The sequence below is a fragment of the Benincasa hispida genome, chromosome 4 (genome assembly GCF_009727055.1).
Source record: "Benincasa hispida cultivar B227 chromosome 4, ASM972705v1, whole genome shotgun sequence".
In the NCBI taxonomy this organism is placed as follows: domain Eukaryota; kingdom Viridiplantae; phylum Streptophyta; class Magnoliopsida; order Cucurbitales; family Cucurbitaceae; genus Benincasa; species Benincasa hispida.
In genome coordinates, this window is record NC_052352.1 from 63,811,597 (window position 1) to 63,866,233 (window position 54,637).

A 54,637-nucleotide genomic window follows, 5' to 3' on the forward strand; every position below is an offset into this window, starting at 1 on the left:
ACAATTTTTTTTTTTGGGCCGTTCACATTTTAAGCTCATGCGGGCTAGGAGCATCATGCAGTTTAGGCTCTTACGAAGAGGAGCTTCTTCATTTAAACTTCAGAAGCTCTTATTTCATCATGGTTTTGATTATCCTCTTCATTTGTAGGATTCGTTAATATGATGAGTTTTGGCTTCACTATCGAGGAACCTTCTGTACTTATGTCAACAGAAAATTTCCTCTTCATGCGTGAAGGGACACGACTGTGAATCTTTTCGTCGTTGTTTTCTTCATGGAATGACGTTGGCTTCAAGAATTTCATCCTTCCTTTACGTTGATCGCTTTTTGTCTTGAGACGATCAAAAGCAGATGTTGAAGGTTGATCTTTCTTTGATGTGGATATACTTATCCTTTTAAAGGTTGAAGTTCGAGCAGAAGTAGTCGTTGGACATTGGTCTTCTTCTCCCACCGTGGCCATACTCAATCTTTGAAAGATTTAAGATCGAGCACTTGAAGGCTTAATATGATCGAAGACTGAAGTTCTTTGCTTCATTTCTTCTGAGTCGTTGACTTCTTCAGCAGTTACATGATTGTTGTCGACTTCCACTATGCCGACAGTGTGACATACAACAACTTCTGATACTTTCTCTGGATGATTATTGAGAAAGCTTCTTGGGAGAAATTTTGCCGAAGTTGCCAGCCGTCGAAATTGAGGGAAGTCCTTGTCTTCTTTCTTAACAGGTTTAGGCTTCCGTGTCATCTTTTTGCCTTTCTTTTTATGAGTCTTGTTTCTTCTTTTATAGCTTCGATAGGAACGCGACTCTTTTTGGGTGGAATTTGGTTGTCTTCTCTTTCGATGAGTCACTACTATCCACCCTTCATTGTTATCTTCAACAAGCTCATCTTTCTTTTCGGAATTTGTTGTTTGAATATCTTGTTGGAACCGAACAACTATAGGCTCGAATTCTCCAAACTAGATCGGGCTTTGTCTTTGAGCATGGGACACAAACAGTATTGGAACATTTGAAGTCACCGCTACTGTAGCATGATTTATCCGAGCTACTTCATCCAAATCTAGCTCAATCTTCTTTTCACGAGCCAACTTCATAATTCGTTCATTCAGCACGAAGCACCTTTCAACTGGGTGACTAATGACCCGATGATACTTGCAGTAGTTAGGATCATCCATTTTTCCTTCTTGTTCCGGCCGCTTGCATTCCGATAGCTGAATAAGTTGCTTCTCTAGTAGTTACTCCAACATATTTGCCACATCAGAGTCAGGGAATGGATAAACCTTCTCTTGTCGTTCTTTAAGAGTTGGACGACGCTTCTCGCCCTCATTGTGCCTTCTTTCAAATCTTGTTTATTTTCCTTTGGAGGAAAATTTCAGCAGGGTCATATGAACGACCATAGATTCTTTTGTGACACTACCCATGATATTTTCAGTGCCCTTGGCATCATTTTTTTATTTTCTCCCTTCAGAGACTAGGAAATCTTTAGTTCTATTGGCAATGCTCAACTCTATATCATGAGCGCGTGTTGCCAGCTCCTCAAACGTACAAGGTTTTATCCCTTGTAGGATGTAGAAAAGCTCCCAGTGCATGCCTTGAGTGCACATCTCCACTACAGATAATTCAGTAAGTCTATCTTTGCAATCCAGACTTAAAGCTCTCCATCGGTTGATGTAATCGATGATTGTCTCTCCTTTCCACTGTTTGGTGTTTTTCAGCTCCATCATGCTAACAATACGCTTTGTACTGTAGAAGTGGTTCAGGAACTCCCTTTCTAGTTGTTCCCAACTATCAATCACTTCTGGCTCCAAATCAGTATACCAATCGAAAGCATTTCCTTTCAAGGTACGGACGAACTGCTTGACTAGCTGCTCTCCTCTGGCTCCTGCATTTTCACAGGTTTCAATAAAGTGTGCAACATGTTGTTTTGGATTGCCCTTTCCATCAAACTACTGGAACTTTGGAGGTTGATACCCAGCTGGCATTCTGAGGTTGTCGATTCTCTTGGTGTATGGCTTGTACATAAAGGAGCTTTGCAACGGTCCCTCGTACTGAGCTCTTATAGAGTTTGTGATCATATCCTGGAACTGTTGAACTGATAAGGAGACAATAGAGGTGGATTGTGGTGGCTGACTTTCCTGCAAGATAGTTGTTCCTTCTTTATTGGCTTTTATAGCTGAGGATTGACTTGATTTAGTAGTATCTCGAGCCTGTATCTGATCTCTTAAAGCAGCGATTTCATGATCTCGCTCCTCTACAGCCTTCATTTGGAGATTTATCTTTACCTTCATGTCTGCCATGGTCGACTCAGTCGTTACGTCAGTCATCATGACAAACACTACATCAAAATGTGATTCTTTCTCTGATAGATCAGTAACAGAAGCATAGTTTTCAAACAAGAGATTTTCTCTAATGATAATCCCGCCTTTAGGAAATTCCATCAGCTGGCCCCAGATTTCCTCCGTGATGAAAGAGCTTATGTAAGTGTTGCTTGCGACGGTAGCTTTGGATGTAACTTTTTTTGGCGCCATTTGTAGATTTGTTGACTCAGATGACGAGAGAGAGACGAGAGGTAGAGAGGTCCCACTGGGCGTGCCAATTTGTTCGCACGAGGTTTCTGGAGAAACGTGTTTCGTGGAGTTGAACTTAAGTTGGTGTTGATGTTGGAGTTGATTTGATGCGATGTTTGTTCGAATCTCTAAATAACTTGATCGCTCTGATTTCCTCTCCTCAGTTGGGTGAAATATGGCTTTGACTTGGAGAAGGAAAGCACGCGAAACGTTCTTGAATGTAGAAGTCTTTGGAAGCTTGGAGTAGAAGTCTTGTGTAAGAGTATTTGTGCCTTCAAAGGTTTCTGCCTTATAGAAGTGCAGCTTCAAGGAGTCTTGAAAGCTTGAAGTAGAAGTCTTGGAAGAGTAATTTGTATTCTTCAAAGTCTTCTGCCTTATAGGAGTGCGCAGCTCAGAGTCTTTGGAAGCTTGAATAAAAGTCTGGAAGAGGTGATATTTGTCTCAATCTTTTGCCTTATAGGAGTGTGCAGCTTCAAGAGTCTTGGAAGCTGAAGTAGGTAAGTCTTGAAGAGTATTTGTGTCTTTCAAAAGTCCTTCGCCTTATAGTGAGTGATGTGCAGCTCAGGATCTGGAAGCTTGAAAGTAGAAAGTCTTGGAAAGAGTTATTTGTGACTTCAAAGGTCTTCTGTCATTATAGAGTCAGCTCTTCAGGAAGTCTTGGAAAGCTTGAATAGAGAGTCTTGGAAGAGTATTTGTGTTCTTCAAAGGGTCTTTCTGCCTTATAGGAGTGCAGCTTCAGAAGTCTTGGGAGTCCTCTGCTTGTTAGTGAATTCTCTCTGGGTCATCTAAGTGTAGAAAATGTTGCCTTTACAAATGAAGAGAACTTCTCTATTTATAAAGTTCTCAGGAGGGCTTCGTGGGCTTGGTTGGTCCATGGGCCTGACCCTTGGCCCCAATTAGTTAGTTTTGGACCTGATCTGGAATTTAGGTCCAATTCAACTTTTTTTTGTAGTTTGGACTTTAAGTCCAAATAGTAATATCAAATTGGACCAATTTATTCATCTGCGTGACGTCATCGAAACTTGTCTTCAATTCAATTCGGGACATGTGTCAACTTCTAATTAGACCTAAAGTCAATGATTTAGAAATTCATCGTTAATTTAGTAAACGATGTGGTGACTTGTGATTGGTCCAAAATTTCTCATTCAACAATCTCAAACAACACACTAATTTTAACGTATGGTTAATTATTATAATTTAAAGTGCACATGAATATGAAATTGAAAAATTAGTGTTAAAATCATCTTCATCTTCCCACAAATTTATATTGATTGGACATATAAAATAGAGTTTTTATAATATTAATATATAAAATTTCTTTTGATCAATTTTTTTTTTTTAGAAAAATATATTTTTTTTCCATAATGTTTTAGGCTAGTTTTTATTTAGTACACTGGTTTCAAAATATTACGCATTTAGTCCTTAATTTTTTAATTAGATTTCAATTTAGTTTTTAAATTTCAAGATTTATACTTTTAATTTCGATTATTCACTAAATACTTATTTTTATCTCTGATGTTAGTTTATGTTAATAAACTAAAAACCATTAAAAGAATTATAATTAATTAAGTTTCACTATTTTTTTTATCACTTTTAAAATTAAATTTAATATTTCACTTTATACTTATTTTAATTAATTAATAGAAATTGATTGTCAATGATTGAAAGTTAATATTTAATGAAAAATTGAGGTTAAAAATGTAAAATCTTGAAGACTGAAACCAGATTGAAACAAAATTCAAATCGCAAGAGTAAAATTATAATATTTTGAAATTTAGAGAATAAATTTAAAAAAAAAAAAAAAAAAAAAAAAAAAAAAAACTCCTAACTCAAGGACCAAATGTATAACATTTTAAAATCTAAGAATAAATAAAAACTAGACCTTAAATCTAAGGAAAAAAAAATATTTTTCCTTTTTTTTTTTTTTTTTTTGAGACGGTTCATCGAAGTCCACTTGTAACATTTTTGTCAAAAACATAATATATTAATTGGTTTTAATTTGGCAATTTTAGACTATTTATTTTATAATCACACACACTGAGTGTAATATTTTCTTCGTTTCATATTTTTACACGAAAATTTCTCTGTCATATATTTCATAAACTTTGAATTATTTTTAAGAGTTTGTAGCTTTAATTGTGGACAAATTTAATCTTTTCATCCTCATTCTAAAATTTTTGAAATATTTAATTATTTCCTTATTAACGATTTCAAATTTTGACTTTGTTATTATCATTTATTAATTTCGGTTGATATTCATTTAAGGTAGGATATTTAAAATTAATATTTCCTTCATTTGAGAGACTTCGTTAAAATTGATCGTCTCTCTATTGTGATCTCAAGTATGTCGAATATATTGAAAAATATAAAATATATATCACATATATCATAGTTTGTTTTTTTAATGTGTTTACAAATATATTAAAAGTTATATATGCAAATGATACTGTGTACCAATTGTCTTATTCATACACTTATCAAATATACTCTAGTTTATTTATAAAAAATTCAAATATTGTGATGTAAATATCAAATATACATTATTTTCTTTTTCGAAACTTTTTGTTGATTCTTGCTTTTATTTTTTAGGGGAACAATTTTCAGATTTTTAGAAAAACTTTACTCAATTATATAGATTTTGAAAAGAGACCCTTTTGTAAAATTCATAACCATGAGAAACTTTTATACATCTTTATATATATATATGCCTTAATAATGAGGGCTGAAAAAGTAATTTTTGTATAAAATAATAGTCAATTATGCTATTCATGTAAAAAAAAAAAAAAGAATGAGAGAAGCTATTTTATTTTAGAGGCAATTGCAAATATAGCAAATATAGTAAATATAGTAAAATTCGACTATATAGCTAATAAAGCTTATCAACAATAGAGTTCATAAAATAAATAGACTATTAATTAAAAATGTGGCTTATTTCATTCAGCTCATTTTCCCAGAAAATTTCTGTCCTAATACATTATGAAACAGCAAACAGGGTCCCTTTTCTTCCCTGTCACTTCATGACAAACAGATGGCTTTGTTTCTTATCATCAATCTCATCCATCACAATCCAAACACCAACTTTATGCACTATTTATGCATGATTATATGTCAAACTTGTTTTTATCAAAATTAGCTACTAGCTGTATACAAATAATTGACTGATCAGTAGAAGTCAATAACATATGTGTTCTCTTGATGTGAAAATGGGCATAGCTTAGTTAAATGGATGAAGCCCTTCATCTTGAAACTAATTAAATCAAATAAGAAAGCAAAAAATGCAAAGCTCAAAATGGGCAGTTCCATTTATGTTCCCTAATGCAGAAACATCCTTGAAATACTTTATAAAATTCGTCAGAGATAGCAATTGGTATTCAGTTCCTCCAACAAGTACATAACTAAAGAGTGGAAGAGTGGGAGAAGATGATTTATATGCATCTAAGAATGGGCTCTATCCAGTTTCACATATTTGCACTAAAAAATAATAATAACAATGAGACAAACATCATATTGAGAAATATATAGACTGACCAGAGACAAGATTTGAATGATTAATATGCATATCAGAAGGGTGGGGGAGAGGAAGTTTGTTGCTCCCTGTGTATGCCTTATATATTTATATAGTAGATGGAGAAAATTCAATGATGGGGCGTTGCTGGGCCCTGGGATGGACACTGGTAGCACTTTGCAAAAAGCCCAAAAGTGTCAACTTGCTTGATGAAATTGGCCATGCTAGCCCACCCTCCAAATCCAAACCCAATGACCAGGACCCAGACCACTATAAAACTGTTCACCACATACATGGCTGCCCAGCTAGGGAGGAAGATTGGAAGTTTCTCTGCAGCATTCTGCACCCAAAATATACATTTTCCTAACATGTCATACTCGCAAATAATAGTTTGTACTATCATCATCTTCATTCATCTAAATATCTACAGGGTTTTTCAGTTGCAACTGTTGTACAATTATGATAACTTCTGAAGTTCTATATGTACCACTAAATTTTAATTAACAACATCAGTGGCATATCAAGTGACAATATTAGGAGGGTCCCATTTGATAAATTATTCAATGGGATTAATGTAAAATAGAGCTAGTACAATATGCTTGTACTTGGGTGCTCCATGCTAGAGTCATTAAATCAATTTATTGTTTCTAACAAACCACTAATACGCATGTCACAAAGTATGAGCCTCCAACTTCATTTGATAATTTCTTGTCCCATTAAACTCCATCCTTATTATGCACATCCTATGGCATTAATCTACAAGTAGAGGTATAAGTGCAGGCATGTCCAAGTCAAGTTTTGACCAAAAAATTGATGCAAAACTAATATACTAATTTAATAAAACATCATATCAAAAAGTATAACAATAGTAACGATATCAAAACCTGATTTTTCTAAAGCCAAACCTATACTAAGTTGTCAACTCCAAATTGACGCATACAAACAAAATCAATTTTAGAACAACATAGCCAAACTAAATTGGCTAACCATTCTTTAGTTGTAGTCAGTTTCGTTTAGCACGCTTAACTACAAGAGTAATTAGGATTAAAAAGCTGCAAATTAGTTGCCAAGAGTAGCATCAAAAGCAAGATACTTTGATTTGACAATTATCTAAAAAGCCTAAAATGTCGCTCAATTAGCCAACACATTGGTCCTATCCTTCGGCCGTACAAAGGAAAAAGCTGCAATATTTGGATTGTGAAATAGGATACAACATACTACAGGGTGTGTTTGATTGGCCCAACTTAGTCCAAGATGTGGCTAGCATGAAGAATTGTGACGAAAGCAGATAACTGAATGAAAAAGAAATGCTACCCACTCCCATAATGAAATGTTTCATGAAATTTCAAATGCTAGTCATTATAGCAACCAGTGGGGTTAAAATGGCTGTCTGTTGGAACTCACTTACAGCTTAAATCATACAGCTGGAACCACATCCATAAAATGATAAGAGATGAAAGGACCAACTCTCTTTAGGAAACTCTCACTGTTAACACTTGTACTTCGGTGACACTCTATTGGGACATAGTAGGACAGTCAAATTATTAACACAAAGTTTCCAACATACTTAGTCTTTGGTACTGATTCATATCATATAAATGTTTTCATCAATTCCAAGGACAAATAAGATAAGAATATACAGAGTAGTAGGCAGGCATTGAAGGGTTATATATATAAGTTTGAAGCTCAAACGGAAGAATCATAAGTAACAAACAGAATATTCAACCAAACGATTTTATCTCAAATGGAAGAACAAAGATGATAAAAACAGCTCTAGATTAAGCAAGGAATGTTCTGAACTCTGAGCCTAGTTTGCATTAAATATCCAATGATTCAGCTAGCAGCTAAGATTGCCTAATTAATGGAAATTTAGACAAAATCAAACCATGACCCAACAATGATATGGTCAAGAAGTGAGGGCAGATTGAATGCATCAATCAAATATTCAACTTTAGGACGAGAATTCGACAATGCCAGTTGGATAAACGCGTATTAGGTAAAATATAATTGAAGAAATGAAATAGAAAGATGAAAGGCAAAGGGCATTTACCTGTCGGGCAGAGGCAGATCTGAAAGTGAGCATATGGGCTAAAGAAGGGATGATGTAGACGGTGAAGCTAACCAGAAGCGCCCCCACCGCAGAGTTAATGGGTCCAAAAAAAGGGAAAATAATGGCCAAAAACCAAATGGGTATAACAACCGGTAATCGGGCAAGCGCCCTAAGACACATGCTCTTTGTTTCATGCATTCCAATCACTTTCTCCCACACGAAATACAACGGCGTACAAGCAAAACCAAATGTTATGAACTGTACGCCAACCGTTCAACGAAATGCGTAAGCGAAGAAAAAGAGAGAATCAAATCAAATATGCAATGAAATGAGCGAACCTGGTGAATGAGCATCAAAACGACGGCGGTGGTGCGCCATCCGTTGGTGGGAAGAAGAGAGAAAGCGTTGGAGTGAGAAAGGAGTTGGTCGCCAAAAGCCCAGTAGACGGCAGTGGCGGAGGGGATGGTTAAAGTGAAGACGTAGAGAGTGGCGATGAGATATATTAACTCGAATTTTCGAGGCTTCCACATCGCGTCCATAATTTCCCTGTTGCGCCAAAATTTTGCTTCAGTTTTTTCTTGTCTTTTCTTTTTTTACTCATTTTCAAATTCGTAGTTTTAATTCAATAAAATTTGTGGTCGCTTTCAAATAAACAAAAATGATTCCATTTACTTACCAATATAATAAAATTTCACTATCTATCATTGATACCGATAAATATCTATTGTGATTATCACAATCTATAGTTGATAGACAATGACATTTTGCTATACTTAAAAATCTTTTCAATAGTTTTACCATTTAAAATAATTATCCTAAAATTTAGACTAAATTATAAAATCTAGAAATTTTACTATTAAAAAAATACCTAGATTGCAATGTTATTTTTGAACTTTTATAAGTATTTTAAAACTACTTTTCGAGTAAAAATTCTTTAAGATTTTATACATAAATCAAGATTTGAAATGATGTGACAATTACTTAAAATAATGTGATGATCTATTTTTTTATTCTAAGTTGCAGTCATACTATTTAATTTTCATAAAAGAAATGAAAAGAATTTCTATAACAACAATAATTTTAAAATATTCATGAAAATAAGGAGTAATATTGAAATTTTTTAAAAAAACAACAAAATTTAGAGGTGTTTTATATAATTCAACCTAAATTTATAAAAGGGAGGATATTCTTTTACACCCTATGTTTTTAGAATACTTTAGGTATATTAGGGACAAGTACTATCCTAAGACTATAATAACTACCTCTTGCTATAAATACTAATTAGTAATCTCCAATTAGCTACAATCAACACTATTTCATTTTTCTATTTGAAATAGAATATGTCGGGCAGAGGTTAATTGCAGGTATTTTTTTTTTAATTTTTTCTTTAAAAAAGTTATCAACTTGTACAAACTTTCTACAATTAACCTCAACATCTCATTCCATATTGGAAAAAATGTTAATTTTTATTCTTGAATTTTGACTTTATTTTTTAAAGAAAAATATTTTAAATAGTAAAATTGCTGAAAATATTTATAAACAATAACAAAATATCACATTCTATCTGCATGAACCACGATAGACCGCAATAGACACACTAATAGACACAGATAGTAATTTATCGCGGTCTATTGCAGATAAACAGTGAAATTTGTTATATTTATAAATATTAGATTTCATTCTCCTATATTTAAAAACAATCCATTTTTAGTTAGTTTTTAAATTTCAAAATGGTATACTAGTACGTTCTACTGTTTAAACCTCTACTAATCTCTTTTAGGTTAAAAAAATCCAAATTTTAATGCATAATAATATTTTTTTTCTTCTTTTAGAAAGTTATAAAAATTTCAAACTTAAAACCTTAGTCTACCTACAAATGGTGATACCTATATTTCAGGGTGGTATGAGATAACACATCAACCTAAAATCTATGTACTAAATAAATAACAAACTTATAGTATGATGTGTAAACCAACTTACCATTATTAACAAACCCTACTTTCCCATTCCCCATTTCCTCACCCAATAACTTTGACTTTAAATGTCGTTTCTCGACGGTGAAGTAAGGAAATAAAAGATGATTGTATTTGGTTATATATAAAATTAATTATGGGCATTTTTATAAGATTTAAATAAATTAATAGATAACCAATAAATTCAATTCAAAATTTTAAACAAAATTAATTATTTAACTATCAAATAATAATATTAATTAATTATTAATTATGAATATTTGTAAAATGAGTTATTTATAACTAAAGTTATTTGGGTACCTAATTTGATGAACCAATTTAATGAGTTTATATAAATATGATGTATTAATTTAACAATCAAAATCAATTTAAAAAAATAAATATAACATTTTGTAATTAAAAAAAAAATAAAATTATAATTAATCAATGATAAACTAATTATAATTAATAGTATTAATGCAACGACTTTTTACGATTTATTATATAATTAATTAATTAATGGGAGTAGTTAAATTCATATATTAATTAATTTTAATAATATAAAATAAAAGAATAAATTTATGTATTAAAAGAGGATAGAGAATAGACATCAAGAAACCCCACATTTTTAGATGAGTATCATTGATGGAAATGCATGGGAATAGCTTATTCTCATGCCTAAAGGAGCTTCAATCCAAACCCCCATTAATAATTAGAGACGGAATATGATTGACAAATATCACTAAATGATATTTTTCGTAGAAATAGTATTCTTAATTATTTCGAAAGAAATAGTTAAGGAAGTTGATTCAAAATTGTTAGGAGATAAAAGACTTACACAGTGACAGCATGGCCACCAAAAGTGTAAAGTATGTTGGTTGCCCCAGTGAAGTAAAGCACCATTTTGGTTGGGCCAGAATGTTGGACCCCCTCAACCTTCAAATATATATATATAAAAAAAAGAATAATTAATGAGAACAATATTGATATGGGAAGAAAATGAGAATTTGATTTGATGAGTGATGAGACCTGGCCATGAAGAAGAGCTGCAATTGTCAGGTACCAAGCAGTGTAAGTAGTCATTCCAAGGCCAAGAAAAGACCATATTCTATAGTTATGAAAAGATGGTATAAACACAGTTGTAGCACAGCATGCTCCAAATATATAAGTCCATGTCCTTTTGTCTAATTTGTCATTTATATAATATATGTTGCTGCCATATTCACAAATAAACACATTAGTCTACTATTATCACCACATTGCATATTTTACTATTTCTTTTTATTTACAAGGTTTAAAACCCCTTCTATTTTCATCTCTCAACTTTACGCTGAAAAAAAAAGAACTATGTCAATCATTATTATCAAAGTTTTTATATAAAGTCACAAACATATTTTTTCTTTCAATTTAGATCATTAGACAACTATATTGGATAAGTTCTTGGAACCCACATAACACCTCACGTGTCAAGTTTTGTTATATATACATATTTTATTAAATAAAGAAACGACCCTAAATTTTAGGGCTTTTTTTAAATTTAGGAATATGACTCAACTTATTTACAACTAAAGTAAAATGTCACTGTTTATGGTGATAAACAGTATTATTCTTGATAGACAATGACAAATTTGTTATATTTGAAAATATTTTCTACGGTTTTATTATTGAAAACAATTATCCTAAACTTTACCTTTTATTTTTTGAAAGACATCCATATTTTAAAAGAAGATATAACATTAGCCTTTGACCTTTCATAAAAGTTTCAAAATTACTCTTTGTAGTAAACTTTGTTAGAATGTTGTAAACAAACACTCTTATTCAGGTCCCAATTTTTGTCATATTTTAACAAACTTAAGGTAATATCGTCAACGTGAGTATAACTCAATTGACATAAACTTGCACTATCAAATTCGATGTGAGATTCAATTCCCTACTCCACATATTGATAAAGAAAAATGTTAAGGTAATATTGAACATATGAAAAAATATGAAGGCAGGAGTAATTCATTTTCTTTTTGTTAATTTAGGCCATTTGACATTAGAGAAGAGGACATTGTGGGGTGACATAAAGACCTTGCACAAGCTATTAGCTGAATGACAGATCCAAAGAGGAGGAAAGTACAGTTGAAAGCCAATCCAGCAGCCTTCCAGTATGGACCTAACAGCCCATCCAACACTTCAAACCACTAAACAAACACAAAAAACTTCTTCAAATTTCCAAAAAAATGATCAATGGGTTGTTCTAAAGTTTTGTTTTTTTTGTACAATCTAACCTGAATAACATGGTTCTTGAAACTGACATTCTCTTTTTCCTTTCGACTTCGATACTCGACGTAAAGAATACTGATCAAATATGCAGTCCAGCTTCCAATAATCCCATAAAACACTTGAAATATGATCCCTGAGAGCATACCCAGTTGAGAAAAAGAGTATGGCAGAGTTAACAAAACCTGAGCAACCTATAAAGAAAAAAAACAAAAAACAAACTATCATGAAATTGACAAATAAAGATAAAACAGTAAATAGGTAGAAGAAGAATACATCACTAAGGTTAGAGAGTCTATCCAGTGCATTTCTCTAAACTACTCGTATGAGGCAGCAGATAACAGATTCAAGACATTTGGATTAAATTTTAACATCCACATAAGAAGAACAAAGGAAAAAAAATGATGGGTTTTGGTGGGTTTTGTGAATTTTGAAGTTTTAGGACCTGATTTGATGCACAACTAAACCAAGCATCATAAACAGAGCCACCATGCCAGAGGAGGCTTTTGAAGCTCAATGGAGATTGATTTCCCTTCTCTTCTTCATCTCTTTCAATTGACTCATTCACAGTTTGATTCATTCCTGAGAAACTGCTTCCTTCAACCTGTTTCGATGTCGCCATTTTCTTGCAGATCTACAAAAAGTTAAAAATGAGAAAACTTTCAAGGACCATATAAGGAAATGAAGACAGAATCAAATAATCAGCTGAAAAGGGTAAAAGAATAAAAAAAAAAAAAAATGCATTGCCTTTTTTAGAAGAAAAAGTTTAAATAATAAACGTATGACAGTTTCACAAATCAATGTCGTCTTTTATTGGTTTGTTGTTGTAATTGTAAACAGAGAAGGCTCGGTTTTTGAGTCTTTGACACCTGAGGAATGATGAAGCCGCAGTAAATTTATGGTCACTGAAGATCAACAGCACTGTCTTTGAATTCAAATTTCGGCTGTCTTAATTTTGCAGCTTTCTCTGGATGAAGAAGAAGAAGCCGCCTCAGGTTTCGGGCAGATTCAGCAAAGGAAAAAAAAGGAAAAAAAGAGAGAGACCCAACATAGAGTGTACCTGAAAAAAGATAGGGAAAAGAAGAAAATGGGGTGACGGTCTTTAAGAAACATGGAAACAAGAGCTTTCTACTGTTGGTCGAGGCTTAAAATGTCAATTTCCACCCACATATCAATTAAATTTTATGAAAATATCGATTTGGATAAATATTTTTAGAAAAATTATAAAAACAAAATACTCAAAAAATAAATATAAATTAGTAAATAAATCTTTTATAGTTTTCAAACAAGTTAACATGTCTATTAATTAGGGCAATTATTTTAAATGAAAAACCGTTGAAAATATATTTAAATATAACAAAATTTCACTTATCATTGTCTATCATTTTACTGTACTTAAGAATAAGTTTGGCTCATTTTACTATGTTTGAAAATAACCCTTATTTATATTATATTTATATTAGCAATATTTAGATGATTATTAATTTCGTATTTTGTGGATTTTTTTATGATATAATGAAAATATCTATTCAATCCTCGTGTCAATGTTGAAATCATGAAAACAAAAAAAATATGGATGAAAATTGGTATTTGTATTTTAAAAGGGAAATTAATTTCCCAGTAAAAAGGGCTACATTTGCTTTAAATCATGTCAAATTATTGATCATTATGAGACAGAGTCAAAAAGGGGGAAAAAATGAATGGGAAAATGGGGTGTGTTTGGGTTGTAGTTTGGCGAGGAAGAGAATAAGTGGTTTAAAGGATAAAAGCAGTAGGATGAGTGAAATTTGGTGTTTTATCTTTTTGTTGTGATAAAGAAACAAAGTTGGAAGGAGATGGTGATGTGTAAGTGATTGTATCCTCCAAAAGAGGAGACATAAGTTTTGCTTGGTGATGGGTTCTTTTCTTTGTATCAGTGTGGGAGACCCTAATTCCATGTGTAATGTCTCTCTTTTTCATTACTTTTTCACCCTTTTCTCCAAAAAGTGACTAAAAAGTATTACGTTTTTGCTAATTTGAACGTAGTTTAACGGATAAATTATCTAGTATATTTATTGAGATGGAAGTTTTAGTCTTCCACAAAATTTATCTAACATGTGTTTTGGTTATGCAATATTATAAGTTAGAAAAATTTTAATCGATATAAGCATAAGTCAACTAACATAAAGTAGAGAAAATTGTATGAATATCTCAAAATGGGAGGCCAAAATGAAATTTGATCTAAGTTTTGAAAACAACGGTTTTTTTGTTTTTTTTTATTTTTTTATTTTCACATTTTGCTTTGCCATCTTCTCGTGAAATTACCAAAATCACCCCAATTTTTTTTTCTATATCTACATTCTCTTCTCCTCTTTTTCATTCACTTATTGTGACTTTTTTTTCTTGCATATGCCTTCTTCTTTTCTTGCTCATTACAACTTTTTTTTTTCTCTTTTTTCTGCATTGTCTCTTCCTCTTCCTTTTCTCTCTGGAATCAAAGATGAAAATTGGAACAAGACCAAGGAGCGAAAAGAAGAAGCAAGAGGAAGGATCTAACTGCGAGAGGAAGATTTTGATACTACAAGAAAACACTTCTTTCCCCACGCTCAAAATCATCGAAAAATGGTCACAAACGCATCAAAAGATTCACTTTCGACGACAAACTAGTCGTTGGAGTTTGGTCAGGATATACCCATCGAGAGAGCATCTCTTAACGCGAAAACATATACCATTGGGAGTTATTGAAACTCCCGACACTTCATATACTGTGTCGATAGTTTAGAACTCCCGACGCATGTATAGACATCATCGGGAGATAATTATTAAAAAAATTAAAAATAAAAAAAAATATTGTTGAGTTTATTTCTGTCTGTTGTCTCTTGAAGTAACTTCACAAGACAAACTTCACAAGACGTCTCGTGAAGTTACTTCACAAGACAAACTTATAGTAGGTTGTAATGTGAAACTGAAGACAAACTTTGTCTCGTGAAGTAACTTCAGAAGACAAATTTATAACTTTACGAGACAAACAACTACTTTTCAACATAAAAATATATAAGATTAACTTTCAGTAAGGAAAAAGGAAGTATCCTAAAGCCTATAGCATTGAAGTAGCAATGCAATTTTACTCATTGAAGTAAGTATTCATCTTTATAATTCATCTCCAACAACATGCAGATTTAGAATGAAAATACATTAGATATTATCAAGAAAGTTATTCTAGAGCATTGCAAAATTAAATTTTCATGAAATAACTTAAAGGATACGAGGATTTCTATATATATTAGAAGTGAGATCTTTAAGGAGTGCCTCCATTTGTAACTCGGAATACAAAGTTGTTGGCATGTGGTCGAAGTAGGCCATACCTACCAAATTCTGAATGTTTAGTAATGGAGAAAAGTAGCAGAAAACAGAAAGTAAAATAATACGAAGAATTCTGAATGTTTGACTCTAAGCTAATTAAAATATTTGCTCTTAGTTATTAAATAGAGTAAAAAAAGATGGCGGAGATTAAAAGATATTGACAGCTTGAACAGGTCCATGGTCTACTATGATCACTTTCTTAAAACTGGATCAAAATCTTATCACCTAGGCGCTTAAATTCAGTGGCTCGAATTTTATCGATGGTTTTTGGACCGCCGGAATAGTTGTAGTCTCGACATGAACAAAGCAACAACACCATGAAATATTTTCAAAAAAAAAGAAAAAAAAAAAAGAGGAAGAGAAGCAACCTACAAAATGGACGACAGATGATGGCCGAACGGACGTCTAGCAGCCTCAATTTAGGGTTCTCACGCGTCTGATCTACTAAGGTTTGAAGAAAAATAAGAAGAAAGATAGATCTGAAATCTGCTCGATTTGTGGGTTTTATAACAGAACTGTTGATGGACAATGGTGCCTATCGGGAGTTCCCACACAACTCCCGACGAGTTCATTAACGCGTCGGGAGTTTGACTAATCTCTCGACAGACATGGACGACCTATCAGGAGTTTGGCTAGTCTTGACAAACCTTTACACCAAACTCCAGATGAATTGTTTTATCCGTTGGGAGTTCTTTTATATCTCCTGACGGTTATGGGAAGCGTCGACAGATCCTTCGTGGAGAATGGTCTTCTATTCCCATATCTCGACGTATGCTTTTTGCGCGTTGGGAGTTTTTACCAACTCCTAGCGCCTCATTTACGACATTGGGAGTTATCGAGCACTCTCGACCTCACTTACAACATTGGAAGTTATCAAGCACTCCCGATGGCACCCTTACGTAGTCGGGAGAGATCCTCTCTCTCGACGATTTATCTCCCGACGATCGTTTTAGACATCGGGAGAGTCCTTTTTTCTTGTAATGTGAAGTCTTGTCCAATTTGAAATTATTGTTGAAATGATAAGGAACGAGATGAAGAAGCGAGAGAAAGGAATCGGGAAAGAGAGGAAGGAACAAGACTTCCTGGGAGCGTCAAGCCCTCGCGCTCGTTTTGGGGTAAAATTGGTACCTTTTACATATGACTAACGTCAATAGAAGGTCATTTTTCATTTGTTTTTTAATCTTGGGCTAAATTTCAATTGGACCCCTGAAAATGAACTATTCGTACAAATTTTCCTATAAAATATAGTTCAAATCACCTCACCTCTATATTGAACTATATTACAAAAGATAAATAAAAGGTTATATAATTTGAACTATATTACAAAAGATAAATAAAAGGTTATATAATTTGATGTTTTATGTTACTTGTTTAGTTTATAGATAGATGATTTGTAGTAAATTCGAATATATATAGTTTATAGTAAAGATATAATACTATATTACTTCTTCTAAATAGTTGAAGCTTAATTTGATTTCTCATATTCACATGGTTTTGAACAAAATAATAATAATAATAACAACTTTTGAAAGTCAATATATAATATAAATATAAGATTGAAAATTTTGGGTATGTGATAGTCATTTTCAAGGATGTGAGTAGCATTGTAATACTTAAGGATCAATTGGCTTTATTAAGTGAATAAAGCTAACAAAAATTTATTTTTAACAAACGAAATATGTTGTTATTAATTTGTCACACCTATTCTTTATGGACATGCATTCAATCAATAAACTTTTTGTATGATAACATTATAATTCAAGTAATGGAATAAAAATTCTCTAAAAGTCATAATGAGAAAGAAATGTGAATATATGATTTTGAAGAGATTTTCGATGCTTTAATTTGTTGAGTTTTGAGAATAAATTCAAAACTATGAGTTGGAAGAGACTAACAATATCTTGATTCCTCGAATTTACATTAGAACCGGGAATTGTCAAATATAAGATTTGATCTTTTGAAATTATAAAAATCATAATAAAAGATGTGATACATTATTAGGGAATAGGGAAGCTTGGTTTGTACTCCCAAATTGGAATAGGTGATGAGAAGAGATGGATGATAAACAAATCTTGTGGGGGTCCATGCATGAATAGAAAGAAGTCATGTGATTAAAATTTGACAAAAACAGCCAAGTCTTTAAGAATTTGGTGAACTAACTCCCTTCTCACTGTCAAAAAAGTTTAATTTGTTTGTAGAATTCAACCCTTATGTTTGATCTAATGATTTGAATGACCATTTTTACCATTCATCCCATTACATCCAAATTTATGAAACCCAATAAAAAAAAAATTAAAAATCTAATCACGTGTATCAATTATTCGAGAGGGTTAAATAAGATGTGTAATTAATATTTCAAAGTTAAAATTAATTCACTTAATATTCATTCGATCTCGTGGTTGAAAATATGTGCTTTAATCAATTAAGTTATGCTCATAAGTGATAAAAGATGGAGACAAGATTTTATATGCTTGAGTTTGTGCAATATCTAATATATTGGTTTGTTTATGTGTTTGTTTATAGATTGGTATTTGTTTTCTTTTTTTAGGTCAACAAATGTGAAGGTGAGAAAATGAGCTCTAATTTGAAGAGAAGAAAATAATATCTATTTTGGTCTCAAATTACCAATTTAGCCTTGGAGGCAAACATCCCATGAGTAATCAATAGAAAAGGGTAAGGGCACTTTCGGCAAGATTCTATAATATTTTCTCACTTTTCCACAATATGCACCTTGTCTCACAATCTCCATGCCTCTCTTTCATCAATAATCATGTGTGCTCATTAGGATGATTTTGAAGAAGCTTTATACTCAATTTGAATTTCACTCTCATGAATTTGAAATGCTACATATACATAATACATCAATCAATGGTTGGCTGGACCAATTTACCTACCGTTATAGATTGAACTCATTTTTTTTAAGACTTTTACTAAACTCGTGGTCTTTATTGACTACTAGGTCAATTATGATATTAAATTAAGATATATTATTATGAAATAAAATTTTTGAAGTGAGGAGATTTGAACTTTTTGACCTCTTAATCGATGACTCATGTCTACCTATTAATTTACATACTCAAAGTCATATTATTGACTTGTTAAAAATTAATTAAATAAAGACAAAGTCTTAAATAGTTATTTGTTTGAAGTCTATTTGATAAAATAAATATGCTAAGATTAAAATTACAAGTTTAGTTCTTGAACTTTTATGTTACTTTGTGTCTATTTAGACCTTAAATTTTAAAAATTGTCTAATATATCTTTATATTTTCACTTTAATTTTGAATCCAATTGATACTTGAATTCTTTAATTTTGTATCTAGTAGAGTGATTGATCTTGTTTGATATATATATATATATATAAACTGAATACAAAATTGAAAAGTCTCATTTGGTTTAATGTTATATCAATAGATCAATTAACTTTTAAAAAATGTATTCGACATAAATTTGAACACCACTTTTAATTTTTTTTTTTTAGGACGAGCATAAAAGATCCAAAAGTTATTATCCATTTGCAGCACAAAAATTATTTTTTAGTACAGCTTAAAATCACACCTCGTGTAGTTATTAATACATGTTTTCATACTACCAACGTATAATATTTGGCCAAACTAAATTAAAAAAAAAAATTATAATACTTTTCAACTTCAAAAAATTTAATGGCCAAATATAATATATAATATATTTTTTTAATGTGAATCATGTTTGTAAAAATAACACATATAGCATTATTTATATTGGATCACAATAGCATTCCATTTAAGGTATTAAAAGCAATACAATAACTATGATCCAATATGTTTGCTAATGAAATATTCAAATATGCGTTGAATGTCATGCTCAAATATAGCAATGAAATAAAATTATTAAATTTTTTTGTCATATGTGTAAAGATTTGAGATATCTTTGAACTTAAAAAAGAAAATGTCTCTCTATTACAAACACATATGACAATCACCATAAATCGGTCTACTAATTTACTCATCACAAAGTGGCAATTCAATATGTTGAGCTCTCTCAAAATTTCTCAAATCATGCCTTCAATTAGACGACTTAGTCAATACGCCATTAAAAAATGTTCAAAATAAAATTCATTCATAAGGATCAATGAAATTATTATCATATTCCGATTTTGAGAGATTCAGTCTAACAATCTCCTATTCGAACTAAACTGAAGATAAAATTAATTAGAGAAAGCTTAATAGTCTTATGTTATATTTCTGTAACAAATTGTCAACCAACATATCTTCAACATATTTGAAAATTTGGATTTTGATCCAAATTTGAATCAAATCAAGAAAATCAAAAGACCCTCTATCACTCGCACAAATAACAATTTTTTGGGATCATTATTTCCTTAATTTATTCTTCCCGTATCTACTTTCCATTTTTATAATTTTATTTTTCAACTTGCAATGAGAAAATTAAATTATTACAAAATTTCTAACAAATTTGATTATTTACTTTCGGATGGTTAGATATAGATGTCGAAAAGTTGTTGCACCATGGAAGAAAAAGTACCCTAAAAACAATTAGGATGTGACCTTGGTGCTAATCGCTGTGCCACTTGCTCCTCAAGATTAATGCAGACAAAAAAATTGTTTTGAATTTAATTTTAAAAACGGTTTTAGAATTAATTGAAATTAATCCTTAGAATTAATCACTAACAATTAATTCATGTCTTTTATTTTGTATATTTGTAATTTATAATTATATATTTATATGTCAATTGAATTATGCTCGTCGATAGAAAAAAAAAAAAAAGTTTAGGATAATAATGTTCTCCACTAACTTCTCATGGGAAATCAAAAGTTTCATATGTACTTCAAAATACAAAATGTATTATTTGTGTTCAGGAAGCTTTTGTTTTGGATTTTGCATATTTGGTGGCATCAAATTCTTAGATTACAATCTAGTAGATTTTGCTTAATTGATTTTATACTAATTCTTTAATGGGACTAATGATTGTACACAATATTAAATTATTATTTGGATTTGTTTTGTCTCCTTGCGACAATACCAAGGATCTCTAGGAAGGGAAAACATTAATTAATTATCCAAAGTTGATTTGTTTCGATTTTTTTTAAATATATTGATTTAATTACGTGGGGAAAAATCGAATCTCTAGCCTTGGAATTTATAGTAGTATTAGATAAGTTGAGCTATATTCATTTTAGTGATTTTTTCTAATTTAATTAAGTCAACTTGATACAATATAATAATAATAATTTCAATTTAAATACTATTTTGATCATTATATTTTCGATTTTAGTTAATTTTGGTTCATATACTCTCAAAATATTCATTTTAGTCCAAGTAAATTTGGTTCATTTTGGTCTTTGTAATTTCAAAATGTTTATTTTGATTTTGTACTTTCAAAAAGTGACCATTTTGATCCCTTTAGTTTTATTTTACTTCATTTTTAAGAGATCAAAATTGTCACTTTTGAAAATTTGAAGGACAAATTGAATATGTTGAAAATAGAGAGACCAAAATGAACCACAGTTAAAGGTATAAAAACAAAACGAACATTTTAAAAGTATAAGAACTAAATGTAGGATTGGACCCCTAAAGGGGTGAATAGGGTTTAAACAAACTAATTAAAAAATTTTCTTAATGTGGACCCAATTAAACAAATTAACAAATTTTTTTTATAACAAGTAATTTAAACAATAAATTCATACAAATAAATTCAATTCAATAGCAAAGTAATTAAAAATAACATTTTTAAGCACCAAATTTGATTTTAATAAAAAGATTGGTATGAATATGTAAAGATCAATTCAACTAATCTAAATAAACATTAAACAATTAATTTAAGGAACAAATATTGCAATTAATTTCATGCAATAAAATATAACAATAAATTAATTGCAAAATTAAGTAGGAGAGGGATAGAGAAATTAACATCGAAAATTTTATAGTGGTTCGGCACAACCGGCCTATGTCCACTTTCCAAGCTCATCTTGGATACTTCATTAGAAGTCTTTGACTCTTTCCATGACTTAGAGTCGAACCGCTGCAATATTCTTTTTCCGAGCGCAAGAACAAACCTGATCCTTTCTACGGTTGAGGATCAAACCATTAACCTAACTCTTTTTCCAAGATCAAGAGCCAACCCTTACAAAAGTTTGAGAAAGCAATTAAAATGCTTGACAAACTCTCTAAAAGAATGGATTTACAAATTTAGCACTCAATGAATCAATCCTCACAACATAAAATATATCTCTTAAGAAGAAGATGAAAAGAAGAAAATTGAACATTGGAGAAAGAGCAACAATGGTGGCTTAATGAGTTATGGGGGATTGAAAATAATAAAAAATGTTGTCATGACTTGGAGAAGAACATAATTTAAATAGAGAGAAAAAATTGTTGAAAACCACCTTTTATTTGGGCCATTGGATCTTAGAAAAAACAATGATGAGAATTTTAAACTAAACTAGTCGTGAGACACAAACAAAATATAATATTAATTTTTTTAAAAAAAATTCAATTTTTTTAAAATCCAACAAAAAGCATAACCCGCCATGTGTCCAAAACTAGCCGTTAGACACAAACATAAAATAATATTATATCTATTTTTCTTTTAAATTCATTTTCTTTTTAAAACCAATGCAAAAATAAAAAACCCACTATGTGTCACCTTTCAATTGGTTCATTTTGATTAAAAAAAAAATGTGACGTCATTAGCTCGGGATTTTTCCATTAAGCTTGTTTCGCCATCTTCCTCGTTTGAGCTTTGATGGGTGATTCAAATTGCGTGGGAATCATTGTTCTGAGTTCTGCGCAATACACTCCAAAACACTCAAATTGTCAATAAATAAAAGTAGGTTTGTTATCATCAAAATATTAATTAATTAATTAATTAAAATTAATTAGTTTGACGATAAGGGCCAAAAAGCATTCTCTCCATTTTTTATGATGACAAACAATACATGAAAAATGAAATCCAAGTAACGTGTGATATGAAATATAAACTTGAATCACAAACAACACACATACATAATTTCAATCAACTTTAAACAATGAATTGTTTCAATAACAACATGTTTTCATTTTTCTTATTATCTTCCCCTTTTGGAATCAATAAAAAAATGACAATAAAAATAATTTAACGACATAAATGTCTATCCTAAAATCATGAACACATAATTTTTCATTTCTCCTATCAACTTGCTTTCTAAATAAGCAACAACATTGTAAATTCAAGAGACATCATATAAATTTAAGATCAATTTCATAAATTTCTCCCCTTTTTGAAATCAATTGAACATTCTTCTTTAATAAGAGATAAAAAGACATTTAGCACATAAATCAACTTGAGATAGAAATATCAAACATATTTTTAAAGACATATTTTTACTTAATAAATAACTATCCCTCTAAAGGATAAGCAATATGTATAAGAGGGATACACAAGGAGAATCAATATCATCAAATATATCAAATTCACAATATGAATTAAGAGAAAAGCTCCCCTAAAAATATACTTTCTCCTTATAAAACAAATCAATAAATTCCAAGGAAAAAATTTAAACAATTGAGATACTAACATATCAAATATTATAAGGTAAATATCAATTGTTGAAACAAGTAATGATATCAAATAATGACAAAGTCATATTAGCAGATCAATATCAGCATGGTATCAACATAAGACAGAATTATTTCAAATATGAACAAAAACTTCAAGGGATTTAAAAATATAAATCAATTTGATAAATACTTCCCTTATGAAAAAGAAAATTAGCAATTCTTCAAAACAATATGCTCAATGATCAATTTCATCCAATAATATAAGCAATATATACTAATTATAAAAAAAAAAACAAATTTTTTGAAAAACTCAACATCCTTTTCCTCAATATTTTCCAAGAAAAACATAAAGTTAGAGCAAACATCTAATTGACCAAAAATTCAAATAATAAGCAATTTAGATTAATGCCAAATAGATAGATGTTCAATCGTTCTCATGAGCATTGAATTCTACATACTATAATTCAAGAAAGCAAATTTAAACTTTCCAAAACCACTCTAGAGATATAATTTCCATAAAAATACCAAAAGCATAATTATCTCAATAATTAAATATATATATATATAGTATATATATATATACTTTACTTCAAGCTCTGCCAATTATGTTTTCGGATTATCTTATATTGGAGTACAAGCAAGCTATACTAGTTGTTCTAATTTGAATTGATTCCTCATTTGAAGTCCATGCAACAATTGCCATATAGAGGGAACCTAAGTAATTGTTTTTTAAGTTGGGCTATTCGTGTGTTATTGTAATTGCCGTTTATTTACAGATAAGTATATTGTTATAATTGTTTGACTTTATACTAGTGAATATATAGTATTACACTGAATTGGGTTACCAAACTCTATGTTCTGTTTTTAGTTTTCTACATTTATTTATGATGTTACTGGAAAGACGGTAACATCCTGTGTATGACAAGTTTGGTCATGTGTTAGATAACCTATTTTTTTACATCTAATATAATTTATTATAATAATTACAATAGGGCATTTTTTTTAGTACTAACATTAACCTTAAACAATGTACTAAAAAAACATTGACCTTAAATGTCAATTAGAAATAGAATACAGTTGAACAACAAATAAAAGACAGATCAATAATGTTTCTTTATTAAAGAAAAAAATGCCTGCATTTTGAGAGTGAAATTTGAATGGCCTTGATCACAGGCACCACCTACCAAATATGGTGTAAGTTCAAATTCCAAGGCAATATTTATGTCTAATGGTCGCCGGCAACGGCAGACCGGCGGCCAGAGTGCCGACGTTCGTACTGATCTCATTAGTTAATCAAAGGGATACGGTTCAATTGGAGAAGACAAAAAAGACAGCACCCTGTTCCACAATAAACTATTTTCGTCGTCTTTAATAATTTCTTTTCCTGTCGCTCTTTTCAAACTTATTTATTGCCTTTTACTTTTTTTTTTTTAATTTATTTATTTAGAAAAAAAAAAAAAAAACTAATCTATGTACTTGCCACTAAGGTGTTGAATGGAAAATTTCGACCCACTGCGAGATGCCATATCATGGCAATCAGAGTCAATTTTATTTAGGGTTAGTCCAAGATTATTATACCCTAAATGAAAATTTGGAGACAAATCAATGACAAATTAAAAGTTTCTTCGTATCTTTAATCTGACCATTTGATCACGATGTTAGGCTTATCAAATTCAATAAGCAAACGATAGATTAATTTGATTAGAGGCTCGATTGGACAAAAATTATAAGTTAGATTGGGTTGAGTAATTAAATTTCAAAATCTAACTCAATTCAAGTCCATAGTGAAAAATTGGGCCTATTAATATAATTTATGTAAAGGATAACAACACATACCCTATATTTCACTTTTGTCTTATTTTAAAAAATGTCCAAATAATTTCTTAATTAAAAAAAATTAGGGTTCAATTGCAATCTTATCCACAACCTAATTTTTCAAAAAAAGGAAACTCAAAAGTTTCTTGGATTCACATGCATTTATTATTTTAACCCTTTTTTTTTTTGTCAAAACCTTCATTCTCCAACCCTTGTTCTCTTTACCCTCCCTCGTTCTCTCCACTTCACAGAAACCCACTGACGACGAAACTGGCGAGCAAATGACCGGCAACCACACTAGATGACGATTGATGGATGACAAACAACTGACTCCGATCGGAACTAGACGATGAACGGTGAACTCGGACAACAAACGACAGTGAGTGACTTGACTTGACGACGGACGGCGACGTGACTCCCTCGTTCTCTTTACCCTCCCTTGAATGACGGAGGACTCAGACAATGTGTGACTCGACTGGACGACAAATTATGAGGTATTCAGCTTGACGATGGCGACTAGAGAAACAGACACACAAACGAGAAAGATTGTGATGGCAACGGCGGTAGGGTTTCACGAAGAAGAAAAAGAGATGAAGATGGGGAAGGATACTGTGCACGTAAATCTATGAGCTTTTTTCCTTTTTCGAGATTACTATGATATATATAATTTTTTTTTTTTGTTTTTATAGGAAATTTGTATATTCATTTATGTGATATAAATGAGAGCTTATTTTTTAAAAAATTTAGACTTCATGTATTATAATATGTACGAATTTTGATTTGTTAGGATTTTTGATACTTAAATGGTATATATATACACTTTATGTATACTGTGATTTAGGTTGAACATTTAAGCCAATATGTGATTTATACATCGTGATATATTTCATATATTAGATTATATTGTGATTTATGTCAAGCATTGAATCCATCTCTAATTTTATACTGAGATATATTTCATATATTAATTAGAATATTTTCAAATATATAACAAAATGTTGTGAGGTATATTTAAAATAAAATGAATCCACCAGAAAAACAATAGTTGATATGTGAAACCAAAGTAAATAAAAAATAAAAACTCATTAAATGTATTTTCTCTGTCCAATAAAATAAAAGGAAAAAAACTCAACAAATAAATGCATTTTCTCACTCCAATTAAACAAAAACAATAAAATCTCAAAAAATAGATATATTTTCTTTTTCCAACATTAAGGGTGCTTCATAAATATGGAATTTTTTTCCCAATGACACATTCTTGGTAGCACCGAAAAAGTACTATTTTCCTCTTCTTAATTCTAGGTTGTTACTATGTTTAATATGTTCATTTAATGATTTTATAGGTATCGAGTATTTTGGAAGTGGAATCCGTCATTACAAGTTGTTTGGGGTAAGTTTGGAGCATTAAAAGCTAATTTGAGCAACCGGACTTCAAAAGGATATGAAATGACGAAAATGGCCATGGATGGAATGTTGTGCAATGTTACAAGACAGTAACCTTCATAATGCTAAAAAATGCTAAAAAACAGGGTAGTATTGTGACGCTACAAGTTTTGACGGAGGCATGCACGAGGGCTCGCAATGTTGTAATAATGTATTGTAGTGTCACAATGCTGCGACTACTGTATAAAACACTTATTCTTCATTTTAGGGCAGAATTATCAACCTCCCAATCAGCTCCACTCGATTTCTTCATCTTTTCAACCCTCCCACTATTAATTTTCTTTAATTTCTTCTTTCTCTCATGTAATTAGTTGAATGGAACTCAGATTTGTCTTCTTCATCCTATAAGAAGGTAAGTTATAGGGTTTTCTCTAATTAGAGGATGCTGGATTGAACTCTATGTAGCTTTTTGAATTTTATTTAAATGTAATCTTTATATCTTGATTATGAATTTCCTTTCTGATTGAATCTTTTTGTAATCATATTTTCTGTAGATTGTTTGACAAACTACTTGAGATTTTATGATTGAATGCTTAAGAGATTGTTTTTTAATATATGACATAAAATTAGAAGTTGGTTTCAAAGAAACAAAAGGTTAGATATGAAGGAAATCAGACATGAGGATTTCCATGAGCAGTGGAAGGATCGTTCCAAATTTCATTTGAGTTAAACATATACAATTACAATACAAGAACGAAAACAAACAGGTCATACAACAACTAGAAATTACAGCATGCTTAAAGAGAGTGTCAAGGGATAGAGTATGCGTACCTTTGAAGAACCATTCTTCAAACTCCCTCGATCTATCTACAAGCGTCCATAACAACACAACCCTCGAACGTAACAACTGGTACAACACGATCACCAGCATGAACACAATGATCACGAACCCAACGAACGACCTCCAGAACCTCGAAATCAATCGAGTTGAGTGAAGACACCACCACAATAGTTACCTTGGTATTCTCGGTGTGAGAATCCAGGAATTGTGGGCTCTATATGAACTTGGTTAGAGGAAGAGACAGGAGGACAACGATTGTGTAGACGATCGAGCAAGTGGGAGAAAGAAAGCGTCTATCGTATTGACGATATACTCGATCGTGTAGTAAATGGCAGCCTATTGTATAGACGATGCCACACAATCGTTTAGCTATGATCAACTGATAAACTATCAAATAGTTAACATCCACAATCGTTTAGTTTCTCTATTGCTATCACTTGGTTAAATAATTTCACTTGATAGCTTTAGCGTGAGTTATTTCTGAATTGAGTAACTTCTAATTTTAGGAAAACATTTTTTCTTTTATCTCTTGGTTACCATAAAACTACCAATAACTTCCCACTCAATTAGTTATTAGAGAAAAAGAGATAATTATCAAATAGTTAATATTATTATAAATAAATATAATAACCAACTTACCATATCATATTTATAATCTATAGTTTTAATATTTTATCTCATGAAACATATAAACCATAGTTCTTTTTCTATTTTATGGTACTTAATGTAAATCATATTTACATTAATCCTCCACTTGATGTATCTCATACATCACACCAATTATATCCTATATTATTGAATTTTCTCATGTTGATTCTCAACTTGAATTCATTGAGCTACCAAGGGGGCCTTATAGACCTATAACTTGAAGCTCCAATGGTACATGAATAACTGACTAAACTCTTTAGTCACTGAATCCACAATCCGTTAATTGTCGGACACTCTAATAAAGATGACAGATCCACTATTCTCACTACACATATATTTCTGTGTCCATATCAACAAATCAACAGTGCAATAACCCTTCACAGATCGCTTGTAAGTACAGCTGGCCCAATTTACCATTTTACCCCTATAGTTACATCTACCATTGATTCCTCTAATAAACATAAGTCATAGTCCCACTATGACTTAGTCCTCTCTTCTAAAGAAAGGATGTGACCACTATGTTCAAGACCCGAAATCAGCCCTTAAGGGAGCAATCTATCTACTTACCCTTGCTTTGGGAAAGGAGTGAATTTCGTCTTGTGTAATTGAGTTTCCAGCTCCCTAATCAAACAAATCCCGAAAAGGTAGGCCTGTTGAGTTGGCAATATGGCCACTCTCACCCATACTAATCAAAGAACCGCCTTCAAAGGCAGGAGTTCCCAAAACACTCAGGAATAAGGTCATGTCACCTATGGTCGTTTAGGTGAGATGTAAGTCTCAAGTATCAACGATGTTATATAAAGAGACTAGTCATCTCATGGTCTTGTCTTATATAAACTCTTTGTATAGGATACCCCCGCTCGCATGTTTCCACATGAACGGTCAAGATCAGACCATTTATAGTAGTTTACAATACTTGTAAACCTCTACAAAGTGGGTCATATCCGTAGTGTCACAAGGATAAGGTATCCCTCCTTTATCCTTATACTACAGACCTTTTAGGTTATTACTTAAGGCATGATCCACTTGTATATCTCATATACATGCTTAAGTTTACATATAATAACTACGTATCTTTGTTTAATGGATATGAATAAATGCAAAATAAAATAACTCTTATTTTATTCATAACAATGTGTATAATGTTTACAAACTACAAGACTCCGGGAGAATTAGGACACCAATCCAAATAATCTCCTACTTGTCCTAATGCCTCAGGAGACTAAATGTATAATACATGAAAAAACACAAGTACAATATACAATATACAATAAACTAGGTTATAATCTATACCTCAGTATCATCTCCCACTTGCCCTAGACAAGATGCCTCATGTCCCTAGACCCAGGCTCTCCAAATGACCCTCAAACACTTTAACCGTGAGAGCTTTGTAATTGGTTCAACAACTTGTGCTTCGATGCGATCTTCGTGACTATCACATCTCCGCGATGCACAATTTCCCTGATCAAGTGATATTTTTGTTCTATATGCTTGCCTCTACGATGACTCCGAGGTTCCTTCGAATTTTCCACAGGCCTACTGTTATCACAATAGAGAGTGATCGACAAAGACATATTTGGAACAACTTCCAAATCTGTAAGGAATTTCCTCAACCAAACAGCCTTCTTAGCAACTTCACAAGTGGCTACGTATTCGGCTTCCATTGTGGAGTCCATGATGCATCCTTGCTTGATACTTCTCCACACTACATCCCCTCCATTCAAAGTGAACACTGACCCTGATGCCGATTTTCAAGAATCTCTATCAGTCTGAAAGTCAGAGTCTGTGTATCCTGTAAGGATCAAATCCTTATCTTCATACACGAGCATGTAGTCCCTCGTTTTTCGAAAATACTTGAGGATCGCCTTACCCGTTGTCTAATGATTTAATCCTAGATTGGACTGATAATGACTGACAATCCCTACTGCATAGTAAATATCAGGTCTAGTACATAACATTGTACACATTAAGCTTCCAACAGCCGAAGCATAGGGAATCCATCTCATCTCCTCAACCTCTTGCGGTGTCTTAGGACACTGATTCTTAGACAAAACGATTCCATGCCTGAAGGGTAATAAACCCCTGTTGGAATCCTGCATCCTGTACCTGATCAACATTTGATCAATGTACGATGCATGAGACAAAGCTAATCTTTTGTTCTTACGATCTCGAATGATCTAGATCCCTAGAAAATACTGCGCCTCTCCCAAATATTTCATTTGGAATTGGGCGGCTAGCCATTTCTTAATATTAGTCAGAAAGCATACATCATTCCCAATGAGTAGGATATCATCTACATATAGTACCAGGAAAGCTACTAAGCTATTGATGATCTGCTTGGAATTGGGTGGCTAGCCATTTCTTAGATCGTGGAGCATTAGATTTCACTTGAATATTGATGCGTTATTTTATGAGGTGAAAATATGGAATGAAATGCGGTGATGGAATTACATTGAGCAACAAGTTTTCTCAGTAGAATCCAAGTATAAACCCCACTGAGTTTTCTGGTAAGTCCAAGGTCGAACTTAGGGACTTGGGAAAACAGTATGCGGTAGTAATTTTAAGGAAGACTTTGCGGTAACCGATAACTCAAGTAGTTGTTTAGTGTCGTTGTTTGCGGTAATAAAAATAAACAAATACGATGGAGTTTCGAAAAGAGTTGATAAAATGGAAGATGAGATGAGTATGCAGTGAACAGGTTGAGAAGGGTTCAGCTAACGCTTCCTAGGATACACTCATTTTATGCGGCCATGCAACACACATACAATAGTAAACCATCTCTTGACACGAATGCTACGGCTTCTAATGCTAGAACACATGCAATATATGCGATGAGTCTATAGGACCTAAAAATAAGCCTCTATTCTTATCCATGCGATGACAAAATGACACACACACAAATAAGGCGACCATATAATATCATAACCTATCTCTAGGGTGCATGCGATGCATGTTGGCAAACAGAGCTTATCTTTAAGTCCCTATCTCTTGTTTATGCAGATCTAATCTTGCTCTCTCAAGTCTAGATTCTAACCTAGCTCTCTCAAGTCTAGGTTCTTTCTTCAGACTCTTTCTCGAGTAGCTCTAAAGGGGTGTTGGGCATAGCATAAAACAAGATAATCGCATGCAATGAAAATCCTAAGTCGTGTTAGCTTAGTTCTTCTCAACCCATTCGATAAGTTTAGCTACTCATGTGTGCCAAGAGAGTGAACAGATGTAGAATAAGAACTTCTATTGTATAAATATAAAGTTGAAATACAAAATAACAATGCAAGAAGAGAATAAAGAGTCTGGTAGCAATCTCTTGCTTCCCATGCTTTTACACTGTCTTTTCTACTCTTGTTCAAAAGATAATCTCGCTCTCCGAGAGTCGGCCTGCTCTCTGCTTTCCACGCCTCTGGGTTCTCTCTCGAGTTTCTCTGAGTGATCTTCCAGTGTCTCTTCCCTTCTCTCGCTCCACCTTCTTAAAAATAAAAGAAAACTATGGACACTGCTAAACTATGAACAAAAACTTGCTGAATTGGCTGAGCAACTGAACCCTTTTTCTGAAGGTTGCCTTCGATATTTATAGAGCTTCAGGGTGAAAAGCGGCTTCTCTCTTATGATTGCACAGATGGGATAGCCTTAATTTTCTGACTGATGTGCTGAATATTTGTCACCGAAAAGTTGAGTGTACTTGTTATCGTTAGCTGCTTGTCAACTTAATTCAGATTCGACCCTTATCTGCTTTCTGTCCCATCGTGATTAATTATGCCTTTCACCCAAATGTACCCACCAAAATTGCGCTGGCTCTATGCGATAATCCTTCTTGAGCAGATGTTTGCGAGCACAAATCATCGGAAAGCCTTGCGGTAATGTTGCGCTCGTCCGTTGATTTCTTGTGATCGTGCTTTCCACCTTACGTCAACGTATATTCTGCATAAAAATACAAAAGTTAATTATTTCTATGCGACGGACGCATGCGACCACAATGTTATGAACTTAATGCTTTTTGGACGCAATCTAACATATTTTATCAACGAAACCTTCATTATTTAATAACTTAGCACTGTAATAACATGCATTTATGCCCATAATCGTAGATCCACTTACATCCTATAGGTTTTACCTTATCAGGCTGATCCACAAGTTCCCAGGCATTATTGAAGTACATAGACTTCATTTCCTGGTTCATGACTTTAATCCATTCATCTTTGTCAACATTCTCCATTGCTTGCTTAAAAGACAATGGATCCTCGATCCTATCATCAGAAGTGATGTTTTGGGCTTTAGTCAAACCCATGTAGCATTCCGGTGGGTTCATAACCCTCCCACTACTTCGAGGTAGTCTCAACTCCTTAGATGGTTGACTAAATGTACCGACATCAACAACTCTTGTTGATCTATCGGCCTGTTTAACAACTCTTGTTGAACCCTCAATTGTCTCACTAGAAATCTCATGTAAAACAACCTTACTTCATGGTTTATAATCCCCGATGTGGTCTTCTTCCAAGAAGATAGCATTTGTAGAAACAAACACTTTATTCTTATTCAAATCATAGAAGTATCCACCCCTTGTTTCCCTGGGGTAGCCTACAAAGAGGCAAACTTTTGAACACAGTTCCTATAGGAAATCGAATCCAAGATTTCCATGAGCAGTAGAAATAGATCATTTCAAATTACAATCATGAATAAACATTACAAATTACAGTCATAAATAAAATATATAGTTATGCAATTGTTACAAAAATTATAGCATGAACAATAAAATAAAAAGGAGAATGCTACAAATGTTTGTTGACTTGTCTCCATGCTCCTTGCTCATGAACGCTCGAAGACAACAACCTCGAACGCTCGAACAACACAATTGCAAAGTTGCACGAACACTTTTCACTCGTCCTCAACGATCACCTCTATCACGAACTCCCTAGCAACACGAACGACCTCCATAGAACCTCGACGGGGTCGAGTTGAGTATGACATCACCAAGAAGGTTACCTTGATATTCTCGGTGTGAGAATCCAGAGGGTAGGCTCTGTTTGGACTTGGAATGAGGCAGACGAAGGAAGAATGAACAATCGTGTACACGATTGGGCAAGTGGGAGAAGACAGAAACCTATCGCATAGATCGATGCCCAAGCTAAGCGATTGTCTAGCAAAAGCTAAGTGATCGTTTAGCTTATTGCTTAGTACCGTGTCTGCCGCCTACAAAATACTACATGATCATTTACTTTGCTCAAGCTATCGCTTAGTAAATCGGTATTTACTTGACAAGCTCCATGAGTTTCTTTTTGCTGGAGAAATCTTAAAACAATTTTTGCCAAACTTTTCAAAAACTTACTAAAATTAATAAAACAATTTTCCTTTTAACTCATAGTTACCATGAACCACCAATAACCTCCCACTAAATTGGTTATTAGAGAAAAAGATTTAATTATCCAATAATTAATATTATTATAAATATAAATGTTAACCAACTTATCATACTATATTTATAACCTATAGTTTTAATATTTTATCTCATGAAACATATAAACCATAGTTCTTTTTCTATTCCATGGTACTTAATGTAAATCTCATTTATATTAATCCTCCATTAGATGTATCTCATACATCATACCGATTATATCATATATAATTAAAATACCTCTTGTCAATTTGAACATTTCAAATCAACACCAAGAACTGATCCTCAATTGAATCCATTGAGCTACCAAGGGGACCTTATGGACCTGTAGCTCGAAGCTCCAACCGTACGTGAATAACTGACTAAACTCTTTAGTCACGGGATCCACCATCCATTAACTGTCAGACACTTCACTAAAGACCGACAACTGAACTCTCCTTACCACATATATTATGTGTCCATCTTAACCTATCAGAAGTGCGACAACCCTTCACAAATCATTCTTAAGCACAGCTCGCCCAATAACCGTTATGCCTTATAGTTACATCTAACTCCTTAAGTATCAATCATCCCTCTAATGAACATAAGTCATAGTCCTACTATGACTGAGTCTTCTCTTCCAAAGAGAAGCTGTAACCATTATGTTCAAGCCCTGAAGTCAGCCCTTAAGGGAGCAATCTTTTTACTTATCCCTGCTTCAGGAAAGAAGTGAATTCCATCTTGTGGATTGAGTTCCCAACTCCCAGATCAGACAAGTCCCCAAAAAGGTAGGCATGTTGAGTTGGAATCTGACCACTCTCACCCATACTAATCAAAGGACCGCCCTCAAAGGCAGGAGTTCCCAAAACACTTAAAATTGAGGTTGTGTCACGTATGGTCGTTTAGGTGAGATACAAGTCTCTAGTATCAACAGTGTTATATACAGAGTCTAGTAATCTCGTGGTCCATGTCTTATACAAACTCTTTGTATAGGACACCCCCGCTATCACGTCTCCACATGAATGGTCAGGATCTACCATCTATAGCAGTTTACAACACTTGCAAACCTCTACAAAGAAGGCCGTATCCGTAGTGTCACTAGGATCAGGTATCCCACCTTAATCCTTATACTACAGACCTATTTAGGTTATCACTTAAGACATGATCCACTTGTATATCACATATACATGCTTAAGTTCACATAAGATAACCAAGGAGCTTTGTTTATTGGATATGAGTAAATGCCAGAATTAAATAACACTTATTTTATTCATTAAACAATGTGTCTCTTTACAAAACAACGAGACTCCGAGAGAATTAGGACACCAATCTCAACAGTTCCAACTTCTTTGGGTTAGTCACAAGCATGTGGGCCGGACACCCCTAAATCCTAAAGTGGCGTAAACTACCTTTGTGACCTCTCCATAGCTCAAAAGGTGTTTTAGAAATACTTTTTGAGTGAACGTTGTTTAGAATGTAACATGCAGTCTCCACTGCAAAACCCCAAAACGAGTCTGGAAGATGAACATAACTCATCATAGAATGAACCATGTCCAACAAGGTTCTGTTTCTCCTTTCTGATACACCATTTTACTGAGGTGTACCTGGGGTCGAAAGTTGGGACATAATTTCATGATCTATCATATAGTTTTTGAATTGGAGGTCCATATACTCTCCATCATGATCAAATCATAGTGTTTTTATCTTCCTACCTAACAAATTTTCAACTTCAGCCTTATACTCCTTGAATTTGTCAAGGGCTTCAGACTTATGTTGCATTAGGTATAGATACCCGTACCTTGAATAATTATCTATAAAAGAGATGAAATATTCATACCCACCTCGAGCCCTAACACTCATCGGACCACCCAAAGGTTTGAATGTATAAGCTCTAAGGTTTCCTTGGCTCTATAACATTTTTCAATAAAAGTTCGTTTGGTCATCTTTCCTTCAAAGCATGATTCACACACTAGCAAGAAGTTTTCTTCTAAACTCTTTAGAAGTCCACATTTCACCAACTGCTCAATCCTATTGAGGTTGATGTGACCTAACCTTAGATGTCAAAGATAGGCCTTTTTCTTAGGAGAAACCTTTGGTCTTTTAGCTGTTGTCGCAGTTCTGAACATTTCAGTATTAAACAAGGCTTTTATGACTAACGACCTTAGTACATATAAGTTATTCTCCATTGAACCAAAACTAATCTTCATACCATTCTTGAAAATAAACACTTTACTTTAAGAAAAGGAGACGGTATAACCTTGTTCAATGAGACAAGAAACCGATATTAAGTTTCTCTTGATATGAGGAACACAAAAACATTATCCAGTAAGAGATAAGGTTTCTTGACCAAAAATAATTTTAACCTGCCTACAACAATAACTAACACTACCTCACTAGTACTGACTTGAAGAGTCAACTCTCCTCGTGGCAATGTTTGCCAGGAACTAAATCCTTGATAAGAGGAACTGACATGGTTAGTAGCACCTGAATCAAGTATCCAAGCAGAATCATCATTCTCTACTAAACACGCCTCCAAGACCAATAAATCATATTTACTGTCTTTAGAATTCCTCCTTTTTTGGAGAGTAGTGAAATTAGTATTAGAACCTAAATAAGCTCCAAGTTCCATGTTAGAGAACACTTCTCGTCGATGAACTTTAACAGAGTCAGGAACACTTGTTTCCTCTTCTTGGAGGCTATCTTGGGAACTGACACTAATCGTTTTGTCATCCATCCCTTTGTGCTTGAAAAGTGAGAAATGACATTCAAATAATTCTTGCAACGAGTCCATGATCTCTCATGCAATGACCATGTTCACAACCATTTTGGCCAAAGCATCAGGTATGCTAGCCAATATGTGAAGTCGGGCCAACAAGTTAGCCTTCACCCATACTTCATATGTATTGCGAAAATTTCCCGGTGCATCAAGGGTCGGGACTTGAGAGCATTCCTTAACCATGACAAACTCGAGGTTGTTTACCACGAAATATGTTTTAACGGACTCTTTCCACTGTATGAAATCGGTCAAACTAGAAGCATTTAATGGAAAAACATTCATGTTGCTGAAATAAATAAACATATGTACCTACGTTAGGTTTTATGCAAATACTCTTGAAAAACATACAACATCCAATATGGTTTATCAAAACTGAAATGAACTTGTATGACATCTAGTTTCGCAATGACGCTTCAAAGGTTTAGGACAAAAGCCGCCGAAGGGTGGTCAATTTATCCTTCCTCTGAATTGAGACATTCTCAACCAGACATTAATACCAGAACAACTCTTGCTCCTATAACGACTAGCCATCATTGATTTGGTGAAGAAATCATTAACTTACTTAATAATTTCCCGTAAGTGTGACCCGACATTTTAGGCCCTAGAGTTTCGCCCTAAGTAGCCAATCCGAAGGAAAAAAAAAAGGGTGGTCAATTTCCCGTAAGTGTGATGCTTGTAATTTCATCATGCCAAAAGTTATATTATAACACTTATAATATATGATGCATGAATAATTGCATAACCTAAGGTGTGTTTTAACTCTATATGTCATACACTATAGCATATAAACCAACATACATGACATGTATATTAAATAAAAGTTGATGAACCGGGATAATTAACCTTAAACTCCTCAAAAAACAAAGCTAACTATTACAAAAAACAAAGAGTCTTTGGTTCAAACAAGCGAATCGGGTCTTGGACCGTCCGACGAAGAAATGTGTCTCCCTTGATCGTGTATCAAACTCCTTGTGATCACCTACATGAAAGAGTTAATGCTTTACTCAATCATTTACCAATGCTTTTTGAGCTATACGATCGTTTAGCAACGATCGTGTACCTTGACTATGTGATGAAGCATGAGGTACACGATCGTGCAGTACGCAATGGATAACGCAAGCCTTAAATGATCATCTAAATGACAATGATGCGGTGAAGCACAATCGTCTAAATGATCACTGAGCAAGCGCGAGGTATCGCATACCGGGTGAGTGGTAGTAAGTGACTATGCGACGAGGCATGCTAACTACATGATCATTTAGTGCGTGTGCTTTCTATTAAACGATGAGCATCAAATGCCCTCTACGCGATCATTTGCCTCCAGCGTCCACACGATGGAGCAACCAATGCTACGCGATAGAGTATACGCTCTGTCTCTTATACACATCTAGATGTGTATAAGAGACAGAACCAATGCTACGCGATAGAGTATACGCTTTACCCATCATTTAGTAAATACTACACGATTGTGTAGAACTTTTCTACATGATCGTTTAGTCAAATCCTAACGATCGTTTACCTAAGGCTACACGATATGACTAACCTTTGGTCTTCTTCCTCGATGAGATCCACATCTCCATGCTTCGAAACTTCATCATGAACGACTCAACAAACTCAAACACTTTGAATTAAAGACTCGATTTCATGTTAATTATGCCAAAAAACACAGGGGCCCTTAAAAATTAACACTTTGTAATTGAAAAGAAATCTTTAAACAGAGGCAATTAACCCGTAAACATTCATCAACACCCATCCAAAAACGAATTTAACACTTATACGCAATGCAGAAAACCCACCACGACTGTAAATGAAAATTCAAAACAAAAGTGAAATTTGGAATATCAGAACAATCTGACTCTGATACCAATTGAAGGAAATTAGACATGAGGATTTCCATGAGCAGCGGAAGGATCATTCCAAATTTCATTCGAGTTGAACATATACAATTATAGTACTAGAACGGAAATAAACTAGTCATGCAACAACTAGAAATTACAGAATGCTTAAAAAGAGTCTCAAGGGATAGAGTATGCGTACCTTTGAAGAACCATTCTCCAAACTCCCTCGATCTATCTACAAGCATCCACAACAACACAACTCTCGAATACAACGAAGTTATATAAACAGACTAGTCATCTCGTGGTCCGGTCTTATACAAACTCTTTGTATAAGACACTCCCGATCGCATGTCTCCACATGAACGGTCAGGATCAGACCATATGTAGCAGTTTACAACACTTGCAAACCTCTACAAAGCGGGCTGTATCCGTAGTGTCACAAGGATAAGGTATCCCTTTTTTATTCTTATACTACAAACCTTTTAGGTTAATACTTAAGGCATGATTCACTTGTATATCTCATATACATGCTTAAGTTTACATACAATAACCTCAGATCTTTGTTTAAGGATATGAGTAAATGCAAAATAAAATAACTCTTATTTTATTCATAACAATGTGTATAATGTTTACAAACTACGAGACTCTGGGAGAATTAGGACACTAATCCCAACAATCTCCCACTTGTCTTAATGTTCGAGAGACTAATGTACAATACATGAAAAAATACAAGTATAATATACAATAAACTAGGACATACTCTATACCTCAGTATCATCTCTCACTTACCCTAGACACGATGCCCCATGTGTCGTAGACCCAGACTTTCCACATGACCCTCGAACACTTTAGCCGTGAGAGTCTTTGTAAACGGATCAACAACGTTGTGCTCCGATGCGATCTTCGTGACTATCACATCATCGTGATGCGCAATCTCCCTGATCAAGTGATATTTTCGTTCTATATGCTTGCCTCTACGATGACTCCGAGGTTCCTTCGAATTTACCATAACCTCGCTGCTATCACAATAGAGAGTGATCGGTAAATACATAATTGGAACAACTTCCAAATCTGTAAGGAATTTCCTTAGCCAAACAGCCTCTTTAGCAGCTTCAAAAGCGGCTACATATTCAACTTCCATAGTGGAGTCTGTGATGCATCCTTGCTTGATGCTTCGCCACACTACATCTTCTCCATTCAGAATGAATTCTGACCCTGATGTCGATTTCTGAGAATCTCTATCAGTCTAAAAATCAAAGTTTGTGTATCCTGTAAGAATCAAATCCTTATCTCCATATACGAGCATATAGTCCCTCGTTTTCCGAAGATACTTGAGGATCGTCTTGATCGCTGTCCAGTGATCTAATCCTGGATTGGACTGATAATGACTGAAAATCCTATTGCAGCAAGCAAAAGCAGCAGACCCGAGGTTGTAGTGGAGTTGAATACCACATAGTTATTCCAAGGAGAGGTATTATGGTTATTTGGACTACGAGCCTCACCATTCTTGGTGAGTCCTTTGACCATGGACACTCATGACGACAATAGAGCTTGGACAACCAAGATTTCACAACACCACATCAGTCGACTTATGCTCAGTCTTCAGGGTCATGCATGTCCTTAGAGGCTTTGATTATGAAGCTTGCTAGGACACCCTCCATAGGTAGTAGAAGTTCGAGCATTTCCAGTAGGAGAGTCTTTGCCCCGAGGCAAAGAGTAGAACTGACTTGCAAAGTCTGAGTGACCTTGTTGGTCAGCTTGCAACATTAGTTGGGAGGCCACACGAGCCATTGCTAGACCATTTCTTAAGCTTCGCAAGGGCTTAGAGGCATGAGGTAGTCCATGTCGACATAATGGAGGAGAAGAAACCACTTCCTAGAGATTCTCGTCCAAGTATGACTTTGGAGTTCTTAATTTCTGAACTTGCTAGTTTTAGCAGGACATTCAAGCTCAACTGCAAAGCATGACCGACCATGTTGCCCAGTTGACAGAGGTCGTGCAGAGATTGGAGAGCTTGCCAGAGTAGCCCATTGTCTGTACCTCAGAGGCAGAGTTCTTTGTGGAGTGCTACTACTCTAGTGATGATGAGGAAGTCACTCTATGCTTGCCAGTTTGTGAGGCTAAGGAGGATCTCGAGCCTAAACCCAACGACATCTAAATGATAGAGTTAGAGGTCGAAAGATCTCAGCCTGTTTTAACTCCTGGTATTTCGTATATATTCGAATTTTTTCCTCTAGTTCTCACGAGTCTATTGAGTCTTTTCTTTATTTCGAATTTTTTGAGTCATTTGAGTCATTTGATTCTTTCTTTTTACCTTTTTTGCCATATTTTAAAAAATACAAATTTGACCTATCTAGTTCTCTTTAAAAGACGAAGAGCCTTATAGCCTTTCTAGGCTATATTGATTCATCCAAGAAAGGACTAGAGAAATACGAGAATTTTTTTATACTTTGATAGGGGACAGGTCACGTCGAACAATCGACGTTAAAAATTTTCCATTCCTGGAGGGAGCTAGGTGACTGCTTTCCTAGCTTAGCTTCTTCTTTTTCTTTTGTAGGTTCTCTTCCTTTGCCCTAAAAGAAGAAGGATCAATTCATGCGCAAGCCCTCACACCATCATCCCATGCACGTAAACATCATTAGAGGAGGCTTTCTATTCCCTTGACTCTTTTATTTTATTGCTCTTAGATTAGAGATACATTGAGGACAATGTATCATTTTAAGTTGGGGTGGGGTATGTTGTGATAGCTTGGGGTCCTTAAGCGTTGTGCTTAGATAATGTTTGTGTACTTGAATTACTTGCTTGCTCTTTTACTTGGTTTGTTATGATGAGTAGTTGATGCTACATTCTCTTTGTGATAGGTTTGCATGAAATTATGTTTTAAGAGCATGATCATGATTTTTAGTCGGTTTTAAAAATGTTTCTTCATGCATCTTTAAGTCCTTTGTCCAACGAAATTAAGTCTTACGTGATAGGTGATAGTGTTAAGTGATAGGTGTCCAACGAAATTTTTGTTGTCACCCGAAAGGCCTACGTGATAGGTGTTAAGTGACTGAAAGCTCAACCTAGTAATACTTGCCTAAGTTTTTTTTTGCCAAACTCTTATTTTGTATTGTAAAAGCCAAATGTATAGTAAATAAAAAGAAAGGTTTTAAAAGGCAAAGTATGTCGTAAAGTAAAAGAAAGTTTGTATGTTATTTTTTAAGACAAAAAATAATAAACAAAAAATAAAAAAAAATTAGTAGGACTTTTACAATACAAAACAAGAGTTTAGCATGAATAGAGTAAAATAAAAAAATGAGGAAAACAAAAAATAATAAAATAATAAAATAATAAAAAAATATAATATAAAAGTTTGGTTTCCTTAAATGTGTCATTGCATTGTTGAGTCTAGGAAGTTTAGCTCTTGAACCTTTGAGCCAAAGTAGAGGGAAAATGAATTGAGAGCCTTATAAAGCCATTCTGGGTTTTGTAGGCTTAATTAGTAGGACTTTGGACTCACTCATGCATGAATAGAGTAAAATCATTTTTAAAATGTGTTCCATTGATTGATTGCAAATCTTATCCTTATAAACTGTCGAGACTAGAGTAACGATCCTTGTGATTGAGCAAACATATTTTTGTATGAATGTGTGATTTTACCTTGCTCGAGAACGATCAAGAATTAAGTTGGGATTTTTGATAACACCGAAAATGTGTTATTTTCCTCTTCTTAATTCTAGACCGTTACTATGTTTAATGAGTTTATTTAATAATTTTATAGATATCGAGCATTTTGGAGGTGGAATCAGTCATTGCGAGTTGTTCGAGGTTAATTTGGAGCAATTAGAAGTTAATTTGAGTAACCAGGCTTCAAAAGGATATGAAATGACGAAAATTCCCCTAGATGGAGTATTGCAATACTACAAGACAGTAGCCTCCACAATGCTGAAAAACAAGGTAGCGTTGCAATGCTTCAAATTTTGATGGAAACGCGCGTGAGGCTTCGCAGCATCACGATACTGTGATTGCTGTATAAAAAAATTCTTCTTCGTTTTATGGAAGAATTATCGACCTCCCAATCGACTCCAACCGGTTTCTTCACCTTTTCACCTTTCTCACTTGTAATTTTCTCTAATTTCTTCCTTCCTCTCATGTTATTAGTTGAGACGGAGCCCGAATTGGTCTTCTTCATCCAATGGGAAGGTAAGTTATAGGGTTTTCTCTAGTTTAGAGGATTTGGATTGAACTCTATATAGCTTTTGGAGTTTTATGTTAATGTAATCTTTATATCTTGATTATGAGTTTCCTTTCTGATTGAATCTCTTTGTAATCATATTTTCTGTTGATTTTTTGACAAACTATTTGGGATTTTATGATTGAATGCTTAAGAGATTGCCTTGTAATATGTGACATAAAATTAGAAGTTGGTTTCTAAGAAGCAAAAGGTTAGATAGGCTTGCAATTTGTTGTTTATAACGAATAGTATTGTTCCTATTGACCTAGGAGAAACTACATTGAATGTTTGGTTAGATGTTGGAAACTTAATATTCATTATAGCATAAGCCTAATTAGAGCATAATATGGTTCGGTAAAAGTGTTTAGTATGGATTCATCTAGCATGTTTAACTAATTAGGTAATTAGGACCATTGGTTGGATGTCAAATCAATTGGGCTAGACATAATTAAGAACCACAATATTACATTCGAATAATTCGATGAACAAGATTAAATTGAGTCATTCCTATATTCATCCTCTAAGCTAGAGTGTCTTTGTTGATTGCATTTCTATCTTTTAGTTTCATTGCATTTTATTTCTTTTATGCATTTCCTATTCCAATCCACACCAAACCCCCCATTTTACCACTTTAACTTAAAATTCGCTTCGAGAAACTAATCTTCCGTGCTTCCTTGAGGTTCGACCCTGGACTTTTCGCCTGTACTATCAGTTAGTATAAGTAGTTCGTTCGATGATTTATAAATATTATTTTACTAGGAAAGGTTTATGGGTGACGATAAACTCCGAACTTATCAATTCTCTCTCCAGCCACCCACTACACTCAAGGTTATTTTAGTCTGAAAAATTCACTAAATCTTATATACTAAAATATCAAAAAGTTTGGACATTTATGATAATAAGTTTTGAAAAGGGATTGAATCTATAATAATCCCTTATGTAATTTAGCTTATTTGTGTGCTAATTAGAATCTCCAATTAATTAGGGTGTAATTTCCTTTTATGTTGTTTATTTGTGTATATTATCCCTTCTATTACCTCTGTAAAATATACAATATACATAATACGATAAACTTGCTTTATGAATTATAAAAAAAAACTAGGTCCGAGTTCAACTTTAGCCAAAGCCATGAAAACCCTCTATAAATATAAGTTTTACCCCTTCATTGAGGAGGTGGAAGCATTAATAACGAAGTGTTGAAGTTATGAAGCTTTCAAGACTCTAAAGCTCTAATTGATCTCAAGTTTACAACTTCTTAGGAGGTGTTTGGGGTAAAGACCATTCTAAGACTATAATAACCACATCTTGTTAAAGTAAATACTATTTTGTAGTCCCCAATTAGCTATAGTCAATACTACTTCAAAACCTCCATTTGCTACAACATTTACTTTTTGGTACAGTTTTTACTATTTTACATTAATTGTTTTTTATTCTTTACTACAATGTTTACTATTTCTTTCTCAATTAAAATAGTTTACACCTCAAACACATTATTATAACTCAAACTAAAATAATCTACACGCCAAACACAAGCTATTATAACCTAACTATAATAACCTAAGACTATAACAACTAATTTCTTGTCCCAAACGCCTCCTTAAAGATCGAGGACTTAGGAGTTTGAATTTCATTCGACGTTTATGAGAAAAAACATCAAATGAATATATACCTAAGACTGTATCTAACTATAATTAAATCAATACAAATATAAATTCATACAACAAATTAAAATTTTCTGAAAATATTGTCGAACAAAAAGTTAAGGTTTTTTTCTTTTTAAAGAAGGGCGATAGATGTTTCGGAGACATATTGGAAAAGTAGGGTTGTTTTCAAGTAAATTTAAAATCGATAATTATATATATATATATGAAATATTTATTCAAGCGTCGTGTTTGACCAAAGTTGAGGTTTCACATAAGAAAGTATTACATTTAGTTTTGAAACTGAATTTTTGGGAACTAAAAAAGGCATGGTTCTTTTCTTTTATACATAGCGTCGGCGGGTGGCATTGAAATATAACTTTTCGCCATTTCCATGCGGCGCCAAGGGATTCTCTATGCTTCTCGTCCGCGTGCATGGGTTACAAAGTATAGTTTGTCGGATCCCCCATAGCCAGTCTTCCAATCCAACGAGATGTTTAGGAGAGTTGAGGAGGGTGATTGATCTCCACTAAGTGTCCCATGCAGAGTTGCCATCAAAATGCCATGGAGAGGTTGTGATTGAACATCACCACAATCAAAGTCATTCTAGTTATTTTCTCTACACATAAAATAAGGAAAAGACAAAAAATACTTTTTTTTGGTTCTCAAGTCTTCGATTTAGTTTCTATATGGTACCTGGATTTCAAAATATTATAGTCCTTGAGTTTTGAGTTTGATTTTAACTTAGTTAATAGATTTCAAAATAGTGCAGGTTTATCATTGAGATTTGAGTTTTACTTCAATTTAATCCACAGTCAAGATTTACACTTTTAACATCAATTTGTTACTAAACACTCACTTTTCATCCTTAGTGGCAACTTCTATTAATTAATTTAAATGGACTAAAAGGATTATAATTAATTAAGTCTTACTACTTTTCATCACTTTTAACATTAACTTCAAAATTTTACTTCATAATGATTTAAAATTAATTAATAGATATTAACACTAAATATTGAAAGTGAATATTCAGTGAAAAGTTCAGGTCAAAAGTGTAAACATTGAAGCTTATGGATCAAATTGAAAAAATTTCAAATCTCAATGGTAAAATTATAATATTTTGAAACAGAAAAACTAAAATGAAATCAAACTAAGAACGTAAGGACTACAAGTATAAAATTTTGAAACTTAGAGACTAAATGAAAACTAGACCCTAAACTTATTGATAAAAGATGTATTTGTTGTGAATTTGAGGAGGACAATAGTGCACAACGAGAATACAAATATGGAAAAAAATGTAGTATAATAGTAATATATAATAAAATAAATAAATATTGAAATGAATATAATATAATATATAAGTGTATAAAATAAATAAATAACAAAGTATGGATTTCTCCACTTTCTCCAATCTTTTTAGATTGATCACCAATATGACATTACACCTAATTTAACATATTTATAATACCCCCTTAGATGACATTATATATGAAATATGTCTCGTTAAAACCATACTAGGAAAAAACCACTGGGAAAAAATCTTTGTGAAGGAAAAAAAGTACATATTTCGTTTAATCTGATACTCTTAAAAAGTATATTTACTCACTCTCATGGAAACATCACTTGAGATCTCTGAGTCGCTGTATTCCAATATTGTGCACCAGTTTTTCAAATGTTGCGGTAGGTAATGCCTTTGTAAATAGATCTGCTAGGTTATCTTTTAAACAAATTTGTTGTACAATGATATCACTATTTTCTTCAAGACCACGAGTGTAAAAAAACTTCAGTGAAATATGTTTTGTTATATCTATTTTAATATATCCTCCTCTGATTTGGGATATGTATGCTGTCTTGTCTTTGTATAATATCATTGAAAGATTTTTACTAGAAGACAAGCCACATGTTCCACGAATGTGCTGAGTCATTGATCTTAGCCACACACATTCTTGACTAGCCTCATGGATTGCAAGGATTTCAACATGATTTGAAGAAGTGACTGTTATGGTCTGTTTCACTGATTGGCATGATACCGTAGTTCCTCCATATGTGAATATATAACCTGTTTGAGATCTAGCTTTGTGTGGATCAGATAAATATCCAAAATCTGCATAACCAACTAGATAAAAATTTGATTTATTTCAATAAAAAAAATCCATATCTCTCGTTCCTCGGAGATAACAGAGTATATGCTTAACTCCATTCCAATGTCTTTTTGTTGGAGAAGAACTGTATCTAGCCAATAAATTGACTGAAAACGCAATATCTGGTCTTGTATTATTAGCAAGATACATAAGTGCACAAATTGCACTAAGATATAGTATTTAAGGACCAAGTAGTCCTTCACTATCCTCTTGAGGTCTAAATATATCTTTCTAAATATCTAGTGAAGAACTTTCATTGGAATGTTCAATGGATGTGCTTTGTTCATATAAAATCATTTCAAAACGTTTCTTGTATAAGTTGACTGATGAGCAAATATCGCATATGTTAAATGCTCAATTTGCAAGCGAAGGAAAAATTTTGTTTTTCTGAGATCTTTCATCACAAATTCTTTTTAAAGATATTATATTGCCTTTGAAAGCTCTTCATGAGTCTCAATTATATTTAAGTCATCAACATATACAGTTATAATAACAAATCCTAATTGTGATTTCTTTATTAAAATACAAGGACATATTAGATTGTTTTGATATCCTTCTTTAAAAAAATATTCACTCAGTCGATTGTACCACATGTGTCCTGATTGTTTTAATCCATATAGCGATCTCTATAACTTTAATGAATACAATTTCTGGGAATTTGATTTAAATATTTTAGGTACCTTAAATCCTTCTGAAATTCTCATATAGAAATCATTTTCAAGAGATTCATATAAATATGTTGTGACTACATCCACACGATGCATATCTAGACTTTCATACACAGTCAAACCAATTAAATATATTAGTGTAATTGTATCCACCACGAGAATACTGAAGGATCTCATATCGAGAGTTCCCTGAGCGCGTTCAAATTGCTCCGATCTCACCGTGACCAAAATATAACAAAATGCATTCAACACATACAGTTATGCAATCAAAACTTAATTAACGGCATGCTACGGACAAAAATAAACATAAGGGAAAGAGTTCCGTACCAGTTAAAGACTATCTTCATACTCGGAACTCCAACGCAGCGGAAACCCTCGAAGAGATCTACCAACGCCCGGCGGGAATGTTGACTGCAACAACACGATCAACACGAACACGAATACCACAATAGAGACGACACCACTACTAATGAGCCCCAGGTATTCTCGGAGTGAAAACCCAAAGGGTGGGCTTTGGTGAATTTGGCAGAGGATGGAGGAAATACTAATCGTATAGTCGATAAGCAAATGGGAGGGTGAAGGCCGCTATCGCATAGCAGAAATGCTTCTCGTCTAGAGGAGCTACATGATCGTGTAGGATTTGCTTAACGATCGTTTAGAAAAATGTATACGATTGTTTAGCTAAATCGACACACTATACGATCGTTTAGAGAAGTTATCTAATCGTCTAGGCGAAAGTGTGCGATCGTTTAGTGCAAAGTATACGATCGTTTAGGCAGAGAACACTATCGTATAGGCTCTCAAGGCGATCGTTTACTTTCACCAACGCGCGCTTTCGAATTCTTTTGGGCGATTGAGGGATTATTGATTGCACGATTAGAAAATAAAAACCTTTTTCATTTTAACCCATCGATTACCATAACCGACGTTGCCCACTAACCCACGTCCAAACGTGATATTAGGATTAATTATCATATAATTAATCAATTAATTAATTAATAAATATAATCATATTATATTTTTATCCTATAGTTTGATATCACATATCTACTATAGTATTTTCTCCTCCACTTGATATAAATCATATTTATATCTAATTTCCTCCATAATAATGTATCTTATACATTTGTCAATTATAACATATATAATTAACCAGTCCAATTATATCATATATAATTGAACTTACTCTTGTCAATTTGAACATTCCAAATTAATCCAAATATTGGTTCTCGACTTTATCCAAGCTATCCAGGGGACCTAATGGACCCGTGGCTCGAAGCTCCAACGGTATGTGAATAACTGACTAAACTCTTTAGCCACGAGATCCACCATCCGTTAACTGTCAGGCATTCCACTAAAGACCAACAGCTGAACTCTTCTTACCACAGATATATTTCTATGTCCATCGAATATAACCAATCATGAGTACGATGACCCTTCACAGATGCTCGTAAGTACAGCTGGGCCAAATTACCGTTATGCCCATGTAGTTACATCTCACTCCTTAAGTACCACTGATTCCTCTAATGAACAATACAACACAGTCTAACTATGTGTAAACACCTCTTAGGCCAGGAGAAGGTGTGTGGCGCCACATCGTTCAAGCCTCGGAATCAGCCCTTAAGGGAGCCATCTATCTACAAACCCCTGCCTCGGGGAAGGAGTGAATTCCATCTTGTGCAACTGAGTTCCCAACTCTCAAATTAGACGAATCCTCAAAATGGTAGGTTTTAATCGACGACCTGACTACTCTCACCCATACAAATCAAAGGACCGCCCTCAGTGGCAGGAGTTCCTAACTCACTCAGGATTGAGGTCATGTTACCTATGGTCATCCTAGTGAAGTGAAGTCTCTGTCATGAACGGTATTATATAACGAGACGTTAACACTTCATGGTTAGGTCTTATATAAACTCTTTGTATAGGACGCCCTCACTCACATGTCCCCAACACGAATGATCAGGATCAGACCATCTGTGAAAGTCACAACACTTGTGAGCATTCCACAAAGCGGGCTACATTCGTAGCGTTACCAGGATAAAGTTTCGCTCCTATATCCATATACTACAGACCATTTTGGTTATCACTCAAGACATGATCCACTTGTATGTCACCACATACATACTTGAGTCACATACAGATAACCAGGGAGTTTATTTTTATTGGTTTGTGGTAAAGCAAATAAAACAAGTAAATGCGCAAAATACAAGATGTGAAGTAAATATCATATATTAACAACACAAGCATTCGTACAAACTGTTTACAAACTACAGGACATGAGACTTTAGGGCATCAACCCCAACAATCTCCCACTTGTTCTAAATCAAAGTGGGGTGTACAATAAAACTAATACAAAACCATAAACTAGGGCATAAAAAGCGAGTACAATAAAATCTCCCACTTGCCCTAGTCCAACCGTGGACGATCCTGTAGACCTATGCTCTGTAGGTGACCCTCAAACACTGTAGCCGTGAGAGCCTTCGTAAATGGGTCAGCAACATTAAAATGGCCTGGGTTAGACTGATCTGTCTCATCTCGACAACCGCTTGAAGCGTCTTAGGACACATTTCCTTAGATAAAGTGACTTCATGCCTGAACGGCAGTAGGCCCCTCTTGGAGTCCTGCATCGAGTACTTGAGCAACATCATGTCAATGTACGATACCTGAGACAGTGCTAGCACTTTGTTCTTTCGATCCTAAAAGATCTGTATACCTAGAACAAAATGAGCCTCTCCCAAATCTTTCATTTGGAATTGGGTCGCTAGCCAGTTCTTAACTGCAGTCAGTAGACCTACATCATTCCCAATAAGTAGGATATTGTCTACATACCACACTAAGAAGACTACTGAAGCGTTGATGATCTTCTTGTAGACACAAGGTTCATCAACATTTTGGTCAAAGCCATACGACTTGATCGCAGTATCAAACTGTATATTCCAAGATCGAGACGACTGTTTCAGTCCATAAATGGACCGATTCAATTTGCAAACCTTTTGCTCTTGACCTTGGGTTATGAATCCTTCGGGTTGCACCATATAAATGGTCTTCTCAAGATTGCCATTCAGAAAGGCCGTCTTGATGTCCACTTTCCATATCTCATAATTATAATAAGCTGCAATAGACAGGAGGATGCGGATCAACTTTAACATGGAAACAGGCGAGAAATTCTCCTCATAGTCGACTCCCTCTACCTGGGTATAACCCTTTACTACAAGTCGAGCCTTGAAGGTTTGTACCTTCCCATCAGCACCCCGTTTGTGCTTGTAGATCCATTTACAAACTATAGGGCGAACCCCATTAGGCTGATCTACAAGATCCCATACTGAGTTGAAGTACATTGACTCTAGCTCAAGATCCATGGCCTTGACCCAGTCAACTCGGTCAACATCCTCCATTGCCTTCTTATAAGACAACAGATCCTCAACGTCGCCATCTGCTACCATAGCAAGGATTTCTGTGAAACCCAGATAGCGAACGGGTGGGTTCGCAACCCTCCTACTATGTCGAGGTTCCCCTCAACTCTTGAGGTGGAGCCGACCTACTGGATCAACTCCCATCAACAACTCTTGTTGATGTAGTAGGCTCTATAATAACTCTTGGAAAGTTTCAGTAGTTTCATTGGAAAGCTCATGCAACACGACTTTGCTTCGTGGACTGTACTCCATTATTTGATCCTTCTCCAGGAAAGTAGCATTTGTTGAAACAAACACCCTATTTTCTGTCGGATCATAAAAATAACCCCCTCATGTACCTTTGAGGCAACCTACGAAGAGGCACAACCTCGACCGTGGTTCCAACTTCTTGGGATTAGCCTCAAGCACATGTGCAGGGCAACCCCAAATGCAAAATGACGTAAACTAGCATTACACTCGTTCCACAACTCCAGAGGTATTTTGGCAACACTATTGGAGGGAACATAGTCGAGTATGTATACCGCAGTCTCCACTGCGAAACCCTAAAACGAGTCCGGTAAGAAAGCGTAAATCATCACCGAGCGAACCATGTCTACCAAGGTCCTATTTCTCCTCTCCGCTACATCATTCTGCTGAGGTGTACTCGACGCTGAGAGTTGGGAAACGATTCCATGTTCTATCAAATAGTCCTAGAATGCCGAGTCCAAAAACTCTTCACCTCGATCCGATCGAAGTGTTTTAATCCATCTATCTAATGCGTTTCCAACTTCAGCCTTGAACTCTTTGAACTTTTCAAAGGATTTAGACTTCCGTTGCATAAGATAAATATGCCGTATCTAGAGTAATCATCAGTAAAACTGATAAAATATTCATAGCCACCTCGGGCTCGCACATTCATAGGACCACAAAGGTCAGAATGTACTAACTCAAGAGGCTCCTTGGCTCTATAACCTTTTCCAATAAAAGGTTGTTTAGTCATCTTACCCTCAAGGCAAGATTCGTACACTGGCAAAGAATTTTCTTCTAAGTCACTTAGAAGTCCATTCTTCACTATTGAAATTGATGTGCCTTAAACGTAGATGCCAAAGTTGGGCATTTTCTTTTGGAGAAATTCGACGACGTTTTGATTGAGTTACGAAAGTTCTAAACATTTTAGTATTATAGAGGGAATTAATGGCTAACGTCCTTAGCACATATAAATTCGATTCCAGATTTGCTGTGCAAATAAAAACACCATCTTTATGAATAAATGCTTTATTCACATCAAAAGAGACAGTATATTTACATTGCAATAAACACTTTACAGAAATAGGGTTCCTTTTTAGTTCAGGAACAATATATACATCATTTAAAATAAGAAACCTATTATGTAAAGCTAACTGGAATCTTCCCACTACCACAGCTGAGACGACGTGTCAAGTGCCTACTCGCATTGTCATCTCACCAGCCTCCAGCTGTCGCCAGGATATAATCCCCTGAAAAAAAGAACAAACATGGTTAGTGGCGCCTGAATCAATTATCCAGGCAGAATTATCACTCTCCACTAAACAAGTTTCAAGCACAAGTAAATCACATTTACCTTTATCGGCCTTGGCCTTAGCTTTGGCTGCTTTCTTCTCTTTCAAATACCGAGGACAGTTCCTCTTCCAATGTCCATCTTGGTTGCAGTGGAAACACTTTCCCTTAGCAACTTGTGGACGCCTCCTTGGGGCGACAGGTGGTAGGTATGCAGGTGCCTTCCTTTTTCCCTTACCACCCTTCTTCTTCTTCCCTTTTGCAGAGTTAGAAGCAGAAGGTGTAGACTTCGTTCCTAAGGTCGAACCTCTATGGAACGTCCTTAAGGATGAAGCAACATTTGCCTCACCCTTCTGCCTCTCCTTTCTTTTCAGTAAAGATTGGTATGTCTATAACTCATTGAGGAGAGTTGTAAGGTTATCCTTCACTTTGTTAAGAATCACATTACTAACAAAGTACAGGAAGCTCTCTAGCAAAGAATACAGGATTATGCTAACCTGGCTGCCCTCATCGATAGTAGACCCATTCAGCTCCACCACATTAAAGTGGACTATCATGTTTAGCACATTTTCACGAACAGAGGTGCCTTCTTGCATTTTTGGAGAAGAATATGTATATAAGAGCCTCATGGATAAGCTGTTCAGACAGTTATCCAAACATCCCCCGTAGGGACTCCATGATCTCACGCGCTGAGACCATAGGCTCATGTTTCTTGGCCAAAACTTCAGAAAGACTTGTTAAGATGTAGGCTCGGGCCTTCTCATTCACCCTTGTCCATCGCTTGTATCCCTCTCGAACATTTCAAGCGGCATTAGGATCTGGAATTGGAGGACAAGCCTCCGTGAGAGTAAACGTGAGATCCTCGATGATTAAGATCGTCGTGATCATGTGTTTCCATGTTGCGAAATTATCGCCAGTAAGTTTTTCGTTGTTTAACAACGATAATGTGATTGTTGCCATTTGAAAATGTTGCTGAAAATACGAACAAAACTTTATTAGATTTTGCTAAACCACTTTTAAACTAATTAGTTTTGCAAAACAGTTTCAAATACCCTAAGTTATAGACTTCTATTTTGCAATGATGTCCCAGTGAGGTAGGACAAACTCCACTGGTGGGGTGATCAATTGCTCCTTCATTGGGATGAGACATTCTCAACCATTAGGCAAAACCAACTCTTGGAACTGAACCTAACAGCCACCATTTTTTGGTCCAGAATCGTTAACCTTTAACTATTCCGTGTAAGTGTAACTCCTCGCTTTCGGTGCCAGAGTCCCACCCTAATGCGCTTACTGTAGGGAAAAGACAGATTAGGACAAGAGACTAAGTTACCTTATCCTCTTATAGGAGATCAAATAAAGAAACGCGTAAAACTGCCATCCTTTAGAAGGACACTCCCAAGGTGCCTCGAGGCGATGCACAGTAACTTTATTCAACCTAACGAGGGAGACCAAGGGATATACTGTCGCACTTCCCACTCCCACTTACTATGAACATTCTCTCCATCCACCTTGATATTTACCTACCTAAACCCCATCCATTGGGGGGACATGCCAAATGTGCCGCGAGGCCGAGGATAGATCTCACGGTGTGGACTTTAGGAGAAAAGTGAAAGGTTTAAGTGAAACATCTTATGCCCAAAGTACCTCCCACTGAATGTTCTACCTAGGGATTCATTAACCTAGACAATCCGGCTACTGATTTTAGTTTAAGTCGTCTTTTTAAACTCTGCTCATAAACAACGTTTGTCTATGAAATATGAACAAGTTCAAATAGTCACATTTAAACACTTTAATGGACTGTCCTTAACTTGCATGCATGCATCAAATCTATCTAATTCACCTTTCTAGGTAAGTTCCCAGGTAGGGGTGTTACGTTTTCGTCAACTTAAATATCCCAGCCTAGACAGAACCCGCCTTAGACAAAAAGTCCCTTATAGATAGATTTTCTACACTTTAACCTTTTATTAGCCAATTTAATCCTATTAAACTGATTAAAAGATTAAAAACTTAGGGTTGCTAATCGTATTAGAACCATGATCTTAGGTCTATGTGATCCAAGTTTTAAACACTTTAAAACCGTGAATTATACCTAATTGAGCATGCAAATCTTTCTTATTTCTTTTAGTTCTAATTTCTCTTTAACTTTTAAAAAGAAACAACTAAAACTATTGCGCACAACTAGGCGTTTATAACATTTATAAAGTAACCTGTGTGTCATACTTTATGCAATTTTCGGTCATTAGTATATATAACTTTTATATAACGCGTAATTACCAAGCAAACATGCTATCATTCACCCTTATACTATAACATTTATAATATAAAGATCGAAAGCTCCCCCCTATCTCGAATAGAATGAATAGTGAGAAAGACTATTGCATGTCAATGCTTTTTATGCATGCATAAATATAACTCTTATATTATATGATGCATGAGCATGCTCTTATATAATTAAATCATGCTTCTCTAAATTATAACAATTACAATAAAGAGATGATGCATGACCATTGCATAACCTAAGGTGGGATTTACTATTTGTACATACCATATGACATATAAAAAACATACATCGCATGTAATAAACAAAGGATTAATGGACCGGGATAAGCCTATCTATTACATTTTTCATCGAGCAAACCGGTTCACAGGCGAACCAGATCTTGAACCATCAGAAGGTCTTCATTGTGTAGCAAACTCTAGCAGGTAGACGATTGTTTAGCGCACACTAGACAATAGGAGCATAAGTAAACGATCGCGTAGACGACGATGAGGCTACGAAGCCTGACCGTCCATGCGATCGTGTAGCACGACGACAGGTAAATGATTTACCTTGAGTTACTAAGTGATCGTTTAGTCAGTTACTAAGCAATGAAGCTTGCCAACCTAAACGATCGTCTAGCGCGCGTAGAGGATATGCGATCGTCTCATCGTCCACACAATGCGTGCAACCAGGTAAACGATTTACCTTGCGATACTAAGCGATCGTTTAGTCAGTTACTAAGTGATGAAGCTTGCCGACCTAAACGATCTTCTAGCACGCGTAGAGGATACGCGATCGTCTCATCGTCCACACGATGCGTGCAACCAGGTAAATGATTTACCTTGCGATACTAAGCGATCGTTTAGTCAGTTACTAAGCGATGAAGCTTGCTAACCTAAACGAT

General features: G+C 34.2%; 1 protein-coding gene across 3 annotated transcripts; it reads right to left on the reverse strand.

Moving 5' to 3' along the window:
• Positions 1-5,863: 5,863 nt before the first annotated feature.
• LOC120075249 (auxin transporter-like protein 1) lies at positions 5,864-13,422 on the reverse strand. 3 transcript variants are annotated; one of them, XM_039028468.1, is made up of 9 exons: positions 13,203-13,422; positions 12,779-12,967; positions 12,342-12,527; positions 12,142-12,254; positions 11,098-11,176; positions 10,907-11,004; positions 8,455-8,662; positions 8,117-8,374; positions 5,864-6,406 (listed from the first exon to the last, which is right to left on the reverse strand). In XM_039028468.1, exons 2-9 carry the CDS (start codon positions 12,953-12,955, stop codon positions 6,197-6,199), a joined length of 1,329 nt encoding a protein of 442 aa, XP_038884396.1. In that variant the 5' UTR covers positions 12,956-12,967; positions 13,203-13,422; the 3' UTR covers positions 5,864-6,196. The 3 variants fall into 3 exon arrangements, with proteins under 3 accessions (XP_038884396.1, XP_038884394.1, XP_038884395.1); XM_039028466.1 differs by having other exon boundaries at positions 11,098-11,281; XM_039028467.1 differs by having other exon boundaries at positions 11,098-11,281; positions 13,081-13,212.
• Between the last annotated feature and the right edge of the window lie 41,215 nt (positions 13,423-54,637).

Bases quoted from the DNA above. Each gene is read 5' to 3' on its own strand.
- LOC120075249 (XM_039028466.1), bottom strand. From the start codon at position 12,955: ATGGCGACATCGAAACAGGTTGAAGGAAGCAGTTTCTCAGGAATGAAT. The intron at 12,255-12,341 runs GTTAGATTGTAC...GTGTTTGTTTAG, and splicing joins TCAAGAACCATGTTATTCAG to TGGTTTGAAGTGTTGGATGG. The intron at 8,375-8,454 runs GTTCGCTCATTT...GTTGGCGTACAG, and splicing joins TTTTGATGCTCATTCACCAG to TTCATAACATTTGGTTTTGC.